Source organism: Bombus vosnesenskii, unplaced genomic scaffold (genome assembly GCF_011952255.1).
Source record: "Bombus vosnesenskii isolate JDL3184/JDL3185 unplaced genomic scaffold, Bvos_JDL3184-5_v1.1 scf7180000013492, whole genome shotgun sequence".
Classification (NCBI taxonomy): domain Eukaryota; kingdom Metazoa; phylum Arthropoda; class Insecta; order Hymenoptera; family Apidae; genus Bombus; species Bombus vosnesenskii.
The window spans coordinates 586,997-657,436 of record NW_022883081.1 but is presented as its reverse complement, the minus strand read 5'-3'; the positions used below and the strand labels follow the sequence as shown (position 1 = coordinate 657,436).

General features: G+C 40.1%; 7 protein-coding genes across 7 annotated transcripts; all 7 read left to right on the top strand.

Moving 5' to 3' along the window:
• The first annotated feature begins 3,555 nt into the window (after positions 1-3,555).
• On the top strand, positions 3,556-9,372 carry LOC117238438. The gene is made up of 3 exons (XM_033503333.1): positions 3,556-3,723; positions 8,025-8,320; positions 9,195-9,372. Exons 1-3 carry the CDS (start codon positions 3,556-3,558, stop codon positions 9,349-9,351), a joined length of 621 nt encoding a protein of 206 aa, XP_033359224.1. The 3' UTR covers positions 9,352-9,372.
• Positions 9,373-18,460: 9,088 nt separating this feature from the next.
• LOC117238439 lies at positions 18,461-22,707 on the top strand. The gene is made up of 3 exons (XM_033503335.1): positions 18,461-18,632; positions 20,263-20,379; positions 22,542-22,707. Exons 1-3 carry the CDS (start codon positions 18,472-18,474, stop codon positions 22,705-22,707), a joined length of 444 nt encoding a protein of 147 aa, XP_033359226.1. The 5' UTR covers positions 18,461-18,471.
• A 3,215-nt stretch (positions 22,708-25,922) lies between these two features.
• LOC117238436 lies at positions 25,923-30,512 on the top strand. The gene is made up of 4 exons (XM_033503331.1): positions 25,923-26,096; positions 29,190-29,392; positions 30,152-30,259; positions 30,361-30,512. Exons 1-4 carry the CDS (start codon positions 25,941-25,943, stop codon positions 30,503-30,505), a joined length of 612 nt encoding a protein of 203 aa, XP_033359222.1. The 5' UTR covers positions 25,923-25,940; the 3' UTR covers positions 30,506-30,512.
• Positions 30,513-33,184: 2,672 nt separating this feature from the next.
• Positions 33,185-39,031, top strand: LOC117238420. The gene is made up of 4 exons (XM_033503300.1): positions 33,185-33,372; positions 37,609-37,769; positions 38,429-38,536; positions 38,594-39,031. Exons 1-4 carry the CDS (start codon positions 33,262-33,264, stop codon positions 38,697-38,699), a joined length of 486 nt encoding a protein of 161 aa, XP_033359191.1. The 5' UTR covers positions 33,185-33,261; the 3' UTR covers positions 38,700-39,031.
• Positions 39,032-40,285: 1,254 nt separating this feature from the next.
• On the top strand, positions 40,286-45,122 carry LOC117238437. Its single transcript, XM_033503332.1, has 4 exons — positions 40,286-40,838; positions 42,341-42,513; positions 43,528-43,644; positions 44,720-45,122. Exons 1-4 carry the CDS (start codon positions 40,695-40,697, stop codon positions 44,847-44,849), a joined length of 564 nt encoding a protein of 187 aa, XP_033359223.1. The 5' UTR covers positions 40,286-40,694; the 3' UTR covers positions 44,850-45,122.
• Positions 45,123-49,777: 4,655 nt separating this feature from the next.
• LOC117238419 lies at positions 49,778-58,220 on the top strand. Its single transcript, XM_033503299.1, has 4 exons — positions 49,778-50,036; positions 51,456-51,634; positions 56,474-56,590; positions 57,805-58,220. Exons 1-4 carry the CDS (start codon positions 49,872-49,874, stop codon positions 57,911-57,913), a joined length of 570 nt encoding a protein of 189 aa, XP_033359190.1. The 5' UTR covers positions 49,778-49,871; the 3' UTR covers positions 57,914-58,220.
• A 4,003-nt stretch (positions 58,221-62,223) lies between these two features.
• Positions 62,224-63,825, top strand: LOC117238435. Its single transcript, XM_033503330.1, has 4 exons — positions 62,224-62,642; positions 63,218-63,411; positions 63,488-63,598; positions 63,673-63,825. Exons 1-4 carry the CDS (start codon positions 62,475-62,477, stop codon positions 63,809-63,811), a joined length of 612 nt encoding a protein of 203 aa, XP_033359221.1. The 5' UTR covers positions 62,224-62,474; the 3' UTR covers positions 63,812-63,825.
• The last annotated feature ends 6,615 nt before the right edge of the window (positions 63,826-70,440 follow it).

The window sequence follows — 70,440 nt, the reverse complement described above, 5'->3', positions numbered from 1 at the left end:
AACTCGCCTTGTACTCGGTCAATCTACAACTACGCACCTGAATCTATCGTTGAAGAAGCAAACAGTTTGCTGGAAAAAGCATCGGACGAAAGTGGCGCGGGAGGGTTGCGACTGAAACGAAACACTATATCGAAAGGCGGCGATAATTTATGTGGGCCGATGTCGTGCGATATTAGAAATATCAAGGGAAGAAAAGGACGCGCGAATGGCAGGGCTGTGCAGCGAAGGAAAAAGGATCAGGGAAAAGGAGGATGGAGAAGTGGTGAGGCTGAGGCCCGCGAAAGGGGTTGCGCGCACGGGGGTTCGCGGCGAAACGTGACGCAGTTATCCAACGTTATTGGCAGTTCTCTCGTTCAATAACAGGTACACGTAAAGAGAAAATACTCCGGTTGAAATTTATAGAGGGTGTAGAGCGAGTGGAGCAGGGGAAAAATGGCCCGTGACGCCGGTGACCGAGAGAAACGGGGAGAGGGGAACAGGGTAGCCGCGTGGGAAAGGGAGAGGATGCTTTTTCCAGGGCAAAGCCATTCGTGGTAATTAACACGGACCGATAATATACGATTTTACTTGCGCGTCGTTACAACGCCACGAGGTCAAAACCTTTGAGCTTTTGCAGCGCCACTCTATGTTCCCTTCTCTCTTCCCTCTTTCTTTTTCTGCCTAGCGTTTTATTTGTTTGTTTTCCTCTTTTTAGACAGCTGCGTTCCATTCGCCTAACAAACTAGCCGGTTAATTGTCGATAATTCGCGATGCGTGGAATCGACCAGCTCGACGCATTGGACAGATTAACGAACACATTGTTGCTCGTGACGCGTGTCCCTCGGATTTCGTTGAGAATTTTCCTGCCGATCATTGGTCTGATTGTGCTTTGCGCACCTTCAGAGATTCGATTCCGCGTTTTGTTCCCGCTCAAAGGCAACAATTACGAAGATTAATCAGGAGTCTTGTTCTGATGCTTATTGTCTCTGGGCTTTCCAATGAAATTAATTTCTCCGCTTTTCGAAACTGGTTGGAATACAAGCGGCAGGGAAACGCCGAAGATAATACAAGCTGGCTAGAACGGTTACAGCGGAACGCAATAAACCGTGTCAAGCAATCAAGCAAGCAACGTTGCGAAACAATAAATTCAACGGAGAAAGTTGGCCGGCCCGAGCTCGAAGCGAAAAAAAAGTTCGTATATTTGACAGGAGGAGGGCTGGAAAATTTCGGCAACTCCGGCCATATATCAACCCTAACAAAATTCCAAGTTGACGAGCCTTTTTTCCATATATTAACCGCCCAGACGAAATTGGCCATCGTGTTTTCTCATTTTCACAAGTTTCCTTCGCGTATGAAAGATGAAGTTCGCCGAGTTGCATCATTTACAAGTCGATAGTGCAAATTAATTAGCATCGCAATGGGCTGCAGCTTTTTGTGAACAGTTTGGTCCAGCAAACTGACATCAGAGAAGTGTCGTTTTATGAAAATAGTTTATAAAGTAACAGTATACTAACGAACCATTGTTTTACTAAATACATCTGACGCTTTTTGGAGCCAATAAATGTTTACAATTATAAACAATATCCATATAACTTGTATACAATTAATGTTAGCAATATCTTTATAATGTTCCTCAAAATGCATCAGCAAGAGACTAATCAATTTATCACAGAACCTAATGATCTAGACCTAATCTAATAAGATCATAGAAAGGCACATCAGTTCAACTATTAATTTAAGAAATAAAGAGATCTCAGAATTCCATCAAATTACGTGAAATTCGAAATTCCCGGTAGTGTATCGAACGCGTTTAATATCCGTAAAACATCGCTAAAAATGGTATTCAATGTTCATGAAATGCTTGTAGACTGTCCAACGGTGAGGATTCGGTTGGATCTATCGATTTTACCTTGAGAGAAATCACGAGCTTTCGATTTCCGGATCGGACGTCTCGGCCGGTCGGATAAGAAACGACAAATGGACATCGTTTAACCCAGATAGATAAAAGGCAAGGTATGCGTGTTCGCGTTCGTTCGCAGTTACGTTTCACGAACGAAAGATTCGTGTACATAACGAGGGTGAGTTTTACGATCTAGTCCGGAGGGGTTGTAATTCAATTTAATGCCGGGATCGAAGACTGGTGGCCTTGGCTTGCTGAGATTTCGTCTGGGCGTCTTCAAATCACGGATATCGCGAGACCCTTTTCCGAAAGCCAGGTCTCTTTCTTACTCTCCGCCCCTTCTCTTCCCACCGACCGAGAAAACCTAACTAGCATGAGACTTTAGCAAGGATTTTATTGCTTAGTAGCGATCCGGTGATCACTGATTCCAGCGTAGCCCGAGTTTCTTCTTCGTTGAAACCATTTCAAGGGGACGAGCGTTTCACCTGTGAAATCTTCTAAGATTCCTCGGAAACTATTAAGTGGAACCCTTCGTTAGCCCCGCAGAGATTGCAATCTTACAAATTGCGTTCGAGATTGTGTTGTGTCCGAGAGATGCATTAGATCGAAGATCTGCTGTGTCAATTTTCCAATACAAACGATACGAATACACGAAAGATACAATTTCCTTAAAACTTTTCTAAATATTTCCACGCAATTGCGTTGATTCTCTATCTGGTTTGGACCAACCTTCTACTAACAATTATTCTTGATGAAGTAACTACTTCAAGAAAAACTCTATTTATGTATATCCGTGACCTGGAGACTGCTATTACGTAGAAATATTCTAAATAAGGAAAGGTGCATATTATTGTACCACTGAGTATACGTTATGTTTTGGGTTGCAAGGACTAGGAACAAAGGAACTAAGAAACAGATTTCTACTTATGTTCCCTGTAGCTTCTAGTCAAAGCTATAAGCTTAACCTTTTTGGTAATGTCCTTTTGTTACAAATATATGAACATGTTCCCTATCATTTCATTGTCTAGTAACATTAAGAGAGTAAGGGTCTGAATCAGCACATACTTATACATTATACTTATACCTTTAATTATTTCAATATACTTTTCTATTACAAATTCATCCACTCGTTCTTCAATCAGTCAACCTTAACCTCAACAATTCTTATCGAAAATATTTATAAAAAGACTTACACGTATCTGTCACATCAACCTCTTCGTTTCTAGAAGGAGAGTCTTACATAAAATAAAAAAAGAATCTACGGAAGCGTAGTTACGGATGAATAAAGTTGCAAGATGAAACAAAGATCTACCAACCAACGTTGGAAAACCAACGAGCACTACTCGACATCTTGTTAATGAAGCATCCCGTTACCAAAGTTTTCTCGTTGGATTAACGTCTGATACGTGCGAATCGGCAAATCGGGTGAACGAACGAACCAGCTGCCAGAGCAAAGCAAGAGCTCCACCGTATCAATATTTGTGCTTGCTATTCGCTGAGATACAACGGGACCAGCCGCTACGGCTGGCCTTTGGTTTGTCGAGGTGGTGGTAGCACGTGGCGAACGCTCATTCTGAGCGGTTTTGCGCTCTTCAACGGACAGCGATCGCATTTCGCTTCTTTACGGTCTGTTCGTCGGCGTTGAACGATCGCTTCAGGCCTGAAAAGTCGCATCGATGACTGACGCTGTCTTGCTGGTGCTCGCTGTCGCTTTCCTGTCGCCATGTCTGGTGCAGAGTCTCGACGACAAGGACGATTTCACGGGCAGGAACGGGACCAAGCTGTTCGCAAGTTGCTCGAGGCGACCGAGGACTCTTATTTTTCCTCGTGTCTCTCAGCTCCTGGTACGTAGAGAATACCGCAGATTCCGCACGACGAGGCTAATGAGCCGTCTCCGCGGCCAATCGGGCATTCACTCGCGCGTCGCTCAAGTGTTCGCGATCGGTTTCCGCTTTTTCTTCCGGCGATCCAGGGGAATTCGAGCGATTCCAATGAACCCTCTGGTTTCCCTCGTTATACGCGTGCTTCGCTTTCGATCGGGTGTAATCGTGGGGAAAAATCGCGCAGGAACATCGTAATAATGTGGAAGCGCGAGCGACTTCCACTTGTCAAGGGTTAACGTTTAAAATTTGATAAAATCAAATCCGTTGGAGATGGCTGTTAGACAGAATTTATGGTAGGGATGACGGTCGAAATATCATTGTGATTCGGAGTACGTACGAATATACAAGAAATTAGTATGAAGATTACAGGTGAAGGATACGATAAACCACGTTTCCCATTTTTTACATACGTGATAATCCTATGTTACTAAAATTGATTCTTGGTTGGTTTTGCAGGTGAACATGTATTTTCTCGGTACGATTTCATTTGTAAAAAAACTGCACGTCAGAAATATCGTCTGAGAAAATATCAAAGATATTGGAATATTTCTTGGTTTTCTCGATAATTGTACCGTTGGTTTCTGCCTTTGCCGACTTGTCAATTATTTTTAAAAGATCTTTGCACCTAGCAGATTGTTTCATTTTCAATTGTGACGTATTTAAGTTCCTTTGTTTAATCAGAAGGTGACATTAAAATGAAAAAAATTAATAAAAATGTATTCCACATATTTTCCTCCCGTGTGCGTCATACAGTTCACTTGAAAGGACTTCCCTCGAGACAGCAGAGTTTTATAAAAATATTCGTTTTTTAAGACAAGAACGTTGACGTATATAGAAGAAGTTTGCTTACGAGTAGATTGCGGATATTTATTCGAATTCATATTTTTATGAAGACAAAATAAAAAATTTCACATTTCATGTTTCTGACGAGAACGTCCTATCTTCCTGTTCATCTTTTCAAATTTCAGTTTTTGAAGTCGTTATAATTAGATTTTCACCTTAATACGCTTCAATGGCAAATTACTTTGTTACATGACTTTAAAGGATCGCGGGACGGTCGGAGTTGTTCATTTTAAACCGACCAAACCAGTGTCCGTTACTGCCCAACCCAACAGCGAAATGTGTCTGTTCCCACATGTTCCTTCCCATATAGATTAATTTGGTAGATGTTGTCACAAGGCCGTGCATTAGGCAAATAACTCGCCCCGTATCAAATGGGAGACGGGATCCAGTTGTCACAATAGAGCACCGGGCAAAGGTTCCAGTAGGTGGAAAGCCTGAAAACGACCAGTCATTAATAGAGTTCAGCTGAAAAGCTTGGTACACGAACGAAGAAGCTTTTGTCGACACCTACTGTCCGCGGATGCACTTTGATTATCATCCGTACGCTCAATTATTCCAAAAGAGAAACGCGAGAACGGGCATGGATCTCATGTGAAACCGCTCGCCGTTTACGCCGCTTCTTGAATAATTCCTGGGCCATGCCACATGTCCGGGGCTCATCCAATTTTCCATCCAGCGTGTTTGGAAACGGTCGTCCTTCGGATTACAACCGCGCGGCTTGATAGGATGAACAGGATCGTGGCTGGGCATTGCACGGTGCCACAGTTGCTACGCTATGACCGCTGGATTTCCAACGAACAGGCTCTGGTCACTTCTGCGGTGCTTCGAATTAAGCCAACTTCAACTGAGTTTTCTCGAAAGTTTTCGAAACTGAAATTTGCTTGTCTAGGGAAGAATTATAAGGAATCGTGGGAATACTGAAAAAGTAGGGAATCCAGAAACATAGGGCTTATACGATCGATAAGAATAGGAGACGAGAAATAGGAAACGGCGAGGAATTGGGTATAGGAAGCAGAGAATAGAAAACGTTTGAAAATAGAGGGTGAAATATATTCATCTACCTATTAGGTAGAGGGAATAGAAAGTCGAAAAGAGTAGCGAATAAAGAATAGAGAAAATAGAAAACAGGAAATAGAGAATAACAAGGAATACAAAAGAGAAACTTGAGGCAGAGAATAGAAGATTGAGAGGAATAAGGAGTAAGGAACAGTCTGTTTCCGAATATAGCTTATTAACCTGTTAACAGGGTAAGTTGACGTAACACGTTACTGGGATAATAATTTTTACGTACGGTTTCATCTTTATTAGGGATAAACTACATCATATTTATATTTGCAAGGAATAAAACTGACCTAAATGAAATTTATTTGCCTTTCCTATTAATTTTCAATTTCGTAATTATGGAAAGTTTTGGCGAGACAACGACCCAGTTAACAGGATAATGTAGGAAATTAGAAAGAGTCGGAAAATGAGGAATAAGGAATGGAAAAGAAGAGCGAATAAAGAATAAATAATTGAAAGGAATAAATAGAAGATCATGAATTTTGTTGTATGTGAAAATAATTTTTCGATTAATATCAATACATGTCTTATCGTGGAATTGGTCTCGAAACGGGTTGGCGTTGAAACAGTGGTCGAACGAGATTCAAAAATCCATTCTCTCTATTAAAATAACAAATTATTAGGGTGATCGGTAAGTAATAATCGGTTGCAGAAGAGCGTCCGGTAAAGTGTATAACGTATTTCGATTCTCATCTTCCCATCCGATATCACGGTACACATTCCACCTGACCTTTCAGGGCTCATCCAATTTCTGCGCCAGGTGGATACCTCTATCCCATATCGGGCACACACGTCTGCTATCATGGTTGCGTGGCACAGCCATCTCGTACATGTGCATACATATTCATGCGGAGGCGGATAAAGGGAGGGCGGCATCATGGGCCGCGGCCGGTGTATGAATTTTCGATAAAACCGCGAATTTCCACGGAGAATCGTTTCGGGCCGCGCGTCTGGGGAAGACAGTTTAACGAGATTCGCAGGGGTTCGCGCGGGGAAGGGCTAGCGGCGTTTTTGCATCGAACCGGCCGGCCCGCTGCCAATCGAGATCGATACACTTCAAAGACCACCGATACGCCCCGCTTTGCTTCTGGCTACTCGTATTAATTGCGTTACATCCGCGAAGAAACCGGAGTTGCTTCGTTCATCCATAAGTTTAGTACTCTTTGTTATACTCCACCCTCAGCTACCCTTTCGCAAACCGTTAAAATTCCACAATGAAGTATATATATATACTCTGCTACTGTGTACTATATGTATATAACGTTTATTGCCCAAGAAAATATATATTACATATGTTCTCAATAAACAAGGAATGTCTATTGGAAAGTGGCTTTGGCAAAAGTATCGTTACGCGACGGTACGACGTATCCATACAATATTTTCTGTCGGATTTACATTTTTAACATTACAGTTTATAATTGAATTTAAGCCGCTCAAAAGCGGTGCTCTTATACGATATTATCTTTTCTATCTTCTTCTGTCCTGAAAACTTGGACATAATACAGGACAGATCGGTAAGAAAGAAAGGTACACAGTAGCAGAGTCAATGTCTAATGGCCAGCAAATTAGAAGTCCTAGGAGTTGCCAAGTCTAGAGATTATTCGCTATCGTGGACTTTTACCGTTACTTCCTACTTTCCCAGAAATACACAATTATGCTAAGCAAACCAAACATACCTGCAACCGTACTTCCTCAACGCGAAGTATAAACAGCGAAACACTAGTCGCCATCGTCAGATAGAGTCAGACGACATATCGCAAATAGATTATATGGCATTTACGTCATTTGTCAAAGTAATATATATATATAGATTATCAAATTCTGTTCGTTGTTTCGTGACATCCACAGGACGTACAAAGCTTCGCTCATCTAATTGACAGAAATGGTTGTTTGCAAACTGTGGTACACGCGTGTATGCGAGGGGCGCGAGTCGCTAAATTCGAGAAGTCGAAATTGCTATTAGCGAACGGTACGTTTATAGCTATTTCTACGAAAGCAGACGACAGATACGTGGAATAACAGTTGGACGTTCCGTTTCTAGCGCCGGACACTACTGGGTTTTAACCCGATCTCGTCTGAGTTCATCCAATTTCCTCTTCAGGCTGCCTGCCTCATGAATAACCGCTATAAGAACGGGTTTTCTGATCAGATTGTCGGCATCTACGTGGTCACCTCGTATCGATAGGTTTCATGGGAACGTTCTCGAAAAAAGCTTCAGAGAATCTCACGAAACGCGCATCTCGTGACATGAAAATACGGTCAGAGAACCTTACTCTTCGTTCGTTCGCATCGTTTAACTCGTCGAGAAATGTTGCGCTACTTATTTTAAAGTCTCTTTTAAAATTCTCGGACGACAGCTGATCTTTGGTTTGGGCTCACCCCTGCAACTGGACCGCGAGAGCGTGATCGTCGGTCTCTTTTCGAAGATTGTGTACGAGATGCCTTCCAACGCGTCAGACTTCACCATTCCAGGAGTCTATTACTCTCGAACGCAGAAGAGCAGGTGGAGCATTTACAAGGTGCTGGAAAAGGTGGCTGATCTATACGGATTCGGCGGCAAAGCGTGTCTATTGAGGGCCATTTGTGAAGCTGCGTCTGCTCCTTTCGACGGGACTCATGGTTTACTGGGACAGCTGTTGCACGTGTTCTTCAAGTGAGTAATCTTCAGTCTCTTATTTTATGCTATCGAGTTACGACGAAGTGTCAAAATACGACAATCAGAGTCCAAGTCTGACTTCGACTTTGATATATTACTACCCGAAGAACACGCACTCTTCGTCTCTCCTATTCTAACCCACATCCGCGTCTACGAATCCATCACATTTAAACGATACATTTGAACAACAAAACGATACAGATAGCCACCAAAGGAATATTCTATCGGAAGATTACAAATAAAACTTTAACTCAATCAACGTGTCTCACGTTCTAAGCCACTAGAATGCAGTGACATATCATCGTTCTTTGTTAGATATGATATTGGAAACACAACTAAACGAAGAGAATCATAAGCTAGAGGATCGCAGGTAAAATCCAATTGCCTAAGTCACATCGAAGCTTACGAGATCAATCTGGGTCTCTTAACGGAACACAATACGACAGACTAAAAGTCTCGATCGCGTCGTAAAGCAACAAACGTTGGGGCAACGCGATAAAATCCCCGACCCGGTGGCACTAAAATCGAAGTTACGATGACGTAGTAGTTAACCGGTGAATTAGCACAGTAGCGTGGCGCGAGTAGCTAGGGATTAAGCGGTCGGTCCGCATAACGTGGCGCCAATTAACGCGAGGGAAGCTGCGAAATAACTTCGGGGCTTCTCCTGCGTATCCGGTCGCGTTATCGATCCCGGGTACCACCCTCTGCCACTCACCCTCTTTCTCTTTCCTCCCTCTTTTTCTCCCTTTTTTTCTTCTCTTTCTGGTCCCCCGAATTCTTTTCCAGGCCGTTTCTCCCGGGCCTGGATCTCTCGCGGCGACGATTGTAATTTTTCACGGGGAACTCGAACGCGAACACGTTGGAATTCCAGGCCTTCTAGCACCGACGAGCGGTACGACGAGTACGGGGATCGGGAGTACCGAGCGGCCGAACGTTTGGGCGAGCAGATGTCGACGGAAAACTGCCACGCCCTTTATCCCGAATGCCGCAGAAGTGTGCTCGACGTATTTTCCACGGTGATCACGTGAACTCTCTACACCGCTGGATCCCTGTGAAGAAGCCGCACGTGGACAGGGATGCGATGGAAATTGCGCTCGTTAACCGAGTTTCAATGAATCCTCGTTCGTACGATTTTGTTTCCTTTCTCGAGATCAGTTCCGAGGAAATTTGTAACCCTCCGCGGAAGGAATTAATGGCTATTTATTATAGTAAATTGGAATTGCGAACTCGGCTTAAGCTGTTGCATTTTCTTTTCAGCAGAAAGGGTTAATTCACTACGAAACGAGGCTAATAAAATATTTACTCTTGTACATAGTTTTTATCAGAGTATTGCAAATTACCCTCCCAGAAGCCGCATTAATCAGCTGCATTTTATGAAACTTTCAGTCATTTTGCGCAAGAATGTGCCAGCTAATAATGTCAAGTAAGTCGACGAACTAAAAAATGTAAATTATAGACGTTGATTTTATAATTTTAAGTTACATGATACAATCAGATTCAAATATACCTAACTTGTAAAATTTCTCTGAAATAATATCAATCCACTTGTACAAGAGTATCCTGAATACGCATGATTACTATTAATTTTTCAGAAATCAAACAACCAACTGCCACAGAATAGATAAGTCGGCGATTGTGTGGCTCTAAATGTGTGAGAAAAAAGAACTGTACACCGACGCTTGTAATTTATCAAGAAAATGTATTCTAGACAACTCAGGAGGAGCGAGTACATCGAAGAGAAGCAATTCATCGAGGCGAGTTGGATGCCTCGTGGGCCAGTTCAACGCTCGATTATCCCCAAACGATGCCTAAAACTCATCTCTTCGAGGCGAGCGCCGTTTCTCAAGGTGTCGAGGCCACCGTGAAAGCATTTCTTAACTGTGTGTCGGCTGTTCCGCGAGCATTCCAGCGCGCGGGCCGCTTCTCAGCCGCCCCCGAGTTTCATTTCCCTAAAAGTACCCGCAGCAATCGTCGAGTTTCGCCTTGGCATGGCAGTTGGTCGGAATTCGAAATTAAAGAATCTTCGTCGTTCCCGGCATCGCGCTCCGCTTCAAATAAATCGGCCACCTCTGACTTCCGATTAGAATTCCTGGATAACGTCGAAAGTTCGAATCCCCGTCCTCGGAAAAATAAAAAACGAACCTCGTTTTGTCGATACTTTTTCAACGCGTGCACTGGATCGACTCGTTATAAATGTCGCGATAATTTTAACTCGGAAGCAGCTAAAAGGGAACATCTTTCATTCCACTAATTAAAAAGTATAGAAAATGTATGGAGAATAGGTGGGAAGGACACGATAAGTCGCATCTTCTGTTTTTCTTATCTTACAAAACTCAGTTCTAAGACGTTTCTATATGCCTTTGTGGCTACATACGTGTTCCCCGCTATTTTTGTAATTTTTCAAATCTCTCGAAATTTTCTCAACGTATGTAACCCTGTTGGAGAAGGAACGTAACGAAGTAGCAAGAGCGCGCTGTTTTCGAAATATTTAAAGATGAACTACTTCGTTTCGATATTTCCATCATATGAATATGCCCTTAAAATTTAAAGGATATTTTCCGAAAGTATAACAAAATTAAACGTGTTCCGCGAGCCCTTCCCTTAGTCATTCACGTAACACCACTGCATCTTCCTACAGTTCGTACTTAAAATTTCACGCTTTGAAAATGGATTTCCCCGGATGACTTTTTTGCCAATCCCATTAGACCTCTTTGTAATGTAAAAAGTTGGATTACTTTCGGCTTTCGAAAGGATATGTCGTGTCCGAGTTGGAATTGAAAATTCCGAGCGATTTATGCGGTCGTTTACGGCCGTGAATTAAGGGGCAAATGGACAATCTAGGCGTGCGTGATGTTCCGCCTCAAGAGATCCTTATCGGCTCCTATCGACTCGTTGGTGGATGGAAAAGTCGATGGAAAGAAGAGAAGAATTCTGTCGGCAGTGGACGTCGGTGAACCGGTTGCAAAACGATAATAGACGGTGTTAAAGTACTTTAAAAAGCATAGTCCATTATCGTGCAGGTTCGAGCCAAGTACGCGTAACGCTTAAAAGCTGGAAGAAAAGTGTGTCGGAGAGAAACGAAGAGCGTAGATCGAACAGAGTTGGTCGTCTACGTAGTATATATGTATGTATGTATGTATAATATGGCAGGGAGGAAATAAAAACAGGAAGAAGACTGTAGCCTTGGAAGAGAGGAGCGTTTGCCCTCGGGATACCAGAGTCGAACGCCTTCGACATTTTCCCGTGGATTTATTTTATCGATCCCTTTTCGTCGAATGGGTGTTGCTTCGGTATTAATTCGTTGATATTTATTTCGGGGGCCTGAGGATTTCACAGAGAAAGAAGAAAGAAATTGGTCGAGAAGGCTTCTAGACTTGCACGTAACTTTAATAGAATTCCAAGTAACGTTTCTGCATTGGAATTCGCGTGTTCAAACGCTTGGATAACTGATGGCCACGTCGGCGATGAAATATATTACGAAAAATAGAACAAGGATGGTCTTGTAATCTAACGCTTGATATCGCTTCCTGTAAAGGCAGAGAATGCTTTTTCCATGATATTTTTTGCGCTTCTTCGTACGAAACTCGAAAACTTTCGATTAGCTCGCGCTCGAATCGCCCTTGAAACCACCATCTTTGCCCTGCTTTGCGCGAACAAGTTCCCACTCGATACCAAGTTACAACAACAGAAGAACCATTCAATATTTATTCAGTTCCAGTAGGTGTGAAGATCAGGTCCTGCGTCTTTGTTACGGTCCCTCGACACCGAGTCAATCAATTTGCTTTCTCGTTAATAGATAAATCCAATTGCGGTAGAGCGAACTGTTATTCGAAGGAAGTCACCTATTCATCGTTTGCAGCGCCATTTTATCACACGTTTGTAAGGATCCAGTGCATGATTAATCGAGGGGCTAATAACAAGGACAATCCTGGTCAATTTTTCATTTCTAGATAACAACGTATTTTAGTAATCGGAACGGACATCTAGAACACACGATGGAATTAGTATTATGAAAATTGATCCATGTTCTAATTTATCGTCGAACAGTCTAGAAACATAACCTTATTCTGATTTTATAACTTGATAATTTAATTAACTAGAGTTCCTCTACCAGTTCTCCCAATATATGTGGCTATAGCTTACGATAAATGTGTAATTGTATAAATATTTTGTTAAAAAGATCGAGATATATCGAATAGAAATTAAAAATGCCATATTGTTCCTCTGTATTTCACGTGGCTGGAAAACGACAAATGTGGACACGGTTGGTGTTTGTTACGGATCCTACAATTCTTTTCACGAATTAGGTCGTTAAATTGATAGACGACGAGAAACAATTGAAAATCAGTCGAAATTTCGACAGGCGACTTTCTCCATTACCATTCCGATCTGGTTCGAAGCCACGATAGTGCGAACGATTCCGCGAAACGTGCTTCTTCTGTAGTATTTTCATTCCAGCTCTTCGGTACAACGGTGGAATGTAACGACGGAAGAGCGAAAGGGCAAAGAAGGAAAAAACAGTTAAGCCTTCGCGGAGGACGTTTTCGATTCTCCGTCAGGCAGCGAGATATCTCTCTGCTTCGTGCAAAGATACGCTCCCCTTCTTCTTTTCTCGATTCCTTTTATTATTCCAGTCAAATCTAATTCGTAGATCACGCGGAATGAGAAGGAACGTGCTTCTCGGTAGGTGATGGCACCTTTGGCCGGATAACCCGCGCTATTTTATCGGTCCAGCCATTATAAATTTTCGTCCCGTTGAAATCTGTTTTGCCAGACGTTCGTTCCTGCCTTTCGTAGGCTGAATTTTATGTGTGGGGCCGTAGTAATTTATCTTGCGAACTTTCAGACTGTCTCGAGACATCGTTATTTAGGATCAAGGCAATATGCTATAGATCCTCACTTTCTTTTCCACTATGCTTATTTCTTCGTGATAAAGAATGTTTAACAAACATCACGCTATAGGTATTTTTCGATTGAACGAAATGGACTTTCAGGTAGCAAGCTATCGTAATTTGCAGGACCGTGAACGAATCTCGTCCGTAGAGCGCAGCATAATCGGATCATGTCGCAATGCGTTCTAGAATCCAAGAACCTTCGAAAATGTCTGCTCGCTTGCCTCAAATTACCGTCCTGGGAGAATTCCGGTTTTCCATGCCGGTATTTGCATTTTTTGCAAGCAGAGAAAACCACGGAAAGAACGTCTCTTTTCTTATCTCTTTTTCTAGATCTTGTCCTTTATTTTCTTTCACAAAATTAAAATTAACAAAGAACGATCGCGGTGTGTAGTACATAGCTAGGAAACCAGCAATTCCTTCGCATCCCTGTGGAACAGATGTAATTGAAAGGGACGAGCAAACAAGCGCGCCACCATGAAATGAAGACAAATGTCGTCGTTTTTACCATTTTCCCTGACATCGACGTATTATTTCCGTCATAAGCTATCGCTTTTATTGCCCCCGGTCGTTACGGTTCTTTACGAGCCACGTGACCGTAAAATAAGGCGTCGAAGCCAGAACGAATTTGCAGTGCTGGGAAAAGAGGCTCGCAAGATGCGTGCTTTTCAAAAAAACGCGGCGATTGCCAGAGGTTTTACGCTATCGATTTTGCTGGAAATGAACCTTCCCTAAAAAAATCCTGGTACTTCTCTTTCTTTTCCTTTGCTTTTCTATCTCCGTCTCTCGTCGCGCCTCCCGTCATTGTTTATTTCCGTCTCTGTGCCTTTCTTTTTTCCCTCTTCATTTTTGTTCCCACTCGCGGCCTGACACCAATTGCACGCGTCGTTTGAAACGGTCACGCTCGATTCCACGGAAATACGAAAGGCAAATTGAAATTCGCCCAGCAACCCTGCCGCGTTTAATTTCATCGGGGCTGCTCCTAGTTGATCGAAATATCGTTATTCTCTGTTAAACGAACGATGAAAGCGATTCGTTTCACCCTTTCTCCGACGTTACATCGCGTTCCTTGCACTTGCTCTCGCTGTTTTGCCTGCGAGGAAATTTTCTATCCGCGATAATAACGAAGAAGTCGAGGTGGTAAATAAAGTGTACTATTATCTACAGGCATTTCAATACCTGGGATGTCTTGCACAATAGAACTGATATTATTAGTTTTTAAATATTTGTTATTATTAGTATAATTAGCCAAATTTTAAATGTTACAGGTTACGAATTGCTAGCTGTAAATATCGTTGCGTGACAGTAACGAGTTCGGTAAGAGACAAACAAGTTTTATGAGTAAATTTGACAAATTGCAAGCTGTTCGATTAGTTCACTTGATAAAGAGACGTCACGATAGAGAAATAACAAGACAGAATGTAGTCATTATTTATTTATTTAATTTTTAATCGTGAGTTGCATTTAGAAGGATATCCCTACTAAAGTAGATTCCTAAAGAAAATAATTCCTTATTTGTTAACACGGAATTCGCTTAGAAGGTAAATGAACAAACATTGCGTGGCGATAGTCGAATAGGAAATCGAAGGAGCGAGGATAAAATAGAATACTAGCTTGAGGAACGAACATTGGTCTCTTGTCGTTTCTCTTTCGCCGGGAACGTGTGTTATGTTATACTTTTGACTTGCTTCCACGAAATACATTTTGTGCAAAAGACTGGCTGCGAATGTCCAAGAAACGGCACCTTACGTTTCTCCTCGCATTTCCCGTTTTTCCGTAGTGCTGGAAAACGAGCAGTAAAGAAGTGGAAAGGGGAAAGACAACGGTAAACAATGAGCTACCGGCAACAATTTTATTCATTTTTATACTCATAGAGGAACAACCAGAGTTATAACGTTATAATATTAAAAACAGATGTATATATTCTAATTTGATATGATATGCGGCAAAAGTGTTACGAAAGCCTGTCGATATTCCCTCGGTTTACGATATTTCACGTCTTTTAAACGTTATATTTTTAGATCAAGCGTAGAAATAGCAAACGATGAAAAAGATTGGATGCATAATTTGACAGGAAAGAATCTGGTTTGAGGCAAAGGGGTGGCAGAGGCTCGAATCGCGTATCCTGCGATGAGATTTTAATTCAACTTTGGTCGTTAATCGTGCCACGTTGGAAACGGAATTAATTAAAGCTGCTTAACGGCCAGGGCCGGGCAATTATTGGATTTACAACGCTATCGCTGGCAGGGGTTAAGCTGATATGCCGATGAATCGCGCGTCGGTTTTCCAAGCAGCCGGTTGAATACTCTGATGAAACGCGTTTGTGTTGGTTAGCCCTTTACGATTCGACGCGATCGTCGACGCTTGAAACGATTCAGAGAAATTTTGTTCGTTTCCTCCCATACGGCTAGTTGCATCGGCGAACGAACGTTGTTAGTCGAAGGGACGTGTTTAAACGAAAATACAATTTTCTCACGCAAAGAAAATTTCGAAATATTCAAACGCGATTTTATTGGCGACTGATATTCTAGTCGAATTTTCATTTCGTCGTGAATCCTTATCGACGTGGTCGCCAATTTCGGCAAGCGTGATTTCGTGTTTTTGAAACAAGCATCGACGTCGTTCAATTTTCCAAAAACTGACCAATAATTCGCCCGTGGCGGCATTGGAGGCAATTTTTTTCCGAGCCATAATCACGTATCGTGAACGTTCGTTGAACGCAAATAGTGGCCCACCTGTCCTCCATAGCAAATTCCAGTGTTCATTATCACGTTGCCATAAACTCGTCGTCGCATGGCCGAGCGGTAGTCCCATTCGACGTTAGTTCGTTCACCAGTGATTCAAAACTACTGATTTCAGTGCTTCTGCAAGTGTTTTCGAATTAACATGTTCCGTTTATTTCTGTTCCAAACTGCGATGATATGTTTCTTTATCTGCAGAAGCGAGAGTATCCTTCTCTTTCCTGCGAGGTCATTGTTCCAGGTAACTTTACGTATTTTTGGCTGCGTGTGGCTACGATATGTGTTGTGTGTGTAATTGAAAATCCAGACAGTTCTCAGTGAATCATTGAATGATTGAAAATCGTTTGAGTTGCATGATCACTCTATAGTTATCCATCGTTTACGATTAGCATATTCAACAAATGATTTATCTATCATGTATAATAGCTTTCCATATATATAATTGAATATAAAACTCAGTAAAAGTCGTCTAGCTTTAGAAAGCCGATACCAACGATATCAGCGAATACTGAACTGAAAATAACAGATTGCGTTACCTAGCAACTGTTATTTCCTTGAAATGAATTTCACTTGAAAATTGGAGATATAGTTCAAGTGAAGTGATATCACAGAATTACATTAGCAAAGTCCTTCAAATTGCAAGTGATTTGACTAATGAAGACAAGTGTAGAAACTTGAAAGGATATACATATCAACGTAAGTGAAGTAACAGGTTCTGAGCGAATATCGATGGGTCGGGAGTTGCTTATGTTGTACTTGTTGTCATCTGTTGTTGATATACTCGATGAACTACCAATAGATTTCTACATATATATATAGAAAATATGACTGAATACGAAGTTTAAAGAAAAGTTAATTAAGTGAACGGTACGTACTTACGTTTAAGTCGCTTGGGTTCCAGTAGCTCGACGAGTCTGAATAAGGTTTTATAGCGGTAAGTTTCTCCGGGTAGACAATTTGCTTTTGTTTGCCAATCCTATTTAGACAGCCCGCGAAATTTATTAAACCCCAGAATAATTTACTTAAATCCCAGGATAATGAGTACTCTTTCGCGAGTTTTCCCCTAATTAGCTTACGCCTTTGTTTGCATTGAAATCTTAATGTTTTCCGAGTAAGATGGATTCTTCGCTTGTCGATGAGAGGACTAACGTGGAAACTCGTGGTCACTCGTCCTTAATACGAGGTTTTTACGGGAAGTTTGAATAAGCAATCTCTCGAAAAAATAGCTCAAAGGCGTATTTGTAGTTTTACAGTTGAAACTGTACCGGGCTGCTTTTAAAAACGAACGAATTGAAAGTCAGGCGGCAGACACCGAGACAAGTCTCGAAGTCAAATATCGTTTTTTAATTGTGCAACACAGCCATTTCGTATTTGATAAACTGCTATTATTAAATGTTCGATATAGTTTTCTTTCCTTTATATAATTTATATAATTCCCTTTTTATTTGCTCGTATGCCTCTTTGATGATCATCTTGACAGGTTTACGATTGACTGATTATAGTATATTATTTCATTGATTATTTGACAGATGATTAGTTTCTTGAAAATATTTCGAAGGACGAATTTATTAGTCCAGATAAAGGAAATTCTTCTTTTAATTTTTCTGACAAAAAATAGTGTACGTATACAGTCTCGCTCCTAAGTATTGATATATCTACTGCACGCATATAAAACGTTATAATCGAGGGAATAAATAAAACATTTCCTCACTCTTAGGAAAGTAGCCCTTCTGGATGCTTTCTTTTCAGAGGACGCACTTCTTATGGAAAGCGTACTTGACGGTTGCATCGGCGAATTGACGAAGAATCGAGCAAGATTTACCTACTTCGAAATTGGAATCTGACGCGTGTAGTTTTGTTACTTTGCCATACATGTAGTTATTGTTGAAGTAACTACTTCAAAAAAAATTCTACATCTTTATTTATGTATATCCGTGACCTGCAGACTGCTATTACGCAGAAATATTCTAAATAAGGAGCGGTGCATATTATTGTACCTCTGAGTAAACATTATGTTTTGGGTTGCAAGGTCTAGGAACAAAGCAACTAATAAACAGATCTCTATTTATGTTCCCTGTAGCTTCTAGTCAAAGCTATAAGCTTAACCTTTTTGGTAATGTCCTTTTGTTACAAATATATGAACATGTTCCCTATCATTCCATTGTCTAGTAACATTAAGAGAGTAAGGGTCTGAATCAGCATATACTTATACATTATGCTTATACTTATACCTTTAATTATTTCAATATACTTTTCTATTACAAATTCATCCACTTGTTCTTCAATCAGTCTACCTCAACCTCAATAGTTATGAATCCATTCCTCTTTTTTTCTTCAACTCTTTATGGTCTTTTAAATATCATAGACTGGATGAAATAAATATTTTGGAATTTCTTTGACTTACTTCTTTAACCTCTATGAAAATCTCGCGAGAACCGATCGTACCTTCTACATCTAACGTTTTTCCCCCCGTTCTATTTTCCAGTTCACGACCGGCGTCTCGGTTCCGATTTCCATGAACAAGAGAGGTAGCGTGGTATTCTCGTCCGCATTCCAATTCAATTATAAACTTCCGTCGAACTTGTCAGAACTCGAGCCTACAATAATACCGGCCAGGCAGTCGAGGGATCTGAATCTGCAGGACACTTACGCGGCTATCGAAAATTTATTGAATCGGTGAGTATTCCGCGAATTTCCATATTCTGCGCTGTGGGGGAAAATCGAAGCCGCCACGAAGGGGAGCCATGAAACGGGTGAAATTCAGCGCGAGCCGATTCGAGTCGTTTAGAGTCATGGAACAATGACCAACAACGAATTGGAAGAAGAATAAGTGGGCCGTATTACCGTTCAAAATTGCCCGATGAATCGGTAAACACGCTAGAATCGAACGAATAAATTTATAATTAACTCAACATCGGAATTGGTGCAGATAGTTGCCGTGGACGATTAATGAAATTCTATTTTCTAGTCGACGATCATTGAACCGTGACGTCGCCACATTCGTGTTTGTCACCGATAACGCGTACAATGGGTAGGTGATTATGCGCCAGAAACGGAAAACGAGGCTTCATCGTATGTGCTTGATATTCGCCAGTCAGTTTTACTACGCCAGTTATCATTTTGTTATACGTTCTTCAGTAACTCGATGGATATAACGATAAAGATCAGTTGCTGCTTTATAGCGACGAAAAACAGTTACAGGTACACGAACCTATATCCTTCCTTCAGGTTGTTTAAGTGTACATTAATAATCGCACGAATTATTTCACGACAAATCGATCAGTTTTGTAGGTGAAGTTCGTACGAGATGGTTTGGGGGAAAGTTATTAACGATGGTTGATGGAAAATTAGTAATCTACGTAATAAGGATTACTTGTGGTAGATGAAAAAGATTTTCATGAAGGGTGTGAGCAAGTATCAGGAAACTAAGATCAAAAGACCGGAGAGAGGGTAAGGTAAAGATGGGAACTGGAACATAAATTAATTGGGACGTAAGGCAATTACTTTGTCTTGGCAGAGAGACCTGAAGCGCAGGTAACAAGCGAACTATCTTGCTTTGGAAAGACGGTGTGAAAGTTAAGAAAGTGTCGGGACTGATCGAAACTTGTCGAAGCTGACAAGGAGACGCGATGCCGCGTGAAATGGATCGTTAGCTGGCTCAATAGAGTGAATTGCTCGTCGTCCTTCTTTCACGAACATTCATCCAGCATCCTGGTCAGTCTGACCAAACAGTTCATCGTCGATTGTTTGGAAACTGGAGGTAGAAACAACGCCATTAATTACCATTTCGATCCTGTCTTTCGTTTTTTACAGCCTCTGGAAAATCGTGAAATTCGCAAACGTGAAACTCTTGGAGAATGAATGTTTAACGCGTAACGCGCGGCGAACGCTTAAACTAATCCGAAATTTACATCCTTCTCCGGCACGGTAACATAATTTCATTCGAGGCAAGCCGTCGAACGACAGCTAGGAAAAGGAGCAGGATAATGAATTTCTCGGCTAGAAACGGGGCGAAGAAGTACGGCACACGTTTAAGAATTCCCTTTTACCGTTTTATAAAACCAATATCATCTGGCGGCAGCACGGTTTGCCGAGGGGCTCGCCACCGTGCGACTTCCTAATAAAATTACTTCTACGCGGCGGTCAAATTACAGAAAAGGAAGAAAAAAGGCAAGAAGCGACAGAGAGAAAAAAAACGTAGGGGAATACGCGAGAAATGGAGGGAGAAGGGGAAATAAATACGAGACAGAAGCACGGCGCACCAAAAAGGGGTAGAAATTAAAATGGAATGTATTCTGTGTTGAAGGCACGGCTGGCAGGACGGTAGGGAGTGTCTTTTGAGGACCATTTGCGAGCTCGCGGAGACACCATTTGGCAGGACACGTCAAGACGTTCTCGAGGAGGTGATCCACTTAATTTTAACGTAAGTTCGTTGCGATGAATCGCGCTTTGACTCGTGGCACGGGAGAACACCGTCGGCTCCTGCTACTTTTCGAAACAAAATTCATTTCTTGAGGAGCTGCCGGTTAATGAATTCCGTTGGAAGTCCCTAATGGCTGTCCTGGCCGCTTTCCACGAAACGGGAACAACGGTGTCACGTAACGAAGCACGAATAGACTAAGATAATGCAGTAAATCCATGTTGCATCGGGTACGGGCATCGTTTAATTACTTTACAGTACGTTCTTTCTAATCGACGTATTTAAATACCGCGGCTATATTCTCCTTTATTCACAAGCTAACAGAAAATCGAACGTTTCGTAACTTCTCACTTATAGTCTCTGGACATACAATTAAAATCGCCGAATGTTTGTTATCTTTTAACCGCCCTCGAACGGGCCGACCTGTACGCTGTCCACCACGCATTTTTCCAAATATCGACGACTAATATTCAGTACTTAAAAAACAAAGAAGTCTAAAAATTATTTAAGTGGTCAATTATATTTCGCGGTAATAGTTTCGTTTAACGATTTCACATATTGTTTATATGTTTATATGTATATTGTTTATATATTTAAAACATCAAATTAAAAGTATACAAAAATATAGGTAAAATTGAAAACACTAAAGATGACTAAAGATATATAACACGACTTGAACGTGAAATTAAAAATTCATAATGCATTTTAATATTTTTTTACAATGTGGTATCGTTCGATTATAACTTTATTTAGTCATAATTGATAGTGTCACTTTTTAATTCATTTTAATACTACTAAATTGATGTATTTTATTATATACTGTACTTTATAAAAGCAGAAAAAGTGGCGCAATTATCTCGGGACGATTCCAGGTAAACAATAACTGACAATAACAACAACAAAAAAGAAAATGCGTTAATAACCTTACGATAAGCAAAGGTGGCTTATACGGGATTATACACGGGCGAGAGATTTGTACTCTTCCAATCTGTAGATTAGACACTTCCGTTCGAAAGCTACGGGTCACTTGCTAATTCCACAGCTGATCGCAATTTCATGGAAAAAGATCGACGAATATCGAAACAGTACCTTTACGCCATCGACAAGTTGAAAATTTCAACGGTACGCATAAAGGCAGCATAAGAGAGATCGAATTAACGATAGATAGTTGGGCGAGTCGAACCACTGGTCGAGCGATCGGTTCGGGTGGATGGAGGACTGGTCAGGAATTTGCCATTCCGTACGCGGCCGGGCGTACTCGAAGGAAATTGCAACCGAACCAGTGAGCGGGCTCTAATTGCGTCGAAATTAGGCGCGTGCATTAAGCTTCTAATGGAAGGTGTTTCGCGTAGGTTTTCCCTTTGTGCGGTGCCTCGAATGTGTACACACGTCACTGGGAAATTCCTTCCGACGTAATCCTGCAGCCGTGGAACAATCGCCGGGTAACGCGCGTCGAATGTCAATAATACGACTGGCTGCTGCTATTTACCATTCAAACAGTTGCAGTTTCCTTCGATCGATCGTCCACACTTTTACTTTTCTCTTTCTTGAACGTCGCTTTTTTTAATCCTCGTGTAGACAGCCAAAATATTCACGGTAGTTGGGAATACTCAAACATTCCAAGTATCCTGTTTAGATATATCTACAGGTCCGGTCGAAAGATTAGGAAGATGTCCATTGCATCGTGTTAAAAACAAGCATTTAATCCTGAAACACAGACGTTCGTAATATTAGGTTGTCCGAAAAGTTTCTTTCGTTTTATAAGCAAATAATAGACGCATGATGTTTTCTTGTTTTATATTAGTTTATTGAATTATGCACGAATATAATAATAGAAATAGAATGAAATGGATCATACTTAATCCAATAAAATAATATAAAACAGAAATTGTTGTTCATTTATTATCACCTTATGAAATGAAAGAAACTTTTCGGACAACCTAATAATTTCTACAACTAACGAGGCTCTTATTTGTCGCGAATTATATCTTCGATTGTCAATCGAAGAACACGGGAGAAAATGCGATAAAAAGTTTTCCAACGTTTGAGTTAGGGGAATATTACGTAACATGTGTATTCGGGGTTAAAAGAGAGATCGATCCGCGATTGGTTCTACCTTAACGCGTGCCTCGTGAGAAACGCGTTGAAGAGAATTTCTGAATCAGGCCGAGCGAAGACGTGGCAGGGACTGCTAATTCCAATCACCAGAGCGTCGACCAACTGTACAGGGAAGCGGAACGACAAGGAAGATCCGGAGGCGACTGCATCTTGGCCTATCCCGATTGCATCGAGTCACCTCTCGAAACGTTCACGGAGATCGCATTTCCTTAGGGTGGGTTTTTTTGGACAGCACCTTGAGCCGCGTTGATTTCGTGGCTCGATTGCTCGTGTATCGTTTATCGTCTCGAACGTTTTCGACGTTTGCCGGCTATTTGTTGAATTTTTTTACACGAAAAAACGTCTTTGTGTGACGAGAAAATCGATCGTTCGAAGAGTAATATTTCTATATCTTTCCGGCCGTTCGAGAAGGTATTCGATGCAGTGACTTCGTCGTAAAAGAATTTATTATAGTGAAGTTTTGACGGCGAGAAGGATGGCGACGGAGAAACAGTGCTAAGTAAATTTCGTTGTCGGAGCAGCAACGTTGCTCTAAAAAGCTTTATGTTTCATCGCCATCCTCTTTCCGCCGTACAATTCATAATAAAGGCACTTCTTATAATTGTAGCGTTCCAGATCTGCGCTGCCTTTCTCACCGTTGCTTCGTGTAATTTCCAGAAATTGCCAGGATTTTTTTCACAGCATCGATCAACCTGCTATACTCCACCGTCTACGTACAAGCTACTTGGCTACTTCTAAACTATCACAGATGTGTAAAATATACTTGTCAAAATAATCTCTTTAATCTAATTTTGGCCCAATTTTGTTTCCATACATGTACAAATAGTAGATATTGATAAAAATAATGCTTAAACCTTTGCATTCGAGAGGTGACTCTCAGTCACCACGGCGTTCCGTGCTGCAACTCCAATAGCGAGCGAGAACCGACAGTCCGTGTTTATGCCAGATTTCGACATCTCCAATTGATGAGAGTACAATATTGGTTCGTAAATTGGTTCCTTAGCTTTTTGTGTTCTTTGTTAATATAAATATTTAATTTCATATCCCTGCGAAACTATGGTTCTAACAACGTCTGCAACGTTAGTTCGGATTCGACGATCATGGCAAAAGTATTATAGTTTAGAAACCCTAAACAAAATGATTTTCGGAAGTGAAATTAGCTCAAATGAAGGTAAACTCGATTTTGAGCTGTTGAAAAATGAGATCAATTATATTCAAGAATACATCTTGGCGAATGCTTTATAAATTATCATAAAAAAAATACAGAAATTAATATTACAAAATCATATTTTCAAAGATGTAAATATAGATAAATTATCAGAATATAATGTTTTTGTAAGTTAATTTGTACATAAAATCATTTTCCGCTAGTTGTAAGACACGCGTCACGTATACGCTAAATCATTCGGAGTAGCTGCTATGGTCGATCGAAAAAGTTCTCGAGTGTAAAGGGTTAATATTAATATTTACAAAATTGATCGTCCGGAGATACCCGAGTCAAATGAGCCAGCGGGGCTGTTTATTTTTGGGATTTTAGAGCGATCGAGTGTTCTCTAAGTACATTTCAAAAGTTTATGTAAATCTTATGCAGTGGCAGCTATTAATTACAAATAAACTTGGAACTAGAGCGATGCAGCTATTACTTCCTGTCTCAGTGAAAATTTAGTAGAACATCTGATCTTGTTATTGCACAAAGTAAATAATTGACAGCATGGAAACGTTCTTCTGCTACAATGTAATAATTAAACATAACAAAAACGTAAATGCCATGATATTGGGAATGGTAATGAAGATCGACGGAATCGATTCGTCTTGCAAAATAGAATGACGTTGTTTGAGCTTCGAATTAGAATGATCGGTAATGCTGGTCGACTTTTACGATATTTCAGTCGGCGATCAAAGCCGAAACGCAGCAAAGTGTCGTAGAACGACAAATGGGCAAAAGTCCTAAGTAAATTTCGCTGTTGAGGCTCGCTGTAAAATGACCGGAAACGAGATATAAGACCGACGAAACGATTCTCCTTTCCACGCGAACCTCCGTTTCTCTGTCCACCTCTATTTCTCCTTATTCGCGCGGCTGTTTGTCACCATTTTCTGTCGCGTCCTATTTTATTACTCTACCAACGTCCCTTTACCGAACCATTCGTTGCTTGTGTTCCACGTTTGTGTTTCCACGATGTTTCTTCGAGTCTCGTGAAATCGTGTATCTTGCAAAGCTCTCGAAACTACGATAGTTTATGCTAGCCTTTCGAGAAATGTTCCACGGATATTTTAGCCGACTTTGGAACCGAGAAATTCCTCGATAACCAAGATTAACGTGTCAACTTCTTACCCTGCGATTCTGAGCAATCGCCGATATTAATAAAGATCAGCAAACAAGTGTTTTTTTATTGCAACAATCCGTTCACCGTTGGAACACGTCGTCGTTGAAAGATACTCCTTCTTCCGAAACTTCTTAAGATCTTGAGAAGCTAGAAATTTCAACGATAGCGGTCCTGGATGTGGCAACTTTCCCGACAGTTCTACAGTTCACGAGTAGTATATCCGGCAGCATGTTGCCGTCTGGAAAATACTCCTCGTCTGCACCTTTTGTTTATACATTTCAGTTCCTTTGTTATCCCGGAAGCGGAAGTTTCGGCCTCGCGATCTTCTCGCGCAAACTTCTCTTCTGCCATTTACTTATTTACAAGTTGCAATTCTACTCGTTTGACTCAGGACATTCACCCGTCTACATCTTCTTTTTTAGCTGTAATTTCAAGATCGTCGTATCGAACCGGTTGAAACTTGAACGACCCGAGGACTGCTGAAAAAATCGTGTTGTTTCCCTTTTTCATTAACACATTCGACGCGGCATACAAAATCGAACGGGGTTCTTAATGGCGGCAATCGATTTTTCTACATTTTTCGCCTCATCGCAAAGAAAATAGAAAATTCCGATGACGCGTACGTTTACGTCTACCGCATTGAACGTGTTAACGAATCGAGGACCAATAACAAAACGGGAAGCTGGATGAGTTAAGAAGACGAAGAGGAAAGGAAGGGCCGAGACGGTCGTCTATCGAGGATGGAAAATTAGCTCTTTCGACTGACTACAGTCGGCCGCGGAACCTTCCAGCGCAACTATGCCCCGAGTTGACAGATGACACGTTAATTTCGTGGAGGAGTTGGAACTTGGAGCAACCTGACGACTCGACAAGCTTCGAGGTTGCGAGTTTCGTACTAGTTGCATGGCTTTGTGTTTCGCCTGGAGCAACGAAATTGCTTTCGAGATTCGAATAGCTGGTTCTTTCATCTTTCCAGGTGAGTAAAATGTATACTTCGAAGGATTCGACGTGGCGAAAGGTAAGCGTGATTTGAACGGATGAGAATATGCGCGAGATTGATCAAATCCACAACTAATCTTCTGTTTTGTCAAAGCTTCTAGACGAGACGCAAAAGAAATAACGATGATATTTATTTGGATGAACGTGGACTGGAAGCTGTCTTTGTTGCTGCTTGCGACAATGAGGCAAATTCAGTGCAGCGACGACGAGCAATCTCGAGAGAAGAGACAAGCGTTGTATCCTCCACCTCTTGTTTATCCTTTTGGTGGCACTTTCAAGGTATTTATCCATACTTGGACGTGGCAGCGATAAAACTTAATAATCTCGTCTTCTTCGAGGCTGATGGGATTACTCCGTAAAAGCACGCTTGCTCGTTCGACGGTTTAACTCGTGCTAATTTGAATAAAATCTATCGCGTTCAACGTCGTCCGACGAGAATTACACGCAAAACCATAACACACTTATCGAGAATAATTAATCGAGATGTATTGACAATTAAATTTTAAGTAAGATTCGCGTAATAATAATAGCCGAGCAATAATTCATGCGTTGCAGCCGTATCTGGAAACTATGCAAAATAGAAACAGACAGATTTAACAAGCGATGCAAGTGAAAAACGCAACGCGTTGCACGACGGCCGTATCCTGCCTCGTGTTTCTTTTTACTTTCCTTCCTTCTGCTTGCAGATATATCGCTGGATGATCGTATATCTTGCGCATTGGAAACTGCTTTTCACTCGAGTTTAACGATGTTGCTCGCGTATTATGCTTTTAATCGAAGGCGTACATATATATTTTTTCCTAAATTTAAACAAATCTAGGATATAGGATATGCGAAACTGTGCACGTGAGTTTCAATAACGATACGTATTTTTCTATTAAAATTGAGTATAACTCTGGCGGTTTTCTCAAGATCTGGTCTCCACCAAGAGTATAGCAATCAATCTTACGTTCGAGCTTCGATCGAAGGAACGAAAAGACACGGCATAGTAAAATATTACGATAAACCATCCTCTTTATTTCACGAATCGTGAAAGGTGAACAAGATCATGGGGCAAGTTCGTCACTTTTTCGAGTCTCTCTGCGAAGATGCCGCGGCTGTGGCGAAAAGAACATCGCGAAGAAAGAAACGATCGCTTGGAGCTTGCTGGGTCGATAGCTATTTTTCATGCCATGATTAACATCTCGGTTGTCGGATCGTCAGGTACAAATTAATTGGTCGGTCGTTAGATAGGTTTCTTGAGGGGGTTTCCCGTGGATAGAATGGGAATCGTCAGTGGAAACGGAATACAAACTAAAGCGAATTTCGGGCCAAGTTTAACGCGAGTCTTAGCGTCCGTGACTTAAGTATGGACGTGCTAGTCCTGCGGGAAGTAGCGGAGGAGGATGGAGAACTTTAAAACGAGAGAAACGTCTCTCCCTGTCTCATTCTCAATTCCACTGATAATTAACTGCGGCCTTATCTACCGTCTCTCCTCTCAAATTTTCTAATTAAATCGGAAAGCTCTTTCTGTAGTTTTCACTTCTTCTTGGCCGAGCAAATGTTCTGATGGACTGTTTGCCCTGGCTTCCTCGATTACTCGCACCCTTTCCGGCAATGGGACTGAGACTTAGTGGAAGTTGAACGGCGAGTCAGAGCTCTGACAAAATCGATACAGGACAGATCTTTCTGGTGCCTTTAGATTTCAGTTTTAGTTGAATCTTACCGTGTGCAGTTTGCATGTACATTATATTTTAGATTGAAACAGAATATTTGACTGGTCCAGGTCACTGCACACTGATTTGTTAGAATTTCTCGAAGGGAGGCGATTCGACGACGTCTGATAGACGTCACAGTTGCAGGGGCAAAAGTGTTTGATTAGCAGATTTTTCAAGCAACAGAAACGACTATTGCAAATATTTGGACGTTCGCCTTGAGGAGGCGGGAAACTGGTGTGAAATAAAATTCACCGTTTCTGGGTCAGTATGTATCTAAACACGCGGAGCTGCACTGCGTCAAAAGCGCAGCTTCAAAATGAGAAAGAAAAAGGGAAACAGTGGAGAGACCTGGAAAGAAGAGCGGCGACGTTGAATTACTTGCATGTCTTCGCCCGGCTGGCGAGCCTGGGACGACCGAAGCCCTGCTATCTTATCAGAAGGACGATTACGAAGTTTCAGCACGCGTCGAGTCGCTTTTGTACACGGCCCGTTGGGCAAGCTTGAAAAACCCAGCTGAATTTATTTAACATTCATTTCCATGAGTCGCGAGCTTTAGATCGTGTCACGCAACGTTTCAATGGGACGATAGAACTGAATGGGAGAGCCGTTGGCAAGGCATGATGTTTATGAACAAGGTGCGCGAGCTGATCTTCAGCAAACGATTCCGTTCGTCCACGCAAACTGAAATTCCAGTGAGAAATATATGCACGAGGTAATACATGAACGTATATACAAGGTGGTGGAGAAGAGAAAATGGAAAATGAGGAATGGAGAAACGAGACGAGGAATAGGGAAAGAAAAGAGTGTAGAAAGGAGAAAGGAAGTCCACCAACGTCGTAATATCTTTCTTGGAAACGAATGAGGGTTAAGCAGTATTCCGAAAGTTGAAATACGAGCAGCTAGGTTCGCTAGGGTGTGCGAAATTTTCCACGAAAAAAGAAACCGCGAACATGCTGCAATTTTTCCCCGTCCCCGCTCTTTTCTTTTCTTCGACTTTATTTTATACCCACAGTTTGTATTTTCTATCAGCCTCTTGTTTTTATTTCTGTGCCAGTGCAAGTTTGTAAAAATCACATATACACCGACGCAAGTACATCTCCTTTTCGTCGTGAACGTTAAAATGGCCATTTTCCTTTTTCATTTCATTACGTTGCTTGATCTACTTTTTTTCTTAAACACAAGAAAAAGGAAAATGACCTTATCTACTTTCTCTTTGACTTTTCCCTCCCTCTCCCACCGATTGCACAGTGTAAATTCTTTACATTTGCAAAAGTTTCTGCTCACGATTTACGATCCAAGATCTTTCACTACTGTGAAAGGACTTCTCTTGTTCTCTTGGCTCTCCTTCCAGCGATTATCTGTGCGACGCGAGTCTTTTATTCTATCAATCATCCGCATTATTATAATGCATTGTCAAACTTCCAGTTGTATCACGTGGCGACAGCCCCGTGAGTTCACTTACCGGACTTTGTCGTAATCTCTTCGCTTTCGGTATTCGCAAACTTTTCCAGTTTGATCCTGTCCATAAGATAGACACTTGGCGTTTTACGACCGACTCACCTACTCTTCAAAAATTATACTTTCGTTATAATATATTCATCATAAAGTCGCTGCTGTAAGTTGGTCGCGCATCCAACGCCTACACTTGTATTATATTTATCGCATTTCTGTCAAGCTAGTCGTGGGCATGGCGGTGCCGGTGCAGCTCTCAGGCCAGATTTTGGTTTACGGCCAAAACTTTCAGTTCCAATATATGTTACCAGACAACGCTACCTTCTTCACTAACTTCTTCCATACCTCGTCACAAAGACGACGTCGAACAGCAAGCTGGAACGAAAGGACTTTCGTATACGACATTTTACAACACGAATTAAACATGTGAGTATTTCTGTGAATTTACGTATGTAATTTACGTCAATTCATAAGTAAGCCACCTGGTCCCTCAAACTTCTGTTCTGAGAAAGATGCGAAGTTGCCACAGGGTGTTAAAAAAAGTGGACGACATATATAGAATAATTCTAGAGAAGGAAGAAATTTTATGGGCAAAAATGTCGTTCGATTCTTATTTTTCAATTCGTAAACCATTAAATTTGACTCTAGAAATAATACGTTATTAGCTGCTGTAGATCAATGATCAAATCATGTACGTAGAATCTTCGAGTTACCCAAGTTTTACGGCGGATAAATAAGTAATTTGTAATGTTTAGTGAAATTAATAAGTTGATTAATCGATGATTCACAACGACGCGACTTTCTGATTACAAATAATTAATAATTCATCGGATTTGAAATAATTTTGAATAATTAACGAATCGATACGCTTACAAATCATTTCACCGCCTTTGTATCGTATAGCAATTGATGTCTAATAGTTAATAGTTAATTCAACAGCAACACTTCTGATTGGAAATATTTGGTGAAACGCATGAATGCATGTTATTGTCGTGAATAGATTTAATAAATAAACAATTCCGATGCTCGAACAATTTAGACAGTGTGTATTCTATTAACGTGTAATGCGAAAATTTATTTGCACAAGCGCGCTATCGCGTTAAATGTTGACGACAGAAACGTTTGGCAATACGTTTGTTGTTTAATGCTTCCTTCCACTTAATAATTATCGACGATCATTTTCAGGCGACACATCGATGGGAAAGCTTGCTTAAAGAAGAATATTTGCGAAGCTGCTTCAACGTCGTTGAAAGACGAGGGATTGATTGGCGAATTATTGCATTTATTGTTAACGTAAGATTGTCTAGTAATTTTTCTACTAATTTTGAAACACACGGAACTGCGGAACTGAATTTTTTTAATTTGGCGTATTAAATAGAAACATTTCGTTTCAGACCAGATCATGGAAACGCTTCGATGATGGACGATGACTATTTAGAAGCAGCCATGGCTGGAAGAAGACAGGAGAATTGCTCGATGATTTACTCCACATGTCCTGCTGGCCAAGGAATTCTAGACAGAATATCTTCAATTTATTAACTAACAATAAGATTTATATTATCTGTTATTTATCTATTGAATTAATTACTATCAATTCTTACGAAAAATTATAAACAAATTTGCTTAGCATATCGTAGTTACGTGAGAAATAACATGCTATAAAGTTACAATGCATATACTAGGACATACTCACACTTAAACATGCATATAAAAACACAAAGGATAGCCAGCAATTCTAATATCGAGATCCTACAACGATATTCCTGTCGAAATCATTAAAAGTCATCCCTAATGCTTTGTAGTATATAATCGACGAAATAATTCAAAATTTGAAGATATCTACCTCCGGTCTCTGTCTCAGCATTTACAAAAGAAATTTCAAAGTTGCACAATCGCCATACGTCACGCTTAAGGGATCATTTCAATCTCTTAGTTATTCGTTACCAACTGTTATAGTTATGTAATATGTTATAGTTATGTTATAGTTATGTTATAGTTATAGTTATGTTTATGCAACATGTCCGTATACCGAGAAGATATTTACTGCCAATTCAAACTACGCAATAGAGAAGATGAAGATTCAATCAGATCAGTGTTTTCATACTTATCAATAAGGTACATTGCGTTTTGTTTTTGGACATAGCCATTCGTTACACATTTTACTGCCTCCGCTTTTTTTCTGGGTCCAATTACACCCCTTGTGCACACGTTACGTCATTTGTCTCTTATTTGCAGTAGATCACATACACGTAATACGTTACATCGACGTGGTGGTTCGCATTACGGACGAAATAAACGAATTGTCATGTGTATAACTTTTATCGCTAATTTCCTGTTAATTAAAAGACGCTGCGTGTGAAATAATTTCAACTGGGAGTAGAGGCCCGTTTATCAAACACGACACTCTTTGATCTCCCTCGATATACACTTTCCCATTCCGTTCTCCTTTTAATCTTTCATTTTCCTGTGTTCTTCATTCCCTGGATTTCCCTCGTATTAAAGGAAAGATTAATCAGTGCGAGCGAGGGAAAAATGGAGAAAAAGGAACAGAGGGAAACACGAATCTGTATTTTATACAGCTGCGAGATTAGGTTCATAAATACATTTGTAAGACGAGCAAGCGAGATAGGTGCAAAATAATTTATCATTAATCTCCAGTTTTACTGTTGTTTCGGATATACAATGATGTCCTGTCGAGCAGAGATTAATGCGATTTCAATGTTAGTTGTTTTAGAGGTCAAACGCAGTTACTTTAATCTACGATAGCTAATTTAATAGTTTCGTTAGACTATCTGACCTCTGATATTGTAACTAATTATATTTTTACTACTCTCCTTTTTTTCTTCTTTTGTAGATCATATGCAGTTTGCTGCGTGTATATGTTTTAACGTATCCTTTGATAAATATCTGTATATGTCTAGTTGAACGAAAATACCGATTTTTCAATATTTTACATAAAAGATTATCATTTGGCAGAAATTCAACGAGACTGCGTTTGTCAAACTAAATACTTAGCTATTGCTATTAGCTTAGCTATTGAATACATAGCTATTGCTCTACAGACCCTTCAATCTTTAACCTTGCAGATATGGTGCGCCACTATAGTGGCTTTTGCGGATGTCATCTTATTTTACGACGCGCCACTATAGTGGCTCATTCTGTTGACTCATTCGCTCACCGTTTGAATTGAACGATTTATTTCATTTGTCTTGCTTCACACTTTTCTTGTCCTCGCAACGTTTTATAACAATGTTAACAATATACAAACAGAATATATGTCAGATATTAATTGTTGCTTTTCGCTATAATAAATAAATAAACCATTATTAGATGCTCTTTTTAACATGCCGATCCGTATCCTTCTAATTTTTAAGAATCTTCAACCTCAAAATGTCGCTACAAAATAGAAAACGAAGAGCGATTTGAAAAACACTATCGCGTTATGAGTGTGAAAATTGTGACGTGGTTCTATGTGTCGTACCGTGCTTTAAAATACATCACGCTCAATTGTATTATTAATTATTGAAGTAAATTATTCAAGTTAAAGTATATGCGCCATATTTTTAAGAAAAATGATAATTTAATTATCAAAAACTTCGTTCCAATGTGCTTGCGTAGAGAACAGCATTATCCGTCACACATTGCAGTGCTGCATCGTTTACGCGTAATTCGCGTCAAACTCTGGCGTAACAAAAGAGAAACAGCCTCGTACAAAATTCAACCGTAGCTAAGAGGTTCCAAGGATCAATAACAAAATCATAGACTGTCCAACTATATCAATTTATCTCGCCGTTCAAGCAGAGTGTTTTGTATAAAGCGAAGAGGATGTAAGTTCCATTAGTGTTGCGAACTGTCTAATAATTTAGCGGAGAAACACTAGTATGATTCATGTTCCGAACGTTACACTACGCAATTCAATGTCTTACTTGTTCTACACGATGGATCTGTGTCGTGCTACATTTTAATATCAAGATGAATAACTTAACTCTTTGCCCAAAACTAACTAAATATTCATGAATACTTCTACTGAAACAATGACCTCCGAAATGAACAGCTTCATAAGATTCGCTGGCAAGAGAGGTGGAGCCAAGATATCTCCGCGAATAGAACGAAAAAGTGGAAAAGATGGTTGGTGGGGACCAAAGCACCGTTATCAATAACCCTGGGGAACGGTGTCTACCGAAGCGACTCAATTCCATCAGACGAAGATTCCAAGACAGGCGGGAATATTCCGAGCAGACTGCAACGGGAAGTACGCGAGGACATCTTGGCCCAGGGCCCGACATCCACTGATTATGCGACTGCTGTTCTGCATTCTCTGTTTCATCCTCATTACCGCGGGCGAGCTTGTGGTCGCGACCAGACCCACCAGATCTCTGTCATTTCGGAAAGGTAGCTCCTTTTTCGTGAGTATCGACGTCTGCCAAGTATACTAATTTTTTTATCGTGTCACGAATGGAAATTTTATGGTTTTTGAGTCTTTTCGTCGATTATAGTTGAAACGGAAAGAATTGATATGTCACGAGCAGACTGTGGATGTTTATGTATTTATAAGAAATTTAATATTATAACATCCAAAGTATTATGCTCGCTACAATAACTAGAATTAGTAGGTGAACAAAGATAGATTTCGTTCGTTGTGTTCATAGAGCCGTGAATTTGTAGAAACATACGCGGTCCAATGATGAAGATGTGGTTTCGGTGGATTAAATATCTTCAATATTGTAGAAATGGTAGAGATAATTGCCACGAATATGCAAACCTCTGTAATCGTGTGAATGAACTTAGTTATTATTAAATTAAAAGGTTTTCATACAGAAAAATGACGTAAACCAATTTGCACTGCTTACAGTTATTACGCAAGAAATGACAAAAACTCGATACCATATAAGCTTAATAAAAGATCATAAGCGAAATGTTTTAATTTGCAAATAATTCTTGCAGTTCAAGATTTAAACTGGCTCTACAAAATGGTTAACTTCTCTTAGAGTATAATTTACAACCACTCTACATCGTCTGTACTTATTATACCAAGTAGAGAAATAGTATTAGCTCGTCCGAAAAGTTTCTTTCGTTTTATAAGGAAATAATGGATGCACAACATTTTTCGTTTTATATTATTTTATATTACTATATTACTATATTATACTATTTTATATTAAAATCACAACGTTTGACAGATTAGATTTCATGTTATATAAAGATGCGTTGTTGTAAATGACACGTCTGTAAAAGAAAGACACTTTTCGGACAACCTAATACATAAATTCACATGCCAACTTTGGTCATCCTGACATAACCAACTACCCAAGTTACATCGTACTAATTCGAATCTGGATTGTAAATTGCGGTTCGACGATTATTCTTCTACTCGATGATTAATGTACCAGTGATCCCTCGCGATTTCTCACCAAGTTCTTTCCAAAGTTTTCCACCATTCTCAATGATGGAAATTCTCGTTCGATCCATATGCGTATGGAAATTAGACTGTCAATTGTTCGTCGAAAGGTACTCTTTACACTGTCAGTCGTGTTTACAGGCCACGTCACGTAGATTGCGGCTGTGGCAGAAATTTATGCGCCATATGTTCCAGGGATAGGGGACTGCGACTAATGTAAGTCGATCGTTGCGCCGTATTTTCGCCTTAAAAGGCGTTCCTCGCTCCGAGACGAGCCCATCCCGAGCAACTCTGTAATGCACCGCATTAATGCACGATGAAGTTACTCCCGGTGTAATTCGTGGATCAAGCTGAAACGTATCGCGAGACCCGCCAGTCGAATACATTATCCTTGTCACGGTTGCTTCCTGGAAAATTTACTGGTTGTAAGTGGGCGACACGGCTTCGCCAAGATCCTGGCGCTTGGATCTTTACACCGGGTCCACCGCGGAACGAATCGTCTTGATCGCCACGATAGAAACTCCCGAGAAATTTGTTCTACCAATGCAATTTTCACGTGGTCCGATAAATAGATTGATCTTTGCATTCCCATGAATAATAGCTGCTCTTTCAAGCATTTTTCTTCCTTGTTTACTGAATTCTACCCCAGCGAGCACGCTGCCTTGTTTCGTCGTTTAAAAAACGTGAAGGTATAAATCAAGTTCTTTTATGATTCGAGTTTGCGTATTTGATGGTTGCTATTTATTTGAAAAAAAATAGAGGTTGTTCTATTTAGAGGCGAACAAAAAGGGTTTTCGTTAGGTTGATCGGAAAATTCTATTTTTGTTCCCTTTTTTATCCCGAAAATATCAATTTCGAGTGCTCGGTAAGAAACACTTTTTTTCTAGCAATATGTTATTATCTTTTCGTAGCTTATATTTCGCCAGGTACGATATATATTTCGACTATTTTATTAACGTCCTTAAATAATGTACAATAAAATACGCTGAAGGAACGTTTTTTAATCAACGTCATATTTGATTCTCTTCTATTTCGACAGAATAAAATTTTGATTCGTGTAAATACAGTACGCATATATAAAAAAATATTTCGATTAACAGTTCTGTTATAACAAAAAAGGTTTTCAAAGAACAAAGAGATGAAGAATATTGATAAATCTCGGTTCGTTAAGTCCTACAAATATACGAGCGGAGGATATTGGACATATCAACGACGTATGTATGTGTGTGTGTGTGTATGTGTATGTGTGTGTGTGTGTGTGCGCAGAACAAAGTCGATTGTAGGTGATTGTTTACGATTTTCGGGATGCAGAGGAATGCACCAGGTGCAGTAGCCATTAGGCTGCATTTCAAGCCATTCCGCGTACACGCGTTAGAAGAATTATGCAACCGGCGATGATCCAGTGCACTTACGAACAAGTGCAAGCGTAGTATCGTCGATACTGCCGCTGCACGTGCACTACCATATACACTTGGGCAACGTACGAGACAGCTGCTGAATTCCAGATCACCGACCATAAATCGATACATCGGCTCTTCCGTCCCTTTCCTCTCTTACTCGAAGTGCAGCGTTCAAAACGCAATAATAAAGTGTAAAAGTGCAGCATCACGTTGCCCTTTATCCGATAACGGGCAACCTGGATTCTTTCAAACCTTCTAAGTTGCCACTGGTTCATCGAGGGATTGATTATTTTTGAATAAAATTATCGCAGATACGTGTGAAAGAATAATCGATGAGAAAACGGGATTTGTATGATGTTTAGATAGCCTAGACTCTTTTAATCTTTTCACACATACATATTTGAAATTTTTGCAATTTTTTACCGTCTACAATTATTCGATATTCAACATTTATTCGACACGCGTATTTGTAACATCTACGATATTTTCTCCAGATTTTTATTTTCATGACACGGCATCTTTATCATTAGTCAGTTTATTATCGTTTGGTTAATAGTCTTAAACACGTACTTAGTACTTCTAATACGTAAGAACATTATTTCATCATTATTATTACATCATTATTATAACAAGAATTTAATCATTTTCAAGAATAAACGGAGGGAAAACTTGTATGTTAACGGATTAAGCGAGGAGAATTTTATGCCTCGAGAAACGCATTTTCTCGAAAGTAGTAGCAAGACAAGGAGATTATGACACGTCAGAACACAGAAGCAAAAAGGGAGGGAAGAGTCTTGAGATGACTTCAAGGGTATTCGTAAAAATTGAACGGAAGCGTACGTCATAGGATACATAGTCGCAATTTATCATCGTTTCTTTTTTCGACAGTCCTGAATACATTCATACGTTCGCCAGAGGGATTATGCAACGCAAAGAGATGCAATGCGTGTGTTATATTCTATTATTTCTTAGCTTATGAATTGGAAATAAGGATCAAGGATTCGAGGATTCAGCTTGGTGTAACTCGAAGACATTAATCTTTTTCAAACAAGAAAAATAAAAGAAGAGAGGAAAGGGAGAAAGAAAAAGGGAAAGAGAAGGAAATACAAAACTTACCTTCGTTTCTAATAGCACGGTTAAGAAAGAAAGAGAGTCAGAGAATCGTGTTCCTCTGATAAACGACTTGCCAGATTCAGCCAACACTCTGCCGTGACGCTTACACCACTATCTGCACGATATACAGTTTAACGGGAAACATCGAAGCCAGTAACACCTGCCTTGTCACTTTGTCCCAGCTTGTTCCTTGCCTTTCAGATGAGGCGCAGCAAGCTGAAAATGCCGGACGTCGATCGAGTTTACCCTCTCTACATGCCATTGTCCATTCGAAATTGAAATTTTAAGCTGCAGCCAGACCATACGTGCACACACACGTGCTCTTTTTTCCTTCCATACCTTTTTTTCCGTTTTTTCTTTTTGACTTTGTCCACTCGATATTGGAAACGGGTAGGTTCTTCGCCATGATATTGGATTATTTTTGAAGTCACCCCTTTACCACCACCTATTCTTTCCAATATGAAATTTTAACCCATCCCAAGGCTGGGATTTTCGATCATGCGCCGATAGTAACACACGTCCTCGCATCTAAACCACAAGGAAATCCTCGAATCGGTCACCAAGTCGTTCGATTCCTATCACGTATCATCGACCGTGGAGCGCAATCAGGGTCGAACAATCAAGTTGCGAAGGTTTCTCGTGACCATGACCGTTTCCATCGGCTCTTGTCTGCCAGCCATTAGCTTTCTTCCTGGGAATAGCAGCTACTATTAACCGGTCTTTGCTTTCAGTACAGGGTGAATTACAAGATCACGGCGTTGTCTTACTCGACCATATTCGCTCATGCGGCTGGTTTTAAGCTAGTATGGCAACTTCCAAGTGAGTCCGCCGACACCAGAATCGGCAGGTCCATCTCCGACGTTCACCAGGCCGCGAAGCTCGTCTACGAGAGGTAATAAATAGTTTAATAGACCTTGAATAATGCAGAGGATAGTACTGATCCGTGGCTGCTGCCGTGCAAGTCGTATAGTCTAGCAAATTGACCTGTGCATCGCTACCTACCCGGAACGACGAAGGTTTAGCCGAAAGGGATGGGTTTCTGTCCGGTCGACGATTTCTGGCCTAGTTCACGGATCGGCCAATTCCGTAGCACGCTCGGCTTCTGCAGCCACTCTCTCTTTGCTTCTTTTTTCTTTCTTCTTGTTTCTCGGCTACTTTCATCCTTCGTTTCAGTCTCTCGATTCTCTTCATATCCAAGTTTTCTGGATTCTTCTGGGCAAATTGCGAGATACCAGATCGTCAGGTATGGAATACTAATGTAGAATTGATCGATTCGAGTAGATGAACAAACAAGAATATATTGTAGCAATGTTGCGTTGTGGACAGATTTTTACTGATCGAATATAAAATAAACCTAAACAAATAAATAGAACAAATAGAAATATTATTCAGAAGGACTGTAGTTCTTCCTGTTTTTATTTATTTGACTATGGAGATCCAGAGTTTACAATACCTAGCGAACTTTATTCGATCGATTTTTCAATCACTCGGATGTCTACCGCTCAATTCTATCGTACCATTCATGCTAAAGTATGCACACGAACGTTGCAGCCATGGATTTGATGGGAGATCGTGTCTCTTGAAGAATATCTGTCAAGCGATGGAATACGTAAGCCAGAGGGATGGTGTGATCGCAAAGATATTAAAATTGCTGATCGGGTAAGCAGATATTAATATTGCTATACGTAAACGCCACTTAATCGTCACCAATTTCAGATCATATACGACAAATAGCTCGTCGATGGAGCCTCTTTACTGTGACATCCACGTCAGAAGTTGCCCCCTCGAGTTGATCGGAATTGACGGTTTTATGGAGCAATAAATCTACCTGTTTTCGAAAATCGCAGATAAAGCTGAACTTATGAAACTGTAGGAAAGACATTAAAAGTGACGTTTCTCCAATCGAATCCCTCTCTCCTTAAGTCTCGTTTCGATTAATCAAATAATCCGGATTTAAACAACCTTATTCTTGTCAGAATCTGTTATTCACTCAACTTGACGTATCCCCTCAGGCTTTCACATTCATCGTTATTATCAATAAAAATACTTCGGTTCAAACAAATTTAAATAGATGAATTTGGAACAAGATGGAAAACTGTTGCAAGATTTTTTATTCTTCCGTTTGAAACTCGCGTTTTAAAATCTGCAATGTTAAACTCGAATATATACATATATGTATAAACATACTATCAGACGTAAGTATGTCAATACTGATATACAAATCGGTTGCTTTTCATTCTTTCATTTCGTAGTTATTTGATGCTCTTTTACCATCTCTAAAAGCAACCAAGTTATTCCGCTCACCTGTTTTGGACTTGTCATTCTGTACTCTAGATGTTACTAGCTAATTTCCTTTACCGTTATCGTCTTACTGCTGATTCGCCTAACTTGCCTGACTTCGACCAAGTTTAAACACGTCAATAGAAAATAATTTTCTTTCTCGTCGCAAGTTGTATCGCGCACTGATACTTGTAATTTTCCTATTCCTTAAATGGAAGTCAGAAGTGTCATCCCTTCGCGTGCGATTTCTCGACGGATTTCCAGCTCGAGGACGGTGAAAGGACGGTCGCATTCCTCGACAGAAAGGTTATAATTGCATCCATGTCAGGGGCCGGCGACCACGCGTTAACGAAAAGCATTAATTTAGAAAGCCGCGCGGTTTTCTTGCCAGGCAGCAGCGAGGGATGGGGTTTAGGCGTGTTGTGCTCGCGAGCGCAACTCCCATATGCAATTAACAGACGCTCGTTCCGCCGCTATGGCCCGCGAAATGAGGAAATAAGTGTCGCCCCGGTGAAAAAGAGCTCTGTCCCGTCTCTCTCTCTCTTTCTCTCTTTCTGCCACTCTCGTTGGCCATCCAGTTTTTTCAGAAGGGCAACATTCTGCCCAGCGAAGACAGTATGAATTAATATAAGCGCGCATTTAAAAGTACAATGAGCCAGCGGCCCATGCCCCTCCGCGTTTCGTTTACTCTGTTCCTGGCCTATATTTCGCGCTATCGTCGTCTGTTTTGGCTGAACGTGGTTTTGATTGTCATCGCAATTTCAGCTGAAATCTGCCTCTATACGGAGAGCCTGGCTTCTGCTTGGATTACCTATAGCAATAAGAAGAATAATACGACTTTGGAACATATTGAAAAGTTGTTAAGATAAAGTAATAAGAAGAAATGTAGTATTTTAACATAGAATAGTCGAAATGGGGATAACCAGGTTCAAATCTACGAACTTCTGTAAAGAACTAATGATATCTATAACCGGCATAATTTCCCATAAAGTTAAAATCCTCTACTCATCGTTTGGACGAAACTTTGAACTAATTTTCGTTAGCCGAAATTCCTCAGAGTGATTATCGCCATTGATACACCCAGAATCCACCATCTTCAGCGAACCATCATCCTCGGTATATCTTCTGTTCATTAAAGACCGTGATCCCGTAGAAACACGATTGAGGTCGTGATAACGAGCCATGGAGTGGATCGAACTGTGGTGTAAGCATTTCGTTTGCTGAACGAATTGTCGACGGGTCGTCAGACGGTTCATTAGACTCGTGGATAGACACAGGAGACACCAGTTGTTCCCGTTAACCGGCGCTGGAAAGCATTCCACGTTTGTTCGAGAAACGACGACGATCGGTTAGTGCAGAACACATTGCAGCCGCGTTCAAATCGTTCGATGATTCGCATTTCTCATTTGGTCCAGTGAAGTGCATTGCGGAGGGGAAACTCGCGTTTGAGTTCCGCTCGACACTTTCCCTTTCGACGCGGTGCTAAGCGTCCAAGAGAAGATCGCATGAGAGTGGAAAGTTGCGTTGCATCGAAAGGATGCCAGGCATCCGAGGTCTTTTGTTCGTCTTCTGGTGCCTCGATATCCTCGCGATCTGTGCCACGGACAACACGACCTACACCCCGAGGACCCTGTCGAGGCGCAAAAGGTACTTGATTTTTCCGGAAGGCAGCAACGTGCAGGTACGCTACGATTTATATATTAGGTTGTCCGGAAAGTGTCTTTCTTTTACAGACACTTCTTTTACAACGATGCATCTTTATACAAAGATGAAACCTAATCTGTCGTACGTTGTGATCTTTATTTTGATAGAATAAAATGGATTATACATAATTCGATACAATAATATAAAACGGAAAATGTTGTGCATCCATTATTTCCTTATAAAATGAAAGAAACTTTTCGGACGACCTAATATTTAATCATAACCTAATATCATTAGAAAATATGAATCCTTGGGATTATAATATATTATTTTGAGTCATATAAATAAAATGATTCAACGGGATTGTAAAAGCGCAGCGTACGGCTCACATATTTACCATATTTATCGAGATGCATCGATCTCTTAGCTTCTTAATGCTTATGACTTTTTATATTAAGAAACAATTACGTTTGTAAACGTTTAAAAGCTTAAGATACAACATCAGAACTACAAGAAGATAGATTGTTATACAACTAAGGAAAACGCTGAGAACAAAATTGTGCATTTTTGCACCAGTTAGATCGAACATTGCGATATTAATTTAAAACATTTCATTTTAAAATATACCTTATTATTACTTATCGATGGTAGTGTACACTTGCCTATATTTACTGTTGAGGTTAATTGATAGACGAACACTTGGATGAATTTGTAATAGAATATATACAGGGTGGTTAGTAACTGGTGGTACAAGCGGAAAGGGGGTGATTCTACGCGAAAAAAGAAGTCGAAAATATAGAATAAAAGTTTTTCGTTTGAGGCTTTGTTTTTGAGAAAATCGACTTTAAATTTTCGCTCCGTACGCGTGCGGTACGTTATAACGGATCTCACTGTAGATCGTTGTCTCGATGGAAAAATTAGAAACAAAAAAAAAAATTTTTATTCTATATTTTCGACTTCTCTTTTCGCGCAGAATCATCCCCTTTCCGCTTGTACCTCCAGTTACCAACCACCCTGTATATTGAAGTAAGTATAGGTATAAATACGGGTACAGTGTATGCTGATCCAGATCCTCACTCTAGCAGTGTTGCATTACAATAGAATTTGATAGGGAGAATTTATAGCAAAGGACATTACCAAAAAATTAGCCTTGGTGTATAGCTGAAAGTTACAAGAAACAGCAATAAAAATCTACTTATAGCTTTTTTGTTTCTAGACCTTGTAACCCAAAACAACATTCACATTCAAGGGCACAATAATATGGACCTCCCATTTTTTTCTAATTTTTTTTGCTTCACTAAATTCCATTTTCCTCGTAACGGCGGTGTCCAAGTCCCGGGTATACAACAGAAAGAGATGTAGAGTTTTCCTAGAAGTAATTACTTCAACATTTACATATTTTTCATTCATACATGTTTTTAGACAAAAATAACAAGGGCGAGCGTTAATTTTTGTAGAAGTGTTACTCATTATTTGTACAAATTTTCAGATTCGTGAGGCCGTGTTACTAGTTTTTGCCTTCTTTTTTCTGTTCTTTAGTTGGTGTTTTGCTTAACAGTAGGAACCTACGCGAAAGAGAACGATGTGGTAATGGGGTTAACTGCAGCTCTAGCCTGGGAGTTGCCGGACAAAGTCGACGAGAAGGTTGCGCAGTTGCTTCATCGAAAGAGCAGAAGCGTCATGTTCCCGAAGATAGAGGCTTTACTGCAATCGTAAGTAAGTCAATTTACCGTCAGTGTTTTCAACTTCCGGCTTTTCTTTCGGTTCAACTAACATCATTCTCATTTGTTTTGTTTGGGGCAAGTTTAATGAAGACTTGATCTCGCTTCTTCGTCCATCTTATATCATAAAATTCTTCATTAGCTTCAGGGATTTCCTCGTTTATTACACTAGCTTCCATTATTATCGATTTGTGCAACTTGCAATCGCGGAATTGTCTCGAATTAGTCAGGAAATAGGGTATCATATAAATCGTGAAAGGAGAAAAGCGGCGAGTATAGGAACTCTGAAGGACTACCATCTTTTTTCCCCCTTCCCTCTGGTCTTTTTGTTTCTATTCGGCGAAAGCTCGCTTTTCATTCGTCCCCGAAGCGTGACGTAACATGCAAATGGAACCCTTTTTCGCCGGCCGCCACATGCAAATGCGTGGCAGGCGCAAGAATTATCATGCGGAACGCGCGAGAATAACGAAACAGAGGGACGCTTGGTTTGATTTCGTCCTCGTTATTGTATAACGCTTTCCTTTTTTTTCGTGATTGTGATACGGATAACACGATAGACTCGCGGATATTAAATAAATGACATTGGCGATAGGTTGTGTTATCAAAAAAAAAAAAAAGAAAATAGAAACTAAAAACTTTGCAACGAAAGAGTATGTACTTCCAGTGAGTATGGAGTTTTCAGGAGAAGGATCATGATACCGTAGAATCGTTTAATTTTCCGGTTTCTTCTGTTTCCGCGCGCTCTTATATTCTCTTTTAATAAAGTTTCGTTTTATGAACAGATACTGTTGAGCAGTTCCCGAACAAAGTATCACTTCATAGAAACGTTATCCTTCGTGTAGAAATTTAATTAACGTCATTGGGGCGAACAGACAACTTGATTGATATTCCTCGTCGTAGCTTTTCAAGAACTTTGTATCAGTTTTATCGCCCCATTACCGGAAATATTGATTTCACGCGTTCTTTGTAAAAATGTGAGGTTTTTAAATAAAAGCTTATCCACAGCACTGGCCTGGATGGAAGAGCTTGCGTGCTGAAAGCTCTGTGCGAGGCCGCCCAGAGGAACCCTTCGGATCTTGGGAAAGGGAGCCTGGTTCAAGAGCTATTGCACGCCATCTTCACGTGAGTATCTTATTTAATTCATCTCTGTCAACTTGATATTTTATGGTTCTGGATAATGTCTATATAAATATATACATTGTTTCATTAAGCACTTGAAATCTTCACTTTAAAAATGCTTCGTACGACATTTCTATAAAAAGTAGATCGATAATGGCTATCGAAACTGCAGTTCATATTCATAATTGTATTAATAGGAAATGCAGCGTATGAATGTGACACGAAGCAGCGATAACGTATAGTAATTACATCGTTAATATTCATTGAAGTATTTACGTTAATATTAAGCGAAATACTGAATCGCGAAAAAGGCGGATGTCCTGTGTGTACGTGCTTCTATTGCACGTAATAACTACTAGTATATTTAATGACAAGGTAGATCGATCTGACTAATTCGAACAGTTACTAAATCGTAGCGACTATGAGACTGAAACGTCTGGCTGGTCGGCATATAATCAATTAAAGGGATTAATCAAGCGAAACGATTGAGTTACGAATGATGCCGGATCCATGAAATCGGTTAACCACCGTTTGACGAACCGATTTAGCTACTCCAAATAGATCACCATCATCACCGTGTTCCATTTCCAAATCATCTCCTATCGTTACTATCCACTGGTATCCTTATAAAATATCAGCCGAAAATATTACTCTTAAATTTCATTCACTCAAATTACCGATTGCTCGTGAGATATTAGAATGGTCTATAAATTGTCCAGTTTTTGTGTTTTTACATTTAGATACCACCAAGTTTGTGCCATATATTAAAATGAAATATATGATAAATACGAATAATAATTTTGCCAACAATCGCGACATATTTTTACTTCTTACAAAAAAGATTATTGACAATTAGTCAAAGCTTCACACACCTAGCTTTCCACTTTTCCACAGATAAAACAAAAATCCAACACCTAAACGTATTTACAAGATAAGAGAATTATCTGTCTCGGGTAACTTTCATAGAAAGAAGCAGATCGAGGACGTCTGAAATCGAAGCCGATGTTCGTTCGACGAGGCAATCTCGTCTCGTCAGTTCCATTCGGCTACCTTAAAATCCTATTTTCCTTTCTTACAGGTTGCCTAGGGACGGCGGGCGTTTCGAACGATCGGAAGATCAAGCTTACGAGCAGGCGCACCAGAGCGGACAGGATTGCGGCCATCTTTATCCGACTTGCCGTCACTCCATTTACGAGCTCGAGTTCTGAGGCCAAAGTAACCAGGAATTGAACGCATTCGTATGCGTGTGCAAACGTTGACCGCGTTTCACGGGTGGACTTTTCCTGGCTGCTCGCCCGTTCCACGCTGATTTTTCAACCTGAACCACACCACCACATAATCTTCCGTTCTCGACGCAACTTAGTCCGCATGATTGTGCAACCAACTTGCGTGGATCTTTTGTCTTGCCTGCAATTTTGTGTCCAGTGCGAAGGACAGTCTTCTCGGACAAACAGGATGTTCTCGGATATGATTGGTGCTTGGGTGAATTTTTGAATGTAGAATGTAGAATGTACGTGTCTTGTATTTAACTTAGATTCCTCTTGGCTAGTTTTGTTAATAGAAGAAATGAATAAAGAGACAGTTGCGCCTCCTTAAACAACCTGTAAATTCATAGTCAAGTAATATTTGTGGTAATAGTTTTGTACTTTTGAATATGAAACCTTCACATTCAGAAATGCGATTTAAATGTTGTTGCTGTCCCTTTGTTATAAACGATTCGATAGTTGAAGAGAGACATACTTACTTTCACATGACGAACATTGTTATTCAGAATTTTCTTCTGTTAAAGACACCTCTTCGAGTTTTGAAGATCATCGACATCTTTTAGATGGGGTGGATATTTCTTAATACACCTACCAGTGCATTATTCAATTCTTTATGAGAAAGTATTAAAGTAAAGTCACAGTATCTTGTGTTTATATCTTCTTTTATCTTGCAATAATTAACGGATAATTTCAGAGAAAGTGAAAAGAAATATTCTGTTCTAACGTGAGACAAAGATTATTAAAGCTTTGCGGAAATAATTTGTAACACGCAGTTCTAGTACAACTAAGGTACAGGCTCAGTCCTAAGTGATATTTGGAACAAAGACCGTGCTTTACTAATCGCGGTATTTAAAAAGAGGAGCTTGGAATTAACGAGCAAAGCTGCATGTTTATACCCATAATTCTATCGTTTCTCTTATTTTTAATCGAATTAAAATGCTTCAAACGGTCCATTTTTCTTTTCCTCAATATTCTATGCGGTTCATTCGACGATTTCGCGGTTGAATTTCAAAGATTTCACGGTCGATCTTTCGTCGGTTGTATATTTCATTTGTATATCGCGGCGAACGTCACCGTTGTCGACGACACGTAATTCGTTTTGCATTAACAAAATGGTGAACCGAGTGACCGCGGATTTATAGTTCATTTTGGTAGAGTGGTGCCGCCGAGAGCCCGTCATTCTCAACCCTTTTGTAAACGGGCCGGACGGAAAAATAAAAGGAAGGAAAAGAAAAATGGAACAGAACGAAAAAAAAGATGAAACCTGCGTTATTTAAATGTCCAATATTTAACCAGCAAATATAACGACTAAACGCATTCGTGACGTTTTTTCTTTTTTTTTTTTTATGGTGTTAACCCAAGTACATCGCACGTAGAACACTAGTTCCAACGAAAGAATCAAAATTTCCGCTCGATTCCCTCGAGTAAAATAACTTTATCGCTGTAGTCCACTTTTTCACTGTTACTTTAATCCGATTTATGTACACTTTCATATGGATTTTGTTTTAAAGACTAAGGAGGGGGATAAGGTTTCGACGATAACAGAGAGATGGAGAGAGATAATTAAACGCATCCATAGCAATTTGTAAACGCATTAACCTTCCAATTATGCAATTTCCAATGTTTATGTAATTCGCACGAGCTTTAATGGCGAATCTGAGGTAGCAAATTATTTTTAGTATTAATTGAAACGTTGTAATATCGCGTAAAGAGCATGATTCTCGTATCATCCGGTCGATGTAGGTACAGCTGAGTCAGTTGTACAATGCATTCGTTGGAACCATCGAGATAGGATTCGAATGGAATCTTGTTTTCGCCGTCCCTTTTCCAATTCAATAAAAAGGAAGGGTCGGATAAAATTATATTCACTTTTAGAAAGTAAAAGATGTATCCTGCCTAATATGAAAATGCTCCATCAATGAAGTTTGAAGCCATAATATACATTCTGTCCTTGCTTTTTGTTAGAGGATCCTCTATGTTCTTTCACAAAAACCTCTGAAGAAAATTGGACCAAGAACGTCATTCTATGAACCTGTTGTTGAAACTCATTTTTAAAAATTAAAGATTGTTCGCCAGGAAATTAAACTTTGATGATCTGTAACAAAGGAATGAAAATGAGATACGTCGCTTCGTTAATAGAAAAATCTTTTTTCAAGTTATCCTTAAAATTCAAATTGGCAAAGTATAGCACAGTGGGCGTACGTAGTGACGTGTATACTAAATAGTAAAACGTACAATACTGTTGCTATATCTTTTGCAAAAGTCAGGTTCCAATGTGGTGCCATGTGTGATGTGAGTGGATTTTATTCGAACAATGAATAAGGTTTTCTTTTGCTACACATGGAATGTTACCGACAATGAGAACAAAAGCATTAGCACTATCGCTTGCACACACAAACACACACACACACACACACACAAATAAAATGTAAGTATTCTCAACATCTTTTAATAGACAATTTAAAATAGTCTTTCGGCTTCACAGGAAGATAATAAATGTAAGTTGTAATTATGTCTTGCTACAAATCGAATAAAGTATGCCAATAGTCATGAACGATGTTGTATATAAGATGAAAATAAAAACAATTACCTACATCTATATGTGAGTATAATCTATACAATGTCAATAATTTATCTGATTTTCTACTCTGGTTTATCATTTTTCCCTCTTTATAAAATTCCTATCGTGACAAGTTTCATTATTTTTTAACGGCGATCCAAAAAGAAACCGCATCGCTCATAGAACGACCTAATTTAGATTGGTTTTACGAGGGTGTTAAAAGGAGATTACTACAATTATGAAAAAAACGCTAATCAAAATGGCAAAGTCCGAGTAATTCGCGACAACTCAGGACGATACACGGTAATACTACGGCAAACCTTGATGCTCTGTCGAAAGGAGCGAGAGGAAGAATTATATCGCGGTCATGAACAAATTCGCAATTCCGTATAGCTTGAACGGTGGCCGGTTCCAATTATATTTTTGGCCAGCGATTCCAGTGTGAAATTTCACAATTTCCTCGTCGAAAAGAGGGACGCCAATGCCCATCGTTCTAATTACTTAGCGAGCTCGCAAAACGATGATTCGGCGTGATCTTTCCTTCATTTCTATTAATCCCTCCTGGCCGTGGATCGTATCGCGTAATTTATTTTTGCCTGCCAGTAGCCGCGCGACGCCACGCCACGCAGAGCGGACAAGCTCTTTGCTCGTTGCACTAGGTACGCTATTTATGCGAACGATATCGGCGAAAATCCATTTACGTTATTCATTCAACGCGGCCTGCTCTTGTGCGCCGATGTCGATTAATATTTAACGGCCACGCTTTTTATATATTATATTTCGCTTCTCGTAATCTATGTCGAAAATATAGATTACGCGAGCTTTTTCAGCGCGAGAATCCTCCTCTTTGCCTATTTGGGTTCTATGGTCTGCTGTCATAATTAAAGGAAAGCACGAAAGACAAGGGATGTAAGAGCGATGGAGGGGATGGATAGAAAGGGTGTGGTTCGTTCAGGGTTTGTTAATCAACTGATAAATAATGATACGTAATAGCAATCTAAATGTTTTTCTCTAAACATAAATTTATTGTGCTGAAAGGAAACAGATTAGAGAAAGTCCGAGGTAATCGAAAATAATTGGCTATAACTTGTATCATATATTTATAAATTACCGATGAATCTTATTGAGATATATTTAATTTTGTGTGCTACAGCGGATCAGCCGCGCAGTAGTGTTGCACATGCATGTGCGCGACTACGTGTGTGAGTATGTATGTGAGTATGCGCATGCGCAGTGTCTCGTAGAAGAAAAGAATATCACTGTTCCGTGTGTATGGTAAAAGTGAGACTGGAAGAGTGCTGAAACACGTGTAATGGGTATCCATGTATATCGTATAAATCATATCTTAAATAAATACAAAACTATTTTATTATCATCTCTATACGTAATGAAAGTGTTTCCTACATATCTATTTCGGCGATTACGATCCACAATTCTCAACAAATCTTAACCAAATCACTTGTAATAACTAGCGACTCAAGTAGCAAACGTCTTCTTGCAAAATGTGTTCATAGAGACTATAATTTATATTTACTATACACATTCCGTTATGGGAATGTTAAAAAGGTGTATCCGTAGAAGATAGGTAACGTACGATTTCCAAGAATGCGTTCTTCGACGTGTATTCCTTTGCAACGAATTGCAGATTTCGACAAGCGCGTAAGAAGCTGGGAAATTCGCAAATCTTGAGAACCAATTGTTTATTGTTTTCATTATTTTAAATTAAATTTATCATTGGATTATGGAAATTAATCATTGGATCAGTAACCAATGATTAAAGACGATACTTTCGACAAGAAAGAGAACCTTCCCATCATTCCCATGGAAAAGTTAATAATACACTTCGTATCGTACTGTTCTTTTCGAAACATTCGAGCAAGTTCGCTGTAAATCTTGCGAGTGAAGTTTCGGGTACGAAGATTCGGTGGAACTTTCAACAAGTTGACACTTTTTCGAGATTAATCTTCCGTTAAGTAGATCTTCCCAGAGAGCCACCGTATCCCAACAGAGTAATTTATCTGCGAGAGATTGAAAAACGTAGTTTAGGGACAGAATCTCTTCTACGGTTAGTTGTCCCATAGTCCCCTCCGAGACACAATATCGTTGGAACACAGTTCCTTAAATACGCTGGTCCATGTCGGGCAGTAAAAAGTATATTCAGGGCTAGTTAAAATCGAGCACGATCGTACTGCTACATTTTAACGGCTAATTTAAGGCGATTTAACGATGCCGCCTTAAACTGTCCCGCTAAACGACCGCGGAACGGTCTAACCACCATTACCCGTCATTATATCATCCGGCATTTCGAGTCACTTAACGTCTCCTTCGAAGCAAGGAACACGTTCACCGATTTCTCCTGCGTTGACCGAAGCAATTGCGCACTGTTTAACGAACCACCAGACACTATGTGTCTCTTGTTTTTTATACTCTGCATCGAACTTTTGTATTCTAACGTTTTAGTCTCCGGCGAGTGGACGAAGGGAGAGGAAATGAGGAATAAAAGCGTTGGAAGGTCGAAGAGAGAGTTCGAGGGCGAGTACCTAGTGTTTCCGGAAGGCAGCAACATTCAAGTGAGTCTACTTCTTGATGAAACTTCCCGATTATCCTAGAACATCGTTACTTCCCTTTAATAACATCGTGGAAAACTCGGTTACAACGTTACATCCTGTGAATCACGCATACACGTCCGTTCTTGGCCGCATCTTAACTGGATAAGTTGCCGGAAGTTGCGCTGTAAACGATGCTTGATAATTTCTAATAAGCGGGCTGGCCTGAAGCTGGCTGCGTATCGGCCGTGAGTCCTTTAGCTTCGTGTGTTCGGATGTTCCCATGGAAAATTCAAGCGCTAAAAGGAGCTGAAAGCAGCTTCTCCTTGGAGCGTCGGTAATTGGGTGAGATGAATTGTTGATAGGAACGGAAATTCGAATGCGGGCTAACGTTTAACAATCAATAAAGCGTCGGCGTGACACGGTGAACTTTGACACGGTGGACCATCTTCCTCCACACTTTGCCGTTTCATTGCGTGCATTTTTTCTCGCCGATAAAACTTCATTGCTTCCCATTCATCGGAGCCACATTTTATCGACGAACGAACCACTTTTTTCCATTTACCAATTGCTGTCGGCATCTTCTTACTCCAGAAATTACATCCACGTCTCATCCTCTACTTGACCACAGGTGTGTTTCTCCATTTCATCTTAAACAACTTGGCAAATTTCGAGCTGGGTGTTGCGTTTAACATCCCAAGAATGCCCGTTTCTGCCCACAATGTTTGCCCGTATCTAAACATACAGTGTGTCTTTATATGTCAGCGAAATTGCTGAAACGTACTTTGGATCAAATAGATGGAAAAAGTTTATACGAATCCGTGATATATTACAGAATAAAGGAGATATTTTAAGAGATAAAAGAAGCTTCTTTCCAATTCAAATTGTTGTTCCTTTTTAGATTACTTACTTTTTTTATATTAGATTCGAAAAACACATATCTTCAACATTTTATAGAAAATAAATAGCAATAATCGGGTTACGTATGATGACATTTAAAATGTATAATTTATAATATATCAAATATATCTAATAGCATGCCCGAGTCTCTCCGCACTGTAAAAGAATTAAGGTATAGTTATTACGATTTAAAACTTCACGTAGTCATGTGAATAATAACTGATACCTGAGTCAGTAATAATTTCGTTAAGAAAGAAAGCAAGAAAAGTTTAACGCTATGAAACCGAAAATTCTATTCTATAAATTGTACACGATGGATATGGCTCCTTTCAAGCTTTGTAACTCCGTAGTAAGCCATCTTCAAATATAAGTTCATATAAATCTTTTTCGTCTATTCATTCTACGCAATATGTTGCATTAATTTCACACCAACCTCTGTAGAGACATTTCGTAAATCCCCAAAGAAATCATCAAATCAGACTTGCACGTATCTCTCGAAAGAAATCATTCAATGGCCGATGTCAAACGTTCGATCGTGCGCAGCTGGTGTATTGCATGACCATCTCTACCTACGCGAAGCCTGAGGGATTGTTCACCATCGGATTGACGGCTGGCCAGGCATGGGAGCTGCCCTCGAAGAGCACGCTGTCGAACACGTTCGGGGATTACCATCGTCGAAGCAGAAGGCAACTGTACCGTAAGATGGAGCTTCTTTTGGGAAGGTAAGTGGCGGGAGAAAAGGAGAAGGAAGGAAAGAAAAAAGAATTTCTTCCGTTTTCTGTCTACCCGTCTGTCTTTCCGGCCTGACGAGGCTTTCTCGAGCCCTTTGCACGCTTCGCCGCCCGATTTTCGTGCGATGAAGAATTCCAGACAAGTTTGTCGGTCGTTCCGTGCAGTCCGCTCGAACGATTCCTGAATCCACGAAGGGATCAAAGAGTATTATATTTACGAAACCCTTTGCTGGCTTTTGCAACGTGCATCTGCGCCGGTTTACCAATTTTCTTGCTGACTTCTGGAAACGTGTTTTTCCTTTACAATTTTTTAATGAGTTTGCTCGCGGAAATTTTTCCACTCGAAAATATCGATCTGAAAATTTCGAGGTTCTCTGATTAATGGAGAACGTAGTCGTGAGTTTCTTTTAATCGATTATTTGACGAGAACTTTTTAAGAGCTCTTTTGATAGATTTCTGCAAATCGGAAAGATCGCATTCGAGAAACACTCGCGACCTTGTTTCTTTAATCGATTCTTTGACAATAGCTTTTTCTAGATTTTGTTCCTGATGACTTTTCCCAATCGAAAGGTTTAGATTTGGGAAATTTTTAGCCTTCCTGCTAAACAAAGAATATATACGCGAGTTCCTATTCGAGAATCCCATAAGGGGGATGATTGTTTCGATGTAAATCACCGATTGTTAACGCGCTGTTCTGAAATAGCTTTAACTTATTTTCACTGATAACAGAGCGACAAGGAAAGCTCTTAACGAAGTTGGTCGATGTAGATTCGATGCGCTTTTACGTTCGCCGCGGTCACTTAGATAGCAATTTGGATATCGTGGCGCTCTTCCAGAACTTGGTGCCGCCCTACGAAATTAAATCCTCGGCTATACGAGATTGTGAAGGATATCGAAAACGCGATTAAATCGCGATCTTCAAAGGGGATACTGGCAAAGGGCGCCATGCATTTACAATTAACCCGATCATCTAGAACGATGCTAGTCACTTTTCTATTTTATCAGTGAACAAGGCGATACATAACTTTATTTAACGATACAATATTTATCATAGCGTCTTATATTGTAAATATTATAAAAGAAATTTTAATGTAGCCAACTTATACGTAGAATGATAAAAAAGCAATGTATCATCGAAGCTTATATAAAATATAATTATTATATTACCTGTTCATTAAAATTTCCCATAAAAGGATTCGAACTTTTGCTCACGCTGTCTGTTACGATTTGAAACTTCTACATGTGAGCCATATCGAATAGAAATCAGAATTGAGCATTATTCAAATGAAATATTTGATTGGGTATTCTAGTCTAGAAATTTGTAAAAATCGAAAAATTTTGTTTTTCATATTTCCAAAGTTTAGACATTCAAGAATATGCCCTTAAAAGGATTTTTCAAAATTTCAATTATTTTATGAGTTACAGCCATTTTTGTGACGTGGCATCTGCTCCGGTCCGACCGGAACAAATGAACAGTAGACGATAGACGTTGTCCGAGTAAACTTGTCTCAAAACTTTAAACGCGTTTTTCCCGAAACTACTTTTTTCGAGTTGACGTGCACGATATCTCAAGCTCTAATGAACCAATTTATTTGAAATTTGGTGTGAATATTCTTTATACATTCCTCTATCGCCTCAACCACGCTCAGATCAAAATTTTTAATTTTACTATTTTTAAACAGTACGGAATTGCCAAAAAAACATGCCAAAAAGGAAAATTTTTTTCAAACGGCCGCCATTTTGTGAAAAAATATTGTTTTGACTTTTCCAAGGTCCATGCTATAGCTGCATCTATACTAATTAAGAATCCGTTCAGTTTTATTGCTTCAGATGACCAGAAGGGTTGAAATCATACACGCCAGGACACCCTTTTTTTTTACCACCACCCATTTTGCCAGCTCATAACTTTGTGAATTTTGAGTTCTTTTCGGTGAATTTTTTACGTAATCTTAAAATATCAATAAACAAATGCTAAAAAGAATGCATGCCTCTAGACTAGAATACCCCCTTAAAAATTAATTATTTAATTCTGATCACTTAGACCATGAAAGACCTGGTATTTTTTATTTACACATGCATTAATCTGCAGGTAATTTCCATGTAAGCTGCCCATGGAAGCCGGTTTTACTTGCTTTGGTATTGTCTTGCCCCTACGAAAGGCAAGTTTTTCTTGCAGCGGCGTTCGAAGGGTTCGCGTCATTGTTCCTTTCCCCAGAGGGCCTGTTCGTTGTCGGCCCTGGCTAAAGAGGCGTTCTGGATGCAAAACAATTCCGCGGTCTCGAATTTTTACTGTCGATAGAGCCGGCCTTCTCCACAGCCACTTGTCCGATTCTCGCCGGATAATCGCAAAAAACGACAACGGGAAGCGAGGGAGGGTTAAGTGGCCGGCTCTCGAGCCAGGTGCTCTTTTTCCTCTCTCCTCGTCGTCAACAAACGTTGACCCACGAAAATGGCGGAAGGCGATCGCGAAACGTCAACCGATGCAACCTTCTCTGCTTTTCAGCTGGCTCAAAGCTCTCTATTTCCCTTTTTACGTCTCCCTTTCTCTTTCTCTTATTCCACCTCGACTACCGTTTCAGCTCTTTGGACGCGTCCAGAAGAAGCTGACGGACGGAACAAAGCACGGCGCTGCCAAACTGAGCTTTCGCCGTTCGTTTCTCTGTCGATGGAACGGAGGGAAGAGAGAAAGAGAGCGAGGGTGGTGAAAGAGCCGTAGGTTTTTGGCGGACGGTCCGCGATTGTGCGGTTCTGAATCGCGTTAACGATAAAGCGGCTCCTTTCTTCGTGCTTCGAGCCTTAGCTTGGAATTTCGACCAGCGAACGAACGAACGAGGCATCAGAGAACGTGGCTCGCTTTGTTTCCCCGCGAATAATGCTGCCTTAGACGTGTGATTGTGCACGAAACCTTAAGAAGTCGATTGAGCTGGAACTCGAGGGTCGATCGGCCGAACCTGAAGCTGCCGTTGATCCATTCGCCAATTGTTTCGATGTTTAGAATCCGCGTGAAAGTCTTCGAGTCATAAATGCCACGCGATTCCATTCCGATATTTATCCAAGAGCATCGCTTTTGTATCTTAAACCTTTCATCCCTGTTAGAGTTCGACGTTAGTCTAGATTTATGGTAAGAGACTATTTTCGAGACACAGATTTAGTTTTTCCATCATCTGGCTGTCGATATTCGAACGTTACGTGACTTGATACTGTCTCCGTCCTAAGTTGAAACGCTTTTCAGTTTTCTTCGGTTCTGAAACCCATTATCTGACATTTCAAAACCGAAGGAAGCTAGAGTATCATATCATATCCTTTACGCGATGCTTAATTATTTCTCGTTTAATCTAAGCTAAAATAAATAAATTAGAAATTAAAATTAAGAAATGCTTAGTCATTAGAACTTCGTATATTTCAACAGATTCACAAAAATTTTAATAAATATCATTTTGAAGCGACTTGTATCGGTAAGCGAATCGAGCGCTGAAAACATATCCGACAGCGTTCCGGTGTTGACAGACGCCGCAGATTTCTCCGGATAAGCGAAAGGGGTGCATTACGCGGAAGCGCAACTGGAAAGAAGGCGTTATCGATCGATTAAAACAACCGTTCGACGCAACGGCGAGTCGTCGCGCGGTCGAGCATCGCGTGTTGCTTGCATAAATATCTTCGATTGCCCGATATTGGTAACCATTTGTCAAGTTGGTGTATCGGAGTTCGGCGCGACGCCGACAAATGGTAGTCAAGATTAATTTTTATATTTATGCTCGTTTCATTTACTGCCTGCCGCGTTTCCAAATCGATTTCTCGTTCGTTCGCCTCGTTACCGGCTTCCAACGTTTCGCCCCTAGAGACAATAAATACGCATGGTGAATCGGTAAACTGTCACAGGAAATGCTGTTCCAGCGTCGTTGAAAATTATTTTCCCGACACGTTTATCCTACCCTTGATCGTGCAAGATGCTACGTGGCAACGAATTTTCTGATCGCAAGGACAGCGTAGATATTCAGTTGCACTTGATCGCTGTTCCATTGTTCTCGAAGCTGGCTGCTGTTAACCGGATGCACACGTAGCTTCAAGCAAGTTTCTCTCGAAGGTAATGCGAGTGAACGACAACATCGACTGCATTAATTTTAATAGCAACCTCGGTGTTTCGAATATACGGTGCGACGATTACAGAAGAGATCTCGATGTCTTTGGCAAAGATTATCGTTTACGGTCGGAGGTACAGGGTGATACAAAATTAACACGGTCATTGAACTTCGATACTTGATGGGGACCAGAAATGGCATCCTTCGAAAGTTTCATTCGATAATTTTTTTACGGTTTCTGGGAAACATTTTGTACATATATTTCCACTTGTATCACAAAACATTTACAGATGCTCAATTAAAAAATAAATATCTTACATCGATTGATACCACAGTTGCCTCTAAAATCCTCCAAATTTGAGTCACCTGACACAGCTCGACTTTATCTTGAGATTCGCAGCAGGTTGCAGCGCACAGCGTGGCGAGTGTACAGCATCGGATTATCCGAATCTTAATAGGAAGGTCGTGCTGCTTTATGTATAATCGGCAGTATTTACTCGCGGGGAAAACGGTGGCAAGGGCGAGGTTAGCTGGAAAGGGCGGAGAGAGAGCGGTTGTAAACGTTCGCTGGTTTACACCGAGCCACTTCGTGCTCGGCCAGTATCAAGGCACGATGGTATTATTGCGAACTTAATGAATAGACCGCCGACTCACGGACAGCCAAGCGACGATAACGAGCCTGATAATGATAAACGATCCGTGTGTCCCTTTAACCACCCTCTAACCATCCTCTCTTGTTCTATCGTGCAAGCCAAGGCAAAGATGGAAAGGCCTGCGTCCTGAAGGCAATCTGCAACGCCTCTAGAAGGAGTCGGAGGGAGATCGGGAATGGCCATTTCCTCGCAGAGATCATGCACGCTGTGTTTTCGTGAGTATATTGTAACGTTTAAGTTAATAAATAATTTGGATTTCGTCGGTCCCCTTAATGAAGCAGATAAAACTTAAATCGCTTAAATACATTTGTTATAACGCCGAGAGGATCGATCAGTCAGCCGTTGATCGAAAATGGAAGATCACACGGGGCGAAGTGCGATCGACGGAGGAAGATTGATCGAGGTAACATCGAACAGCAAAGAGATGACGGACCAAATGGAAAACGCTGATTAATCAAACGTTGATCGGCGCGAGGGAAAGTGAAAACGTCGAGAAGGTGACGACCAAAGTGAGCACTGGTGAATGGTTAAACGATGATTAGCAAAAAGATTGATTAAGGAGGAATATCGAGAAGCCGGTAAATAGCGGAAGATGAAGAAAATGAGATGCGTTGATTAATCGTGGATTGATCGATGAAGGAAACACCGAGTGGACAAACTGAACGGAATATAATTTTTCTTAACCATACTCGGCTTGAAGAAAATAAAGGAAAAAGAGGACGTACACGAAGTGATAAAAGATGGAAAGAAGTTAACGAAGATACGAGGGGAAGGAGATGACGGATGCATTCGCTATCAAAGTGTCGTCGTGTTGACGTCTTTCGTGAAGTTATCCTGAAGAAGCAGCTCGAAGCTGGCAGCATGACGGTCGCGTTACACTTTTTCGATAACACGTTGAATTTATTCATGACATCCGGTGTGACGTTTAACGTCGTCATCGGACCGGCTGCATCTAGGAAAAGTTCGAAAGCCCGCCGAGGCTCGTGCAATTCCTTTCCACAACTTTTCCCGTCGTTCCGTTTTAATAATCGTTATGAAGTTTCCGGCGCGGCAAAAATCAGCGAGCTCTTCCACGGCCCCGAGGCCAGCCAGCTTGTTGTTCTATCCGGAAGAAGACCAGTTCGTGGTGTTGCTTCTGATAATTACCAAGGTGGTGCGAAATGTTCGAACTTTCCTAGATATTTCCGGGTCGTTTCGATTAGTTTCGAATTTCACGGAGCTAAAAGGCGAGCCATAAAAAGGCTAATCCTTTAGGCTTTTATGATCCGGCGTCTTCTTCGACTTCTCGTTCTCGTGCAACTTCTCCTTCGGACGATTACGCGCGAATACTTTGTAGATTATTTACTCATCAAGATATACTCTTTCCTCCCTTTAATAATTACTCTCGCTCGCGCTGCACCGATAATTCAGCGAAGTTTCCTCGTTTCAGGTTACCAGCGAGCTACGACAACACTGATTCAATGACCGAGTACGAGAGAGCTTACTTCCTAAAAGAGAATTGCAACGAAGCGCAGCGGAGATGTCCGGATGTGTTCTAAGAGAGAACGAAATCCTTCTTCTTAATTTACCAAATAACCATGCCGAGGCTATGGTGTCCAAAGAGGTTGCTCGAAGACACTCGAGTTACATTTAATTACGTACACCGCCCAATGGCCGTACCTTGTGCACTGGCTATTAGATTAACGTCGAGAGCTTGCAAGTGAAACTAATCACAGTGTCATTATAATATTTTCATCTGTTTATAAGTAATGCGAATATATGGAAATTATGTATCGACAAATAGTGTTTGTTAGAAATCTAATGAAACTTTGCGTCGTTGATCAAATACAAATTCTATCACGAAGATATGGGGTATACGTTGCACCGTTCTTGTGTCACAAGCCTTTTTGAAATAATATTCTTGTTTACAATCGTTTACACTTTCAAGGCTTGTAAAATATTGCTTTATGAAACAAGAAATCAGGTTTTACTCCAACGACTATGCTCTGCAGAATGATCAATTTGACTGTTACTGGTATAAGTAACAAAATCACTTTCATTCTAAATGAATAAAACAAAATAAAATTTTTTATTTTAATATCTTTAGCTATCCCTGCAAAAGTTATTACATCATTGCGGAGAAAAAATATAACATGAAGTAGGAATTTTAAAATAAAGTTGTCAAATCAGTCATTTTGACTGGCGTGGTAGTTCTAGCGTGAAGACTTAAACGATGAAATAGCCGATAATTTGTTCTCTTTGTTATGTTATATAATTTATTATATAATTTAATTATAGTATTTATTATTTAATTATATTATATAATTAAAATAATAAAATTTCGTAGAAGTTAAATACATGATTATTAACAAATACGATATATTAACATTACGATGAGTATTTTTACAATGTTGAAGTCAATGAAAAAATACAGATATGTGTATATAAAATATTTTCAAGTATTTTCAAAAACCAAATAAAAGTATAAGTTTGGTTACATGTTTATCATCGATTGACTGTACTGAATCTTAAAATTATTGCTTTATAAAAAAAATAGGAATTATAATTTAATTTCTCTCTCTATGGTCTTCGTTTGGTGAAAACGGATACTTACATCTAACTACAACAAAGCTACTCAAGTTCTTTTCGAACATCGAACCACAAAACGCCGATAATTAATACGGTAAGTCGCCGAAGACGATGCGAGTCGTGGGTATTCATTGAGTAAACGGTTATCGGCGGATTCATTAGTCCTACGACAACACCGCGCGTAAGCTGGAATAATACCGTGCCGTGTGCTCGAGCGCGTATCCTTCCGGGGATTGAGGGCTGGTGCATGGTTTCGGTATTTTGCTTACATGTACGCGTATCTCGCGTTCGACCTCAAGCGCTGTGTGTTTGCACGCGCACACATTCGCCGTAACGCAATTCTCATCCTTTGAGAACGGTAACCGAGGCTTACGTTCCCATCACGCATCATTAACCCTTTTACTGCTATGGCTCACAATATGATACATTATACATGCGAAAAATGCCAAAATGCAAAAGTTTAAAGTTGATTTATTAAAAGAAACCGATTTTCACAGATCTTATCGGTACATCGTTGTTTAGCGATCTCGCAAAACGACCAACAAGATCCACAGAAATTTGATTAATTGCGCGTGTGCTTTTAATGGTGTTAAATAACCAGTTGATTAATGTGTATGTTTAACCCACTGTACGGACGTATGTGTGTATCACACCCAAAGCATACCAATTTTTGTATTAGGTTGTCCGGAAAGTGTCTTTCTTTTAGGCGCGTGTTTTACAACAACGCATCTTTATACAAACATGAAACCTAATCTGTCAAACGTTGTGATCTTTAGTTTGATAGAACAAAATGGATCATACGTAATTCGATAAAATAATATGTAGTAACTGGTGGATTCTTAGAGTAAGTGATAAGTGATGATTTAAGTTTAAAGTTTAAGGTATTTTAATGAGTGATATTCAATAACAAAGGACAGACTACGATATCGTCGCACGCCGACTCACACTCCGTGTCCGCTCAACTCGCACTCTGCTTCTCGACTGACTCTCTGCCGTTGTAGCACTCTATTGTCTATTGCTGGGCCCACCGCACACGTGTTCTACAGACGCTCGTAGCTAGGGTCACGTAGGTCTTTTCGGCTATTTACCTATTTACCTGAAGGACCCGGCAATGCATTGATGGAGCCGACAGCGCCTCGGCTCTCGCGACATTGTCTGTAGTTAGCTCGACGTTTCCTAGGCCCTTCTTCCCGATACTACAAATATAAAACGGAAGATGTTGTGTATCCATTATTTCCTTATAAAACGAAAGAAACTTTTCGGACGACCTAATACATTAAATTAAATAAAATGTTTCTGTGTATACATATTTGAATAGCAGGTTTCACTGAAATTTCGATTCAGATAGTTCACAATTGGGACGAAAGATTTTTAAGTCTTTGTCATTTAACGTTCGAAGTGAACAAATTTAAGAATGATCGTTAACGAAGCTCTTAAATCAGTAAAAGACGACTACGGTGTATAAAACAATGCTGGAACATTTTCATTGGAAATTTATGAACTACCATCGAAGAAAAACTAGCGAGTGTTTCGGCTTACAGGCCTTCTCGTGAGATCAAAGGATCAGCTAGAATCTGTGGCCATAAATTGGACGCGTATCCATAGCTATTATCTTAGAAAAACAATAGTATTCGGTTTCACCCAGCCAGTCGATTGCTATGCCTATCTTCCTCATGTCATTTTTCCATCGAACCCTTGATCGATTTTACTGTATTTTCCCTAAAGTGCGTTCCATTACTGTAGAAATTTGTCCGCCGAAATAGCTAAAGTATACTTTACGTATAGTTTAAGCGAATCAAACGTTCGCAGTATCATAAGGCAGATTTCCATCCATAGCCAGCTGCCGCGTTTTCCAGTTCACCGCGGAAGAATTTCAAATTGACATTCTCGACTGTTGCGAAGAATTCCCTAAGGGGTAGGTGGATCTCCACCCCCATAGCCCGTGTCGTGCTAGATCAGGCTATTCCGAAATTTCGCAAATCTCCGAAAATATATTCAACGACGACGTTTTCGCGTTACTCAATCTCCAAGATACCCTGATCACTTCCCATGGTTTCCGTTTATGAGGTAATTTCACTTTCGGGCCCTCTCGTCTCTATTCCCCCTTTCTCTTTCTTCCTCCCACCGGAGAATTCCACGACGAGTGATTTATCCGACGCCCGAGACGATCTGATTTTCCCGCCTTCTGTCTATCCAGTGACCCCTAATTAGACGAGTCGCTGCATTTTAAACGAGCAAGGGGAATCTCCGAAATTACAGCCAACCAATATTTCCGCGAATAAATGAATGGCCGATGCCCAAACGGGTCAACGTCTTTTATGCGAGAGGTTGTAATTATGAACTAACGTTCCGCTCCTGTAAATTACTTGACTATATTGGATGCATGAGCCAGCTATATTGTTTCCATTGTTGATTATGCCTGGATAATCTTGTTATTATAACAATAACATGGTAACCACGGTTGTTATACAATTCAGTACATCCTCTCGGTGTTTGAATAAGTAATAATTAATATTAATAATACTCGGTAATGTTATATACGTTCTATTATTATAAATTATAGGAACAAAGAAGAAGGAAGATACTGTAAGAAAGTGTGAAGCTTTCCAAGTATTCTGAAGGGTCGTTCGTTTCCTCTTACACACTGTGTGAAGAGAAAGCGACAAATACTTGAGGGTGCCATAAATTAGGTACTCCTCGGCTCTGCATCGCGTCGTGGACCGAGGAGATCGACTGTTTTGCGGCTACGAACAGGACTTGTTCGGATGTTTTACGTTAATCGCACACATCTTAGGTAACAGAGTTCCTTATTACGAAATGTATATATCGTCTACGAAATATACAAATCTCCTAAAAGAGTACTTCGTAATATTTTACATTTAACCCCCGTTTCCAATTATTTTCGATCTAATTGTAATTTTATAGCGCTGAAAAATATCTCAAGTTTGAATGAAATAGGAAAAAGTCTCTCATTTTAATTCTATGTTATAAACGTTTTCTTAAAATATAAGAAGTTTCTTTTGTTTGCTGAAATGAGAATAAGATTGAAATCTATGAATCTATAATTTTAACACAGTTATAATTATAATTAGCTTTACGATATATACGAAGATGGTGATGTTGATTTTATATTTTGCTGATATTCATCCTGAAGCGAAAGGAAAGGAGTAAAAGGAGTCGACGAATTATTTTTACGCAACTTCAAAATCTTGTTATTCGTTACATTGAAATGAACCGATCTATACGACGATCGAGAAGCTGGAAAAAATTCACGGCAAAGACAAACCGGAATCGCGTAACAAGAGACAACGAACCAAATCTGCTAACTGGAACTTCAAACAAATGTAGTCAGCGCGAGGCCTATTCGCAGCGTGGCGAAGCAATAGTCGGGCGACGCGTACGCAGGTCGACGTAACCGTGAAGGATGTTGCTGGCTTTTCTGAGAAACTTGCTCCTCCTGTTCCTCCTGGGAGAGGTCTGAGAGCTCGTCCACCACCGTGAAACGCTGATTTCAGCCCGTGATTCGAAGAAATGAGGGCCCCGTGGCTGGTGCTGATTCTCGCTAGGATCCTCGAGCTGGTCCTCGGGGACCACGTGTGTCACCGTAATCACACTGACATCAGCATCCCCGATCAAAGATCATCGGAAATTCTGTCCAGACGAAGGCGACTCACTTTTCCAATGGGCAGCACATTTGTGGTAAGTATTGGCTATTTCGTTTCGGTCATTCAATGTCATTGCGGGGCTGGTCAAGGAGCGCGTTTGCTACGGAATACGAAATGAGTCCCTTCGACTACATGGACCTCTGGTGGAAAATATATCTTTCTCGACGGAGTATGAAAGAATGGTGAAGTGGTCACTTTTACAGATCGTTCGTGATTTATTCTTGAAACGAAGATCATAGAAACGATATAAATCCCTGTTTATAAATTACCGCACACTTACGAACTTTACTCTTTCAACTTGGCAAGCATTTTATTATTTCCTTATAATAACTCGGTATTTAAATATCGACTTCGTGGCGAGAAAATTGACTTTATTTACGTTTGCTTGATTAAGAAGTGTTGGTAAGAAGTATGAAAGTAAAAAATGTACGCTTGTCTGATTTATACATCAATGTATTACCTAATAATTAGTAATTTAGATTTTGTGTTTTAAAGCGTAATATCATCCGATCCTGGAGAAGGATCATCAATTATATTATACAACAAACATTCAACTATACCAACTATTCAGTATATTGTACTAAGTGTATTTACTTTCTTATCGTTTAGCTGACGTTGTCCATATTGCAACCGATTCAAATTAAACTACCCAGCAACTGGAATCTCGATTTCGAGTTCGATGTAATTTGGCCGATACCGCAGCAAGAGAATTTCCGGAAAAAATATCACAAGAAGAGGCCGTGGATGGTGAAACGACGTCATCGTCGCGAATTGTACGCTACTTTTGAGACAGCGTTGAACAGGTGTGTTTTGCATACATTCGCATTCGATGGCGCGTCCTTTGTTTTCATTTTGAAGTACCAGAGCAACTTGTTTCAGTCGGAACCTACCAGGAAAACAGTGCATTCTCAGGACGATCTGCGAGGCAAAAACGCTGTTGAGTCCACGAGGAGTGTCATTTGTGGAAGACGTTATTCGATTGATATTAAGGTACAGTTTGGATAAAATGTTGTACGAAATAAGCTTTGTTAAAATTTACCAGAATATACGTTCCTCCTTTTCAGCAACGTTGAACGTGTGAAGAAAGTGGATTCCTACGACGTTGCTTACAGAACAAAGATGCCATGTGATGTTATTTATCCTTGTCCATTTTCTCTCTTGAAGCTGTTACTCTTTAACTTGTACTCCGACGATCTAGGTTAATAATAAACTTTTTTTACTCGACAAATTTTCCTAAATTAAAGACACCTTCCAAATCCAACGATTCATCAGGTTTCAGCTGAAAACCAACGCACGATACCATTTTGCTCGCGTCTTAATACGAATATATTAAATTTAACTCAATCGCAAGAAGTTCGAATTATCGTTCTTCGCCTGGAAATATCGAAAATGGCAAAGCGATTAAATCTGATGTAATTACAAGACGCACCTGCCATTCTATCTTTTACGAAATTGCCAAGAAATTAAAGAGATTGAATCAAATTCAACAACTAAAAGCACGATACATTCTGTTCCTTTTGAAAGTAGCAGAAACTGGAGTTAGATCGACCACAATGAGTTTTCGGAACGTTTTCCTTGGAATCGCTGGGAAAGCAGAAAGATCTGGCTAAATCATAAAGAACTCGATGTTTCCTATTTCCCGCGAAATTGACAGGAAAATCGAAAGTAAAATTAGACGTAAATCAATCCTGTCTTACAATAGTATATTCGTGATAACCAAGACCATTCTGTATCCCATGAAATCGTCGGAAAAGCAAAATCAAATCGAAGGGACGAGTTCTAGGCAAATCGCGCCAGAGTCAGCATTTTCGAGTTGGTCGTAAGCAAAATCGCTTTGTTCGCTTCCCGATGGACGTAGAAAGGCTGCAAGACATTCAGCCAACCAATCGAGAGACCAAATTATCCGAATACACCTACATCCCTACGCTGTCATCGACGAAGTTCGGTTTGGTCCGTCGGGCAGACGCTGCAAGCCCTTGAGGCACACACGTCGCGTAAATCAGCGGCGGCTCGACCGGTGAACTGATTAATACGGATTCGGTCTGTACTCGACTGATCCTCGTGGCATGAGCCCCCTTTAAGCGGCCGCGACAACGCGTCGCGACGCACGTGTCGTGCTCCAGCTGTTTCTGACAAGAATCATTGCGACGCTGGAAACGCGACTGACGGCGATTATTACCGCGTTCACGCCACAATTTCGCTGTTATGCTCCGATTTGTATTTCTTACACTTTTCTCAATTCTTTCGTTTGTGTCTCGTTCGAAGTTGGAGTCGCATTTGAATATCTCTAAGACGACTACGATTGAAAAAATCGTCATTTTGATATGAATTTATGGAGGCAGATTTTTATTCGAGCTTTGGGACTGAGTAGCTTGCAGGTTGTTTCGATTATTTCAACGCGCTCAACCGCGTAATACGTACGTGGTCCTTGAAGGCAATACACCATGTGTGTGCTACGTGATTTAGCCGATACATTCAATGATATTACGCGTGTGTCCTGTGATTCAGTAGACACAACTGACGATATATACGTTTTGGAAAACAATTGACAATAATCGGTATTCAGGAAGACGTACATGTAAAAATGATCGCAAATGCGTTTTGATGTTATTCGCGATGACTTTAAAAATAATGTCGCTTTCCTTTTGCTTGGAAGTGATGGAAGAAGAAACAGCTAGTTCCATTTTGCATGGCGCGGCGGACAAGTTTCTCAGAACGTCGAAGTTCTCTTTTAAAATTCTCGTCAACGTAATTTCGTCTTATACTCCTATTCCAGTCGACAATATTAACGTTCCCTGTGTGTACATCGATTCTCTTTTATATCATATGCCGCTAATGGCGGACTAGGGACGTTGATCCCTTCGAAATTCATGGCACAAGGACTGACTAATTTTTCGCTGTCTTGGCGAGCGCTAATTTTTCTCAAGTTCCTCCTTAAAGTGTTCCACTGTCTTCTCGTCGTGTGGAACTTCGAAACGAGTCCCGACGGGCTTCTTTCCACCGCTACGCGACCTAATTTTCCAGCTTGCAGACGTCGCTATCGACAGCTCCAAGAAACCATATCTCCCTTCCGTGAATAGTTACACAATAACAAGACGTCCATGCTAGAAATCCAAAGTGGTCATCTTGAACATCTCCTGTAAAGATAATCAGGGCTTTTTTCTTCTCAATTAATACGAATAGTGGAATTTTACAAATGACGTTTTCGAAGTTACTAATTAAGAATATTAATGCGTTTAGTAACGAAACAAATGTAACTTTGCAAGCGAATTCTACAAATTACAAATTAAACGATTACGTCATTTGATTGCTCTATTTCACATAAAATTATGATATTATTAATTGTTCAATTATTCTGCAAAAGGATTTGAATAACAGATAAGTTGAAATATATTCGATAAATTTTCAAACTAGATTCTCCCAAAAACGAAGGCTCAAATACAAAATTTTATTCTACATTTTCGACTTATTCTTGCACGTAGAATCGCTCTTTAGGGCGACCATGTTGTGCGAGGATACACTGTATATCCCTATAGTAGATTATTTAATAAATAATTGAAATTAGTATTTATATTTTTATGCAAACAAGCCGTTTTTAAAGAAATCGTGAATTGATACCTATTTCCACTACCTGTCCACTTATTTTCGTTCCCTGTATGTTTAAATAAATCTCTTTCGTCTTTTTAAGTCTTAATAAATCTTAATAAATCCTTTCAAGTGTATAGTTAATACGTAAAGTAGGTCCGATATATTATGGGACACTGTATATTCTTGCTTTCACGTTGGATCGTCAAATTTGAGTAGCCAAGAGTTCACGGTGATAATCTAGAAATTAGAACGCTGAATACACCGTCAAATTAACCTACACATGGTAATCAAATTGGGTCTGTTTGGCGTAGCCGTTCGGACTAGCGTGCAAAGTCGAGCAAATTATCGTTTCGATCGAATTATCACGTTAACAAGGAACACTGTACTGGATTTTTGTCACGGTCTGCTTCCCGATCGCACCGTTCAATGTTTGCTAAATTCATTCGTTTCAAAATATTCGTTCAGCGACGCTCTAACTGCACGTCGAAATCCTAATACGATCCGCAATCTTTTCTTTCGTAAAAAGCTCCAAGTTTGGGAGTACGTGGTACGGGATCATTTACGTCGAACGTAATCGACACGTGAAACCAACGCTAAAGGTATCGTGAAACGCAGACCTGGAATTTCCTAAAATTTTGGACGCTACGTTCTACAAGCTTTTCTCTTTCATAGTTTTTGCAAACGATGATTTAATATCTTACGGGATGTTAAAGTAATTACTTCAAGAAAAACTCTACACCTTTTCTTTTGTATATTCGTGACCTGGATATCGCTGTTACGAAGAGAATAGAATTTAGTGAAAAAATTGAAAATAAGGAGATTTCCATATTATTGTGTTCTTGAATATAACTTTTGTTTTGGGTTACAAGATCTAGAAACAAAAGAGCCATAAGTAGATTTCTATTGCTGTAGTAACCTTTACTATAAATATAGGAATGTGCTCCTTATCATACTCTTCCTATTGTATTGTAACACTGTAAGACTGAGAATCTGGGTTAGCGTACACTATACTTGTACTTGTACTTATACTTATTGCAATATATTTTTCTATTACAAATTCATCCACTCGTTCCTCTATCAGTGAACCTCAGCACAGGATAACATATATAGTTCGTTAAATTATTTAAAAACAATTCTCATGGACCAGTGTTGGTTACTGGTTTTGTAATAATTTTTCTATTTACACACTTGTCTCTGTATATAAATGTATATTTTTCTCAGGGTTCAGTGAAGCTAAATTCTCAAAACAATTTTCTTTCACCTCGATAAATTTATTCCTCAAGATGTCCAAGTTTTTCGCAAATTGCAAACATAACGCCATTTCAATCTGTGTTACAACGTCTAATATCAGCATCAAATATTAACCAGAACACAGTTTCACAGAGTGAATGATTCCTGGACTTCCCAAACTCAAATTTTCCAATCTAATATTTTCTATTAAATTGAGAAGCCTGAAGTGACGTTACATTCCCCTTGATCTCGCGTGGCTCGCAGATTCTAAAATTCTGATCGAGCCAGGCAAAACGTACGAGCAAAGTGTCAACCGCAAACCAATAGCGGTGGCAGCAATTAGCACCCTAGTCTGCTTACGGTCGTTCGACCGTCAAAACTCGTTAATTGTTGGGCAAACAAGGCGTCGTGGCGCGCGATTCGTTGCTAATAAACTTGACAATGGCCGTTCTGCTCTCGAAATGCAATGATAACGGTCGTTTGACACGGGACTGAGTGTCATTCGTCGGCAAGACATCACCGAGAAGCAAGTGGGTACCGGTGAGTAAACTAATTTCCATAAGATTGCGTCGCGGATCATCACGGCCGCCTTTTTCCCCGTTTTTACGCGTTTAACTGCGGTGAATGGACGAGAAATGAGATTCTACGATCGCTCGTGGCTTTCGACGTCTCTCCGCGGTCACTGTGACTCGAACTACGTGGGATTTGCTTAACAGGCAGGAAACGCAACGTTTCAACTCTGTTTCATGAGGTAGCTGAAACAGGAGAGAGGATCGTTGGGTTTTTTTAAACTGGTTTGGGTCAACTTTCGATGCCATTGAGACGAGACGGAGGAACAAGGATCGCGTCAAGGTCTACTTAGTAAATTCTGGAGACGGATTGTTTAACACTAGAACTACCGATAGTTAACGCGAAGCTATTTCTACCAAAACCAGTCAAAATGATTGGTCTTTAAAAAATACCTAATAATAGAACACTTTTATATGTATTGATTTATTACTTTCTTACAGAAGGAATTCCATGTTATGTAGTACATTTTTGCTATTATTAATTCATCTGGGACCATGATCCCTAAACGAGGGTTGACACATTTATAAAATTGTAGAACCAGTCACTTTGACTGGTGTGCTATTCTAGTGTTAGCATCTAGCGATTTAGCGATCGATCCGGAATTTTCCTGATAACTGATATCATCATATTGAATGATACAAAACGAGGAAACTGGTTAATTGGGGTTCGATAAACAGATTGTAGGACCCTTTTATACTTTGACAGGTACTAATCATTTTGACCGGTATTGGTATAAGTAGCCTTGACCCAAAATTATTTTGAGTTTGAATACATAAAAACAAAATAATATTCATTATATTATTCTTTTAGCTATCGTTGAGAAAGTCATTATATTATTGCGAAAAAAATATAACATGAAGTAGGAATTTTAAAATAAAGTCGTAAAACCAATCAATTTAACTGGTGTGGTAGTTCTAGTGTTAAAACGCGAGAATACACGAGAATTTGGAAACATTTTACTTTTTGCCACGGTTTCTTCCGGTAGACAATTTTTTGTGTCTCCTGGCATATTATTATTTGAATAATTATCAGAATATCGCAGTTGATGTTGAAAGAGTGTCGCATTACATAGAATGAAAAGATTAAAGGAATTCCATTTTCTAAATTACGACCGTCAAATTCGTAAAAATAACAAGTTTCAGATTCGTTGTTTTTGCAATTATCAAAAACATATACACCGCCTTTCGAAGTTTGTTCTCAGTGAAACTTTGACATTAGACTACGAATGTTACATTGTCTGCACATTTGAATGAAATTGTTGATGAATCGCTAGCATATATTACCGAGAATAAGATATTAGGCGTTAATAAGCGACTGAAAAATTACTCCCTCGAAAATGAACGGGTTGATAAGGTTGGCGAAAAAAGGGAAAAGAGAAAATACCGAGAGGCGTGTAATCAGCGGCGACGAGTATCTTTATCAATTTCGTCGTTTCACGGCCGGCTCCCGTAAATTGAATTCGACGAATGAGTGGTGAAATGGTTGCAATATCATATTTCTTCGCCGGTCCTTAACGATCCAGCATCTCCGTCGTGGCGGAGAATGAAGGAGAAAGAAAAAGAGGCTTGGGAGTCGATGCCACCGTAATATGGTTGCCCGATAAGCGAGATCACGTCGTCGTTGCCATCGTTCTTGCCGAAAGGCTACCCCCGTGTTTTCCAGTATCGGTCCCCGTCACCTATCGATCATTTCCTCCGCCCACTCTTCCACGCCGGACTAACAATTTCCTGTTTCCTAAAGAGTTTACCGAACTGAGTTACAAGATACTTCCACTGGGAGGATCGATCTTTCCTATCCTCTATGCGGGAGAGTCTATTCTCTGTATTTCGCGACCTCCTTCTCTTTCTCCGTTTCTTTCCTCTCCTCATTTTATTTTTTTATGTATTTTAAAGAAGCAAAGAAGACTTTACAAAGCAGCTTTTTTTTATTGTTGTTGAAACATTTTTATTTCAAATTTGAGCGACGAAGCACTTAAACGCTTCTTTCTTCATTTCTTTACGTTTCTCCCTTGCGAAAGGATAGACGCTCCTTTTGCTTCTAAAGCGAATTTCCACTTTCATTTGCCATAAATTTGAAGAGATACGCGATCAAATGTTTCGTTTCTCTCGTTTCTTCGTCTTCCACCGTTTTCTTTCGTAGAAACTAGAAGTTTCATCGGGTTCTAGAATAAACTACAGGTTTTCTAAATTTCTTTCGAATTGGAGGAGAATGGCTAAACGTTGCTTTCCTTCTTTTATTCTTTTGAAAGAAGAGTTTTCCAGGTTCTAAGACGAATTTCCATTTTTGTTAATTTATCAGGAATTTCAGGAGAGAGATGCTCAAACGAACGCTTCTCCCTTTTTTTTTCGTCGTTTTCTTCGAAAGAAACAGATTCAGTGAGTTGCAACATGAGTTCTCGGTTTTATCAGCTTGCAACGAATCAGAAATAAGAGACGTTCGAATTG

Excerpts from the sequence above, each read along its gene's own strand:
- LOC117238439 (XM_033503335.1), top strand. The coding sequence starts at position 18,472 with ATGAACAAGAGAGGTAGCGTGGTATTCTCGTCCGCATTCCAATTCAAT. Across the intron at positions 18,633-20,262 it reads ATCGAAAATTTATTGAATCG|GCACGGCTGGCAGGACGGTA; the intron begins GTGAGTATTCCG and ends TCTGTGTTGAAG. Across the intron at positions 20,380-22,541 it reads GTGATCCACTTAATTTTAAC|GCCGAGCGAAGACGTGGCAG; the intron begins GTAAGTTCGTTG and ends TTTCTGAATCAG.
- LOC117238419 (XM_033503299.1), top strand. The coding sequence starts at position 49,872 with ATGTGTCTCTTGTTTTTTATACTCTGCATCGAACTTTTGTATTCTAAC. Across the intron at positions 50,037-51,455 it reads CGGAAGGCAGCAACATTCAA|CTGGTGTATTGCATGACCAT; the intron begins GTGAGTCTACTT and ends GATCGTGCGCAG. Across the intron at positions 51,635-56,473 it reads ATGGAGCTTCTTTTGGGAAG|CCAAGGCAAAGATGGAAAGG; the intron begins GTAAGTGGCGGG and ends CTATCGTGCAAG.
- LOC117238436 (XM_033503331.1), top strand. The coding sequence starts at position 25,941 with ATGATATTTATTTGGATGAACGTGGACTGGAAGCTGTCTTTGTTGCTG. Across the intron at positions 26,097-29,189 it reads CTTTTGGTGGCACTTTCAAG|CTAGTCGTGGGCATGGCGGT; the intron begins GTATTTATCCAT and ends ATTTCTGTCAAG. Across the intron at positions 29,393-30,151 it reads TTACAACACGAATTAAACAT|GCGACACATCGATGGGAAAG; the intron begins GTGAGTATTTCT and ends GATCATTTTCAG.
- LOC117238437 (XM_033503332.1), top strand. The coding sequence starts at position 40,695 with ATGCCAGGCATCCGAGGTCTTTTGTTCGTCTTCTGGTGCCTCGATATC. Across the intron at positions 40,839-42,340 it reads CGGAAGGCAGCAACGTGCAG|TTGGTGTTTTGCTTAACAGT; the intron begins GTACGCTACGAT and ends TCTGTTCTTTAG. Across the intron at positions 43,645-44,719 it reads CTATTGCACGCCATCTTCAC|GTTGCCTAGGGACGGCGGGC; the intron begins GTGAGTATCTTA and ends CCTTTCTTACAG.
- LOC117238420 (XM_033503300.1), top strand. The coding sequence starts at position 33,262 with ATGCGACTGCTGTTCTGCATTCTCTGTTTCATCCTCATTACCGCGGGC. Across the intron at positions 33,373-37,608 it reads GGAAAGGTAGCTCCTTTTTC|TACAGGGTGAATTACAAGAT; the intron begins GTGAGTATCGAC and ends CTTTGCTTTCAG. Across the intron at positions 38,537-38,593 it reads ATATTAAAATTGCTGATCGG|ATCATATACGACAAATAGCT; the intron begins GTAAGCAGATAT and ends CACCAATTTCAG.
- LOC117238435 (XM_033503330.1), top strand. The coding sequence starts at position 62,475 with ATGAGGGCCCCGTGGCTGGTGCTGATTCTCGCTAGGATCCTCGAGCTG. Across the intron at positions 62,643-63,217 it reads CAATGGGCAGCACATTTGTG|CTGACGTTGTCCATATTGCA; the intron begins GTAAGTATTGGC and ends CTTATCGTTTAG. Across the intron at positions 63,599-63,672 it reads GTTATTCGATTGATATTAAG|CAACGTTGAACGTGTGAAGA; the intron begins GTACAGTTTGGA and ends CCTCCTTTTCAG.
- LOC117238438 (XM_033503333.1), top strand. The coding sequence starts at position 3,556 with ATGACTGACGCTGTCTTGCTGGTGCTCGCTGTCGCTTTCCTGTCGCCA. Across the intron at positions 3,724-8,024 it reads CTCGTGTCTCTCAGCTCCTG|CTGATCTTTGGTTTGGGCTC; the intron begins GTACGTAGAGAA and ends CTCGGACGACAG. Across the intron at positions 8,321-9,194 it reads CTGTTGCACGTGTTCTTCAA|GCCTTCTAGCACCGACGAGC; the intron begins GTGAGTAATCTT and ends TTGGAATTCCAG.